General features: G+C 43.2%; 2 protein-coding genes across 5 annotated transcripts; one reads left to right on the top strand and one right to left on the bottom strand.

Moving 5' to 3' along the window:
* Positions 1-241: 241 nt before the first annotated feature.
* SLC36A3 (solute carrier family 36 member 3) lies at positions 242-27,985 on the top strand. Of its 4 annotated transcripts, none has more exons than XM_035288834.3 (11): positions 242-363; positions 4,894-4,984; positions 7,594-7,682; positions 10,363-10,458; positions 14,584-14,668; positions 15,574-15,792; positions 18,614-18,712; positions 19,123-19,289; positions 21,586-21,755; positions 25,827-26,081; positions 27,847-27,984. In XM_035288834.3, exons 2-11 carry the CDS (start codon positions 4,895-4,897, stop codon positions 27,966-27,968), a joined length of 1,392 nt encoding a protein of 463 aa, XP_035144725.1. In that variant the 5' UTR covers positions 242-363; position 4,894; the 3' UTR covers positions 27,969-27,984. The 4 variants fall into 4 exon arrangements, with proteins under 4 accessions (XP_035144725.1, XP_035144721.1, XP_002744447.1 ...); XM_035288830.3 differs by having other exon boundaries at positions 242-780; positions 27,847-27,983; XM_035288839.2 differs by lacking the exon at positions 242-363 and adding an exon at positions 9,457-9,721 and having other exon boundaries at positions 4,938-4,984; positions 27,847-27,985.
* A 7,490-nt stretch (positions 27,986-35,475) lies between these two features.
* GM2A (ganglioside GM2 activator) lies at positions 35,476-53,758 on the bottom strand. Its single transcript, XM_003732262.6, has 4 exons — positions 53,544-53,758; positions 48,086-48,238; positions 37,824-38,006; positions 35,476-37,439 (listed from the first exon to the last, which is right to left on the bottom strand). The coding sequence occupies exons 1-4, from the start codon at positions 53,622-53,624 to the stop codon at positions 37,284-37,286; spliced, it is 573 nt and encodes a 190-aa protein (XP_003732310.1). The 5' UTR covers positions 53,625-53,758; the 3' UTR covers positions 35,476-37,283.
* Between the last annotated feature and the right edge of the window lie 7,190 nt (positions 53,759-60,948).

Raw genomic sequence — 60,948 nt, 5'->3', positions numbered from 1 at the left:
AAGATGACTTGCACTCCCTTCCAAATCACTGGCAGGCCATACATGCCTCTTGTGTAGAAATTCTGAGCAAGTGACATTTAAACTGGGCCTTACAAGCCAGTCTTCACCCCACCCATGAAACATGATAGCTGGATTAGGCTCTCTTGGGCCACACCTGCATCCCAGGATTCCGCAGCAGCTCATTGGCAGCCCCATTGTGAGGTAGCTCTGGTTTCTTCCTTGCCAAAGACAGACAAGCACTGAGCCTGGCCCCACATCCAGGCACCAGGACCTCCAATCCAATGGTGTCTTCTTCCTCCCAGTCACACTGCTCACTTTGCCCTATACCAGCAAAGGCTAAACTAGGAGAGACCAAAAGCCCAGGCAAGTCCCGGTGGGTGGGCAAGCAATTGCGAGGGAAACTGAGGACCATCCTGAGATAGGTCTTTCTTAAGTCCCCCAAGAACCAGGTGACGCATCATTAACATCAGCTTCTCCTGCCACCACTGCTTCACTGATTCACGCACTTCAGGCTTCAGCCAGCAGCAGGCATCCTTGGGATTAGGAGCCAGCATCTCAGGTCTGCAGCCATGGTTTCTCTGGAGAAAGTCCCAACAGAGGCTCATTCAGAACCTTAACCTTGAGCTCCTGCCACCTACCCACTGTGTTGAAGATGTCGTTGCTTGGAAGGAACTACAATAAGGAGCTGAACTCCTTGGACCACGGAACTCAGTCACCCTCAGAGAGCAGCAGGAGCACTACTTCAGAGAATGTCCATCCTGCTGGGGAAGCTGGACTGTCGTAAGTGGCCACACCGCCCATCCAGGCCTGAGGTCAAGCACTGCTGTTTTTGCAGCTCTGGACTATGTTTTCTTTCGTCCATTTCCTTAACACTCTTATTTCATTAACAGGAGAGGCATAAATGAAAGATAAAACCTTCAGAATCAAAGGAGTCAGTCCCTGTGGCTCTGGTTACTAGCCCTGTTTCCCAGTTTTTACAAAGAACCCAGCTAGAGCAGCCGCCCTCAACATGAGGGTGTTCCTTGTCTCCAGGAACAGTTTCCTGGCTCAGGCTGGTTGCCCTTTCCTTCTTCCCTTTCTTTCTTCCACAGTCTCAGGCTGCCTTCTTCTCCCTACACATCTGCCATTATTCTCTCTCCCTCTTCTCCCCAACCCCCCAGGCCATCCATCCAGAAAACAAAAGATGCTAACTCCATGCCTCGACTTTTACTGCCCCAAACTCAGACACAGGGAACTCTTATCTCTTTTTTAAAAATTTTAATTTAATTTTAAGTTCTAGGATACATGTACAGGACGTGCAGGTTTGTTACATAGGTAACGTGTGCCATGGTGGTTTGCTGCACCTATCAACCCATCACCTAGGTATCAAGCCCCACATGCATTAGCTGTTTATCCTGATGCTCTCCCTTCCCCTGCCCCCATCAACAAATCCCAGTGTGTTTCTTGTTCCCCTCCCTGTGTCCATGTGTCCTCATTGTTCAGCTCCCATTTACAAGTGAGAACATGCTATGTTTGGTTTTCTGTTCCTGTGTTAGTCTGCTGAGTATAATGGCTTCTTGCTCCATCCATGTCCCTGCAAAGGACATGATCTCAACAGAACTATTCTTCTGGGACTTACTGCCAATCAGACTGCTATCTAGTAATCAGATTGGTAATAACTGTGGGCACAAAGAGATTATCAATGACAATCCCCAGTGTTGATAAGGATACCAGGAAATGCCCTCGCTCATCTTTTTGGGAAGAATTAAATTGGTATCTTTCTAGATGGCAATGTTGCATGTCAAAACCTAAAATGTCATTTGTGTAAAACATACAAATATTTATTTGGCAAATGCTGTCTGAAAGTACACAACTCATGCACCCACACACAAAACTGACAGCAGTGGCTGCCTCTAGGGAAGAAAATTGGGAGGCAGAGAGACAGAGAAGGAGTTCATATTCATTTCATAAAGATTTTGATTATTGTGTTTTGAATTTTGTACTGTGAGTATTACAATCCAGGTTTTTAAAATATAATTAAATATAAATAAATCCTTTGATCAATAATACCACTTCTAGGAATTTTTTTCTAATGAACTAATAGCACAGTATGCATCATTTTTTACCAAAGCACTTGCTATAATGTAACCACCCAGTGGGTTCACCTTGCCCCTTCCTAGACAGAGACAATTTACCAAGACAGGGGAATTCATAGGGGGTCAAAGTGAGTTTTTCTTGCTGCTTTCTGGTCTTGGGTGGGATGGCAGAACTGGTTGAGCCAGATTACCAATCTGGGTGGCTTCAGCTGATCCATCAGAGTGCAGGGTCTGCAAAATATGTCAAGCACTGATCTCAGGTTTCATGATAGTGATGTTGTCCCCAGAAGCAATTTGGGGAGGTTCAGACTCTTGGAGCCAGAAGCTGGATGACCCCTAAAGTGTAATTTCTAATCTTACAGCTAATTTGTTAGTCTGTTAGTCCTGGAAAGGCAGAATGGTCCCCAGACAAGAAAGGGGTCTTTTTGGAAAGGGCTGTTATCAAGAGTCAAACCATGAACTGAATTCCTTCCCAAAGTTAGTTCAGCCTATGCCCAGGTATAAACAATGACAGCTTAAAGGTTAGAAGGAAGATTGTGTCGGTTAGGTCTAATTCCTTTCCCTGTCATAATTTCCTTAGTTATAATTTTGCAAAGACAGTTTTAATAATATTGAAACCTTGGAAACATTAAGAGAAAGGTTAACATATGGTATAAAATACAGTATAATATGATACAGTCATTACAAGTGATGGAGGAAATCTATGGACATGAAAAATGTGTAGCACATTTTTTTGTACAGAAAATTAGTTGATGATCCAGCATGTATAATGGTTCTCCTTATGTAAAATTTCTGTGCATTTAGAAGCAAATAAAGATGCCCTGTGGAGTGCTAATTATAATGTGTGGTTGGTTGGATTTTGAAATTTCCTTTTATGATAACAATTGTGTAGTTTTCAAGAAAAATCTAAATCTAATTGGCTAAGTCGCAGGGGAGCTCACAACATCTGTTTATGCTTCAAGGCTCAGATGAGTAAGCTGTCAGCTAAGGCGCAGTGGTTTCTCCAAAACCTTTCTCACCTCTCCCAGAAGAGCTGATTCAAGTAGGAGCAAGGCATTGGTGCCGTTGTGGGAAAGAAGTGAGAGACAGAGGAAAGGAGGGCAGAGGGTGGGAAATGAGACCACATCTTTTGGAGAAATTACTACTAAAGAATTGACAAATTACATTTATCAGGGAATAAAAGTTATCTCTTGGAAGTAAAGGGACAATGGGTGCGCTCCATCCTTAGGTAAATAGACTGACCTAACAGAAGTTAGATCAATAGACTGAAGTCACAGAAATCCCCAAGTCCACCTGTTCTCTCAACCCAACCCACTCTCTGGTCAGCATTGAAATAGCAAAGACCTGGTACAGCTTCTTCAAAGCCCCTTGCCATGATTCCCTAATGGATAAGACAATGAGATGTGAGCCCTGTCTCTGCTGGACTCACTCGGGTGTTGGTTTTCACTCTCCTGGCCACCTGCAGACAATTTAAGTGTAGCACAAGAGCATCTCTGTCCTAGCCTGAGACTTAGTCTGTATCTCCCAATGGCGTCTTCAAGGCACCCTTTTGTTCTGAGTGGTGAGGACACTTCTACTTGCTTAAACCAGCCCATACTTGCCTTTTTCCTATTATCCCAATTCTTCTTCCTCTTGAAGGAGGCTCTTTCTAAGGTGAGCACCATGAAGGTGAAACCAAAGGTGGCAGTGATGATGATGATGATGATGACGATGAGACAATGATATGATGATGATGATGATGATGATGATGCTCACATCTGTGAAGCACTTCATGATTCCAGGATTCATCATGTTACCTCTTTTGAGACTTACAGCTGTCCTGGGACATAGACAAGACTAAGATTATTCTCCCTATTTTGAAAGGGAAACAGGATCTAAGCAGCTAAGGGCTTCCCAAAGTAGTAACCAAACACAGTTGATTAGCAGCAGAGCTAGAACTCAGAATCAAGTGCTCCTCCTCTGGGTTCAATGCTTGTGCATGTACTTTTTATTTAAGTTCCTTTTTGATTCTGTTCTTATGGTCCTGTTCCCACCCTTCCTCCCCAATTCACATCAGGATTGGAGCTGCCTGGGCAGCAGCTGCCAGCACAGGTGCGAAGAATATTTAGAACCCTAGGCACTAGCACCCTCCTGGAAACATCATAATACTCTATATACACAGTAACAATTGTTATTAAAGTATTAAAGTTTACCCAGTGCCTAACATAGATATATTTTATAGCAATTCATGGAGAGGGAGGAAGAGAGGGAGGGAGAAAGAGAGAGAGAGAGAGAGAGAGCGCAATTTATATTCACAATGAATACCGGTTGAACAAATGGAGGAAGGAATAAACTCAAACCAGTAAATATTCCATATATGGTACTTTTTTTCCTAGTAAGTTAATAAATAACCTGATGCCTCACTGTAGGTTGAGGCAACTGTTACTAATTTTTTCCATTGTCCATCTAACTGATAGACTTGTATTAGATCATAATAAATGTTATTTAGAGAATAATTCATGAAAGAAATCACTGGATGAATTAATGAACCAACCAGTACTAGGGTGTTATTCAGAATAGTAGCAATTTTTATTTCCTTGAGAGCCTAGTGGAAATTAAATTAAACAAATATTTGTTGAGTCACTTGAACTAGCACCATCCCCAGATCAGGTGTTCCAGGACAGACCCCTAGAACTGAGAGCTGTCTCTGAGTCCACCTCATCAGGTTTTGTCCCTCTTCCCATCAGGCACTCTGGAGATGCCAGAAGGAGCCTGAGCTTCTGGCTATGCTTCCCTTCCACTGATGGTATCCTCTGTCTCCCTATTCTCCCCACCACAGGATGATGCAAACTTTGATCCACTTGTTGAAATGCAACATTGGCACAGGGCTCCTGGGGCTTCCCCTGGCCATAAAGAATGCCGGCTTATTGGTAAGAGGCATCTGTGGGATGGGAACTAGATTTGCTCATTTGGGGAAGGGGGTGATAGGTCCTGAAAGCCTTCACACTGTTATCAATGGGCAATTTAGGGATATCCTCTACAATAGGAAATGTGCCTATTGACATCAATCCCCTGGAGCCAACCTGGACCAACCTGAGCATCCTGGAGGGGGCACACCATTACTCTTAAAGACTCGCCATGCTCATCTGACTCCACTTTGCCACAATTCTCCCCACTTCCTAGTGCAGCCTACTTCACTCATTTGCATTAACAGCCCAATCCCTGCAGACATTTGATTGTGTGACTCCGTTTCAAACCACATGATAGCACATGAGAAATTGCCTTAAACATGAGGATAGACTGGGTGCGGTGGCTCACGCCTGTAATCCCAGCACTCTGGGAGGCCGAGGTGGGTGGATCACGAGGTCAAGAGATCGAGACCATCCTGGTCAACATGGTGAAACCCCGTCTCTACTAAAAATACAAAAAATTAGCTGGGCAAGGTGGCGCGTGCCTGTAATCCCAGCTACTCAGGAGGCTGAGGCAGGAGAATTGCCTGAACCCAGGAGGTGGAGGTTGCGGTGAGCCGAGATCGCGCCATTGCACTCCAGCCTGGGTAATGAACGAAACTCCATCTCAAAAAATAAAAATAAATAAAAAACCATAAGAATAGAAGCTTCCATCAATCCCACCAATCCTCTCTCCCCATGCCAGCCTGCCTCTGTCTCTTTTCCTGTGCTGTTCCTGCCCCCTCATTTCTGTCTTTCGAAATTTGCACCCTCTCTAAAACTTTACTCTGTCCTATGATCATAAAAATGATCATCCTCACTTTGTGTTTTTCTACCATTTTTATCTACCTTACCTGGGATTCTTAAAGCACTTATTAAGATAAGACTTTATTTATTTATTTACTTACTTCTTTTCTTATTTATTGAAATGGAGTCTTGCTCTGCTGCCCAGGCTGGAGTGCAGTGGCTCGATCTTGGCTCATTGCAACCTCTAACTCCTGGGTTCAAGCGATCCTTCTGCCTCAGCCTCCTGAGTAGCTGGGATTACAGGTGTGGGCCACCATGCCCAGCTAATTTTTCTATTTTTTGTAGAGACAGGTTTTCATAATGTTGGCCAGACTGATACCGAACTCTTGACCTCTGGTGATCTGTCCATCTTGACCTCCCAAAGTGCTGGGATGACAGGCATGAGCCATCTCACCTGGCCGACTTGTTTATTTTTTAATAGACTCAGCTTCCTCACTTAATTGAAAGCTCTGTGGGCAAAAACTGTGTGATTTCCCTTTGTACCTCCCCATGGTGGCCTCTGTAGAGACTGGCGCATAGTAACTTTCCATTAACATCTATTGAATGGAATTGATACCAAATATATAATTTCCATTTAGTTGCAGTAAATCTTATCTCCAGACCTGGTAAGTGGCTCCCATGTCTAAAGAAGGTGAGACCCTTGCTTCCTCTGACATGACTTCTGATCTTCAGTGGTTCCAATTCAGAGATGGGACTCTCCCCTTTGGAATCCTCTGGGTTCTAGAGATTCTGGAAAAAGCATGGTCTTTAGCCAAGCAATCTTTCCCAGGGTGGAATTTGCTTTTTAAGACAATGCTTTTATTCTTTGATATTTGCTTCCTCAGAGTCTTTTGATGATTTCTTTATCCTTCATCTCCCACCAGAACCTCTGGCCATGATTCATTTGAGAAATATTTATTGAGTACCTACCTACCCTGTGCATTTGTAGTCCCTGGGAATATAGAAGCAAACAAGATATGAGAGTCTCTGCTGCATGAAGTCTGCATTCCAGTGGAGTCTGGTGGTGCTCTTGATCCCTCATTTATATCTTTGCGATAGGTCATATCTATAAAGACACAAGTATTCAGAACAACGAATGTGAGAGAGTCCTCTTTATGCCCTTCTGATCACATATGGAAGATTATGATTAGTAATCGGCCCCACTTTTTTAAAGGAATTTGACAAATTAGACGCACTACAGCAGTGATTCTCAACTTGGGATCATTCTGTGCCAGCCACTTCTACCCTAGTCAAAAACCTTTACAATGTCTACAGACATTTTTGGTTGTCATAATCTGGGGGAAAGAGTCTCTGACACCTAGTGGGTAGAGGCTCAGGGAAGCTGCTAAACATCCTGCAATACACAAGACAGCTCCTGACAACAAATAATTATCTGCCCCAAAATGTCTATACTGTGCCTGTTGATAAACTCTCTACCAGAGAAAGAGACCTAAGTCGTAAGAACACCTTGGCCCTCAATCCTCTTGGAGGAAGTGAGGCCTAGAGTGTGTCAAAAGAAATAAATTACCACAAGGGACTCTAAATGAGAAAATGCATGGGCTATGTGGGAAGGTAATGAGTTCTCTGTCACTGGAAGTATCCTAGCAGAAGCTGGGCAGTCACTCTACAGGGATGCTAAGAAGAGCATTCAAACTCTAGCATCTGGAAGCACAAGGACATTCAGGCAGGGTCTGTCACCCCAAAGACAGTTTTATTAGGCAAGGGGCCCCAGCACCCAGGCTGAGAGGGCCAGGGAATGGGAATGATTGTTTGTGGCTCACTTCTCCGTCTGCTCTTCCCTCCAGGTCGGTCCTGTCAGCCTGCTGGCCATTGGGGTCCTCACTGTGCACTGTATGGTCATCTTGTTGAACTGTGCTCACCACCTCAGTCAGAGGTCAGAGGCCTGCTTCTCTCTCATCCGAGCACTAGGGCTCCTCTGAGGGTGTGCTTTGTTTCTTTTGACCACTGACCCAATTAACTCGGCCACTGCTCCAGACCACTTTCCTGCCACTCTGTATTCTATGAAGGCAAGGAGAGAGCGACAAAAAGTCCCAGTTAGAGACTCTAGGTGCAGATCCAACACTGCTGCTAACAAGCTGGATGACTGTCAAGTCCCTGCATCCCTCTGAGCTCAAATCTCCTTACCTGAAAGCATCAGAGTGATAAAAAACACAAAAGCACTCTACAAGTGACCTATTATTTGAGATACTTAGAGATGTTCTTCTTTCCTTTTCAGCCTCCCCATCCCACTCCAATACCCACGACCTTCTCCCACTCCAATACCCACACCCTGTCAGGGTAATGCGTTCCATGCAATCTCCTTTCAAAACAAGTCAGTAAAAGTAAAAAGCATACTTACTAAAAAGAAGAATTCACAATGATTGCAGTCATTATCAAAGCATACATATAATACTCAATGTTTATGTATTTGAAACTTTAATGCAAAAACAATCTCAGAAAGAAAAGACAAATGCAGTAAAAACAAAGAATGTGGAGATCCACAGCGCTCAGCTACTGTCAGTAGGTCCTCGTAAATGTGAAGAAAGGCCTCAACAAAGTAGGGACAGTAAATAAAACTCCCCATAAAGCCAAATTATCATAACCCAAATAGGTGTACCTGGCATAATGTCAGTCACACCTAACTCTCAGAGCACTTTCCAGCTCACAAAATGCTTTTAAAAGCATCACTCGGGCTGGCTTGGTGGCTCCCGCCTATAATCCCAGCACTTTGGGAGGCCGAGATGGGCGGATCACAAAGTCAGGTGATCAAGACCATTCTGGCTAACACAGTGAAACCCCGTCTCTACAAAAACTACAAAAAATTAGCCGGGCATGGTGGCACACGCCTGTTGTCCCAGCCACTCGAGAGGCTAAGGCAGAAGAATCACTTGAATCCAGGAGGCTGAGGTTGCAGTGAGCCAAGATCAAGCCATTGCACTCCAGCCTGGGAAACAGAGTGAAACTGTCTTAAAAAAAGAAAAGAAAAGCATTTTCTCATTCCACAGTTAAATGTATTGTGCAATTACACTGTGATTACCATTCCAAGCACCTTGCAAGTCGTGTTTACTCCTCACAGCAAGCCTCTATTGTAGGCACTATTTTTGTTCCCATTTTACAGATGAGTAACCTGAGGTTTAAATGCGTTGTCCAGGGTCATATAGCTGGGAAGTGGCAGAGCCAGTATTCAAAGACCTACATGACTCCACTGTTAATCATTTTGCAAATCTCTTCCCTCAAACTTTCTGGGATTATTATATCACCAGATAAGCTTCTGACATCAGGCCATTCCTGAAAGCCTTTCTCTGATTTTTTTTTCCTCTGGTGACGTGCCTTTTATTGTTTTCTAATAAAAGAGTGGTGGCCTAAGACTTGGCTATGGCCTTCAGTTATGTTTTGGGGGACTTCCACAGTTTTATTTTTTAGCCAACGTTTAAAACCTGGAGATCTCACATTCACAGAATCTCTGCCTTCTTAATCAATTAGACAACCGACTGCCTTGAGCCTTCATTTTTTCAATGTTCTTCTAGAGGCAAGTCCTGAGCAATCCCTTTTAGAATAGGACATGTGTTCCGGTTTACCACAGTCTCCACTGCTCCCTACCGTGTCTTATACCCATCCCGTCACCCACCAGATCACTAATACCTGATCTCATATGTCTGATCCCATAGCTTTTGAATTTGCAACTCCCAGATTCGTCTCCTTGCCAGTTCTATGCAGAGTGGCCTCATTTGTATTGAAAATGCCTGTCACAGTGAGCAGTAATAAAAACACCATGTTCCAGCACATCTCCATATCCATCTCTCACTGTATCCTCCCTGCAAAATCCAGACTGCATGTGAAGAAAACTGAGGCCCAGAGATCTCAAGAGACTGGCTCCACACGTCTGGCTGTCTGAGGGGCATGTTGGGATTTCAACTCTGGCTTCCGTAGAAGGCTAGAACCCTTCCTTTCTTCTACCTGTTCCCCTCAGTCCTGCAATTTATGCTGTGCTTCCGGGATCTGGGCAACCTGCTGCTGTTCCCACTTGCTCCACCCAAAGATGTTTCTGTAGCAGGGCCTGCCCCACCCCTAAAAGGGTTGAGGAAGAGGGACATGGGAAGAGGAATAGGCTGAAACTTGGACATCACACCCTATAGGGGTGTTGGGCAGGATCCTGCATATCACCTTTGCAAAGGGTCTGGTCCAGGACAGGCATCTCAAATGTTCTGACACCCTCAGCAATGGAAAGGAGTGACTCACTGGCCTGGCCACACTCATACCACCTCTTCCCCTCCCTTCTCCTCTCCCTCTCCAGATCCCCTTTCCTCCTTTACAGACCTACATCAATGCACAGCTACCTTTTACTCAAGAAGAATAAATCCAGTGATATCCAGTTAAATATTAAAGTTAAAGGGATAACTGCCAAATAAGGCAAACTCCTGAAAGTTGTTAAAGTATAAAGTAGATTACTGTTAGAAAATTGACAGAACACTTCATGCTCACACACAAATACATAAAAGTCACTCACTTTGGGAGTAAACTGTACCTTTAACAAAAACGTTTTAAATTATGCATTGTTTGTTCTTTCCCCCTAGACTGCATAAGACCTTCATGAACTATGGAGAGGCCACGATGTACAGCCTTGAAACCTGCCCGAACACCTGGCTGAGGACCCATGCAGTGTGGGGAAGGTAGTCGTCATCGATGTCGTAGTAGAAACAGCAGTAATAATCATTATCACTTTTCTTTATTCCTCCTTACACAAGTTTTAAATGAATATGCTGTTATTGTAAACTATCAAAGAATATAGAGAATCACCTCAATACTCCCATCCCCCATCCCACTCTCTACCCATAAGATAATCATTGAAATTTGGTTAGCAAATACTCCTTTAGACTTTTTTCTATATGTGTACATTTGTGTAGAAAATAGAAAGCAAATTATGTACTTCCATTCACACACATATATTGAGGTACATTTTTGGAAATTTGATTTTTCATCTAACAAGTTGTCCTATTTTTTTCATGTTAGAGAATATACATGGACCTGATTTTTGGAGAGTGAAGAAGACAGAGTTTCGCTCTTGTTGCCCAGGCTGGAGTGCAATGGCTTGATCTCGACTCACTGCAACCTCCTACTCCTGGGTTTAAGCAATCCTCTTGCCTCAGCCACCTGAGTAGCTGGGATTATAGGCACCTGCCACCACACCTGGCTAATTTTTGTATTTTTAGTAGAGACAAAGTTTCACCATGTTGGCCAGGCTTGTCTTCTGCTCCTGACCTCAGGTGATCCACCTGCCTCAGCCTCCCAAAGTGCTGGGATTAAAGATGTGAGCCACTGCGCCCAGCTGACCTTGTTACATTTTAAGGCTCACAATGTTCCCTAGTGTGGATGTATATCTGTTTCATTTGCTTATTTCCCTAAGGTGAACATTCAGGTCATTCCATCTTGATAAAAAATTAACAGTGTACAAAATGGTTTTCTATGTCTTAGCTCCTCTGTTCATCTCAACAGCCTTGTACGGTAGGCATGGTTGGTTTTTATTGTCCTGGAAATATGAGGCTCATAAAGATAAAATAACAAATCCAAAGTTGTGTACATTGATGTGGGTGAGCAGAGATTTGACCAAGAACCTAATACTGCAGCTTTCTCTAGCAAAGTTCCTCAGGAGATGAGTCACATCATGGCTGCTAAGATTCCTTTGCAGCTCTTCTCTTGGGATTCTCAGTAGGTTGTTGATATCCTCCTGATCAGGAGCCACTCTAATGACTATATAAGGTCATGATTAGGTGAGGTCATGAGAAAGAGTTGGGAACATTTGGAAAAATACTTAAAGTAATAATTCGTCATCTTTAATTTACTAAGAGATACCTGAGGAGCTTTATTAAAAACTGCCCATTCCATGGAGGCAATGGTCATTAATGGATGCTCAAGCTGTTAGGGGAATGGTCACTGGGAAACTTCATAAAGGGAGAATGCATTGATGCCACCTGACCCCATGTACTCATCTTAGCATCGCATATGTATATACATAAGAGCTAGCTATGGTGTGTCTCCTCACAGCTAGCATACAGCAGGGAGTACAGAGTAGTACCACCTCTGAGACATTTTCAAGAAATAAAATGAAACCTCCATTTAATCAAGCCACTAGATCTAATATCCACTTATAGGAAGCACAGGGAATAGAGGATCAAGATAAATAACACCATGAGGAAGTCACCAACCAAAGAGGAAAAGCAGGATATACTACAGGACAAATAATCTGGTATCTTCAGCAGCAAACAAAAAAGTAAAAGTTGGGAGAAAAAAATAAACAGGCAAGGAGAATATAGCAGTTTTAAAAACTTAAGAAACTTAACAAAATACAGTGTGCAGACTTGTTTGGAAACCAACTGTAAGATAGATATTTTTGAAACTACTGTAGAACTCCGAATATGGACTGAATATTAGATTATATAAAGAAATTATTGGCCAGGCACAGTGGCTAATGCCTGTCATCCCACCACTTTGAGAGGTAAAGGCAGGAGGATCTCTTGAAACCAGACTCAAGACAGCCTAGGCACCATAGCAGGACCCCCATCTCTACAAAATTTTTTTAAATAGCCAGGCCTGGTGGCACATGCCTGTGGACCCAGATACTCAGGAGGCTGAGGTTGGAAGGATCACTTGAGCCCAGGAGGTCGAGGCTGCAGTCATCCATGATGGCACCACTACACTCTAGCCTGGGCAACAGAGTGAGACTCTGTCTCAAAAAAAAAAGGAAGAAATTATTAATTTTATAAGAGATGATGATGATATGATGATTATACTTTTTTAAGTTCTTATCTATTAGAGCTGCATACTGAATTATTTACAGGTGAAATGACTTGGGACCTCTGGTTTGCTGCAAATATACCATCAAATTATGTGTTTGATGAGGATGAAAAGATAGAGAATGAGTGACAAAAAGTTCATTGTTGAAGCTGGGAGGAGCACATGCAAATTCATTAAATTATTCCTGTTAAATTCTCATTATATTCTTTAAATTATTCATCGCTTTTGTATATGTTTGAAAATCTTCATAAGATAGACAGAAAACGATATCATTCTGAAGTCACATGTGACACTGCCAAGATTCTGACACAGTAGACTGATATAAGAATCAGGAGTCTGTATTTTTAACATATGCCTCAACCAATAAATTGGTTGCTACTACAAGCCAATTTTGAAAAACCCTTACCTAAACATTATAATTTAAATAAAGAAACATATTTTTGTTCCCTTAAAAAATGCATCTCCAAATTTGGAATAATTTAAGAACCCAAAAGAATAATGACAATAACAGAGTATAAGATGTTAAATTTAAAAATAATTAACATGAGTCTGTTGTGATGCCAGAAAAAGAGGATGAAATAATATATCTCTCTTAAAAACCAGCTAATAAATTTAGAAGATATAATAGATAATTAGAAAACCACCACCTTGCAACCACCAATGAAATAATTGATTCAGGCAAGGAACATCAACGAATGGTAAAACCTGTGGTTTGAGGAATGGGTTAATCATGTCATCTCAAAGTTTCACCCCCACAGATTACAAAGGGAAAATGTATATTTCCAATGGGAGATCTGGCAGTCACCAACATAGCGGAACAAAAGGACATCATGTGCCTCCCAATATGATAAAATAGAGGTGCCAAACTATCACCTCTGTATATTCTTGCTAAAAGTGCTCACCTGAATTTAATCATGAGGAAGCAATCGTACAAGCCCGAATGTGGGGCATTCTATAAGACAGTGGGCCTGGACTCTTCAAACAAAGCCAGTGTGATGAAAACACAAAAAGGTGAATGTACATGGGACTGTTCTGCATGAAAAAAAAAGACTAGAGACATAGTCAAATGCAGTATACAAACCTTCATTAGATCCTGAATTTAAAAAATAAAACAGCTACAAAAGATACTTTAAAGAGAATTGGGGTAATACTAAGCCATTTTTATGTAAGTGACTTGAGCATCTGCAGATTTTGAATTTGTTGGGGGGGTCCTGGATACCAAAGAATGACTATATTTAAAATAGAAACTGTATATATGAAGATACTGAAGTTGATTTTCTGGCTATTACAGCCTTAAGAGAGGTATGTTGAAGTATTTAGGGTTTAAGTGTTAGGAAACCTGCAACTGACTTTCTTTTTTTTCTGTTTGTTCGTTTTTTGTTTTGTTTTGTTTTGTTTTGATATGGAGTCTGGTTCTGTCGCCCAGGCTGGAGTGCAGTATGCAGTGGCATGATCTCAGCTCACTGCAACCCCCACATTCAGGGTTCAAGCGATTCTCCTGCCCCAGCCTCCCGAGTAGCTAGGATTTACAGGTGCCCACCACCACACTGGGCTACTTTTTGTATTTTTATAGAGATGAGGTTTCACCATGTTGGTCAGGTTGGTCTCAAACTCCTGACCTCAATAATCCTCCTGCTTTGGCCTCCCAAAGTGACCTGCAATTGACTTTCAAATGGGTCTGAAAAAAATTGCCTCTGTGTGTGTGTATGAGGGTGGTGTGTGTGTGTGTGTGTGTGTGTGTGTGTGTGTAGATGAATGAATACATACATATATATGAGCAATGCAATTTGGGGCCCAAAACTGGTATATTTAGTTAAAGGGTATATGGATGTTTATTATACCATTCTTTCAATTATTTGACTTAAAAATTTTCAAAATAAAAAAAGTAGAATAATTTTTTTAAATAATAACAAAAATAATTGTTTCAAATAATAAACACAGTCTTAAGAAATAATTTTAATGTGTGTTATCTTTTTCCGTCTGCCTCTTCCTTTCCTTCCTAGGTACACCGTCAGCTTCTTATTAATCATCACTCAGCTGGGCTTCTGCAGTGTTTATTTTATGTTTATGGCAGACAATTTACAACAGGTAAAGAGGCCTCTTCTGGGCAGAGTGGGAAAAAAGCAGACCTGCTGCTGCTGAGGCTACATTAGCAAAAGTATTATGTTAGGGTCAAAGAGGGGGAGAACTTCATTTCTACTCCTAGATCAGACCACGCTTGGAAGTTCTCTCAGTACTGGGAATCACATTTTAAAAGTCTCATAGAGGAGCCAAAGTCACTTCTGAAAAGTGTAACCAGGGTGGAAAAAGAGGCTTGCAATCATGTCCAATCAGAAACCATTGATAATTGTCAGCCTGAAAAGCACTGGTGACATTTGCTTTGAGTATCTCAGAGTTGTCATGGAGAAGATGCCTGAATATACAAGCCCCACAAGCTGCCACCTTCCCCTCATTGCATTCCTATCAGACATTACAAATCAACCACAGCCTTCTTTCTTGGCTCTGTGGATTAGAGGGAGCATCCTTGTTTTAGTACACCCAAACAGTCAGCAAGAACTGTGACAAGTATTGTAGATGGAATATTCAAGCAGATGGATACTGACCAATATCCAGAGCTTCCCAGGTTTTAGGGCTATCTAAATTTGAAAAGGGTATTATTTTGTAATGAATTCCCTTTCTCTGGATGCACGAAAGAAAGGTTTGGGTAGATAACCTCAAAGCCTTGAGATTTTATGATTCTAAGAGTTTCTGGTTGTCACAATCATGGGCACAACAGTTAGGGCTGCCCAATTTGGCAAATAAGAATAAATGACACCTAGTTACAATGGAATTTCAGATAAGTAATGATTTATTTTTTACTATGAGCATATCTTATGCAATATTCGGCTCATATTTATACAAAAAAGTTGTGTTAATTACCTAAAATTCAAATGCAATTGGTGTCCTGTGTTTTATGTGGCCACCACACTGCCTGTTATTGTGTTTTATGTCAGATGGTGGAAGAAGCCCACGTGACCTCCAACATCTGCCAGCCCAGGGAGATTCTGGTGCTGACCCCCATCCTGGACATTCGTGTCTACATGCTGACAATCCTGCCCTTCCTGATCTTGTTGGTGTTTATCCAGAACCTCAAGGTGCTGTCCATCTTCTCGACACTGGCCAACATCACCACCCTGGGGAGCATGGCTCTGATCTTTGAGTATATCATGCAGGTTTGTGCCACAGGGAAGAAGGGATCAGGGTCCAGGTTCTCTGAAACACCTAGGGAGGGCTTGTTATTATGATGGGCAGGTGAGGAAGGTGATTCTCTGCTCTGGCAGCCCCTGCCAACATGACATCTAGGAACACTTCTGTCCCATAAGCTGTAAAAGCTAATTATCATTATCATCATCATCATCATCATCGACATCCGCTTCATCATCATCGTTATCACATTGGATAACAATGAGTCATTCAACAAATAATTACTGAATACCTTCTGCAATCCAGGTATTGTGTAAAGGGCTGGGGACTCAGTGGTAAGTAAAAATAAATAGGATGCCTGGGTGCCTGCTCTCATGGAGGCTGCATTTACTTTGAGAGGTAAACCTCAATCAAATACCCAAAAAATTGTAAAAGTAGTAGGTAGACAAGGGAAATACAGATGATAAAGGAATTTTATTTACTTGGTGCAAAATTATTTATATATATTAACTTATCGAACCTTTATAATAATACTATTTTGGAAGTAAAGCCGGCACTCTATATCCATGATTTCCATATCCATGGATCCAAACAATCACAAATGGAAACTACTGGGGGAAAAATACTAAAAATATACAACAATAAAAAATCATACAAATCAAACAATTCAGTCTAACAACTATTGGCCAGGTACAGGGGGTCACACCTGTAATCCCAGTACTTTAAGAGGCTGAGGCAGGAAGATCACTTGAGCCCAGGAGTCAAGACTAACTGGACAACATGGCGAAATTTCGTCTCTACAGAAAAATGTAAAAGTAGCAGAGCATGGTGGCTTGCACCTGTAGTCCTGGCTACTTGGGAAGCTGAGGTAGATGGATCACCTGAGCCCATAAGGTCAAGGTTGCAGTAAGCTATGATCACACCACTGCATTCCAGCCTGGATGATGGAGTAGGACTATCTCAAAAAAAAAAGTATATGGGAGGATGGGCATAGGTTATATGCAAATACACCATTTTATATCAGGGACTTGAGCATCTGCAGATTCTTGTATCCAAGGAAGGTCCTGGAACTAATGAACAACTATACTATCTGTATCCACACTTTACAGACAAGGAAACCAATAAAGTAACTTTTTCATGAATTTCAGACTGCCTCCCATGCCCATGCTCCATTATCAAAGACCATGAAATCCCACCATTATGCTTTCATTTTCTTGAGTCTGAAAATATATGGTGTATTCATTTCCTATTGCTGCTGTGACAAATTACCACAAATCTAGTGGCTTGAAACAATGCAAATATATTTTCCAGTTCTTGAGTCTCTCTGGGTTGAAATCAGGGTGCGGCAGAGTGGCATTCTTTTCTGGAGGATCTAGAGGAGAATCTGTTCTCTTGTCTTCTTCAGCTTCCTAGAAGGTATCTGTGTGCCTTGGCTCAGGCCCGCTTCCATCTCCAAAGTTAGCAGCCTCAGGCAGAGTCTTTCTCATGCTGCCTTCCCTCTGGTCTTCCTTCTGACTCTGTCTTCCACTTTTAAGGACCCTTGTCCCAACCGAACAGTACAGGGTCATCTCCTTGTTTTAGGGTCAGCTGATTCGAAACCTTAATCCAATCTGAAAACTTAATTCTCCCTTGCCATTCTAACATAACATTCACAGGTTTCGGGGATTAGGATGTGAACATCTTTGGGGAACCATTATTCTACCCACCACAGAAATCTATTATAATAATCATTCCCTCTAGATTCATGAGAGCTGCTATACTAACTAATAGACTGCACAGCCCTCAAATAAGTGTGGGAGAGAGATGTTAGAGGACTGGGAAACAGGAGACCTGAATTCTTATCTGGGATGTGCCACTAACTCACAGAGTGGGCTTGGGCGATTCACCTCTCCTCCCTGTGCTCCGCTTTCTCCACATGTACAGATGAGCAGGCTCCCAATAGCCAAAGGGTGAGAACAGTCCAAGTGTCCAAGTAAGTGATGAATGGATGAATGCAATTTGGTGTCTATATATACAGTGAATATTATTCAGCCTTCAAAAGTGGAGACACTGGCACATACTAAAATGTGGATGAACCTTGACGACACTGAAACTAAGTGAAATAAGCCAGGCACAAAAAGACAAATATTATAATATTCCAGTTATATGAGGTAGCTAGAATAGTCAAATTCATAGAGACAGATAGTAGAGTAGGGGTTGTCAGGAGTTGGGTAGTGGGGCATTATTATTTGATAAAGAATTTCAGGTTGGGGTGATGAAAATATTCTGGAGATGGATAGGGGTGATGGATTCACAACAGTGTGAATGTTCTTCATGTTACTAAACTGTACACTTAAAATAGTTAAAATAGAGGCTGGGTGTGATGGCTCATGTCTGTAATCCCAGCACTTTGGGAGGCCAAGGCAGGAGGATCATGAGGTCGGGAGTTCTAGACCAGCCTGACCAACATAGTGAAACCCTGTCTCTACTAAAAGTACAAAACTTAGCCAGATGTGGTGGCACGTGCCTGTAATCCCAGCTACTTGGGAAGCTGAGGCAGGGGAATCGCTTAAACTCGGGAGGCAGAGATTGCAGTGACCTGAGATCACGCCACTGCATTCCAGCCTGGGAGAGACTCTATCTCAAAAAAAAAAAAAATAGTTAAAATGGTAAATTTTATGTTGTGTGTATTTTAGCACAATATAAATGAATAAATAACCGTATTTAAAAGATTAGAAGGTGAGCTGAGATCTAGATATCTTCTGATTTTCTCTGTTGAGGTTAGGTGTGACCCAGCTTTCTACCAGGCAAAGATTTGAGATGACTTCGACACCATACCACCACCAATGCACTTCTCTCACTTTCTTTCAGGGGATTCCATATCCCAGCCACCTACCCTTGATGGCAAACTGGAAGACCCTCTTGCTATTCTTTGGTACAGCTATCTTCACATTTGAAGGTGTTGGTATGGTAAGATGGATGGGGTCTTGGGGTCTGAGCGAATGATCCCTAGTGCTCTTTACAGTGGCCAACTGTAGTTCCAGATGTCTAAATAAATAGTATTTATGAAAAGTGTAGAATATGATCTTCTCCTGGTGAAGGGAAAATTCGTATCCACATACAGGGTGCCTACTGCTCTAGTACACCATGCTAAGCCTTGCAAACTGAGAATTTACTAATCAACCAAGACTAAGTAGGGCATTCCTGGTAATAGAAAGCATGAGAGAAATTAAAGGAGTGTGGCCATGTGGAGAGGCCCCTTTCTGATTCTGGGCCCATCTGGGGAAGGGCATCTGTGCTTGTGGGGGAACCCTCTCCTTCCCAATGGACCACATCTCTTTCTACCTTTCCTTTCCCAAACTTTTTTTTTTTACTTCCAGGTTCTGCCTCTCAAAAACCAGATGAAGCATCCACAGCAGTTTTCTTTTGTTCTGTACTTGGGGATGTCCATTGTCATCATCCTCTATATCTGCCTGGGGACATTGGGCTACATGAAGTTTGGGTCAGACACCCAGGCCAGCATCACTCTCAACTTGCCCAATTGCTGGTATGTCCTGCCCAGCTCAGGTGAGATAGGGAGAGACATGGGATCTGCTCTGGTTGTCCTAGCAGAGAGCACAGCAAACTGTGCACTGAGCCATGAAGCTGGCAATGCATTACTGGAAGTGGCATGCGTGTCTCCCGCTCACACTGCACCAGTCAAAGCTTGCTTTGACCACACCTCACAGCCAGGGAGCAGGGAAGTGCAGTTCTGCCATGTGCCTGGAAGTATTTGGTGGACAGCACAAATAACTGCTACTCTACCTGATGCAGTGACAGTGGGAATTAATTGAATTAATACACAGATATGCATAGACAAGTGCTTAGCGCATGGTAAGCATTCACGAGTGTTAGCTATAATGGTTGTTATGCATCCCCACAGCCTTCATCTTTCCAAGTTGAGTAGGGTGATGGTGCATTTATTTCCCACAAAGCCAGAGCTGTAGAACGAGAAAAATGTAACCATCCCCACCCACCTTGCTGTGTTATGGTAGCGACTAGATGAGATAATAAATGTGGAATTTCTTTGAAGTTGCGCCTTATTTTACGCAAGATATCATCCTAATATGCTATTCTTGTTCTGGGCAAGTTGGGCCGCCACTAGCTACCTTGGACAGGGCACTTTCATTCCTAGGACCTCAGCTAGAAAACATGGGCATTGAGCTCCATCAGGACTTCACACCTAGTCATCAGATTTTCCAGGAAAGCCTTAAACAAATATCCCTTTCCAGTAAGAAAAGACCAACAACCCAAGAAGAAATGGCCGAAGGGCAGAACAGGCATTTCACAGGCAAAAAAAAAAAAAATGGCCAGATGAACAAAGAGATGCTCATGCCTGTAATACCAGCACTTTGGAAGGTGAAGGCAGGTGGATCACAGGGGTCAGGAGTTCAAGACCAGCCTGGCCAACATAGTGATACTCTGTCTCTACTAAATATAAAAAAAGTTAGCCAGGCACATGCCTGTAATCCCAGCCACTCGGGAGGCCAAGGCCGGGCATGGTGGCATGCACCTGTAATCCCAGCTATTCAGGAGGCCGAGGCAGGAGAATTGATTGAACTTGTGAGGCGAAGGTTGCAGTGAGCCAAGATCGCACCATTGCACTCCAGCCTGAGTGACAAGAGCAAGACTCCACAAAAAAAAAAGGAAGGGAAAGAGAGAGAGAGAGAGCAAGACTCCACCAAAAAAAAAGAAAGAGAGAGAGAGAGAGAGAAAGAAAGAAAGAAAGAAAGAAAGAAAGAAAGAAAGAAAGAAAGAAAGAAAGAAAGAAAGAAAGAAAGGGAAAGAAATGCGAGTTAAAAAATAAATACAAGGGCAAAGACCAACATGCATGGACACACTGTTTAGTCAAGGATGTGGAAAAACAGGTCTTTTTATACTCTAAGACAGCAAATGGGCAATATGTCAACAGCTATTAAAATTTCAAATCACGTTGACTTTTACCCCGCATTTTTACCTCTTAACATGTATATTACATGTGCATCAATATGTGTACAAGGATAGTCTATGCAGCATTGATTCCTTGGGAAAAGTCTAAACATTCATTAATTGGTGACTGATTTTTTAATTATTGCATATCCATGCAATTGGCATACCATCCAGCTATTAAACAGAAGATCCAGATCTACGTGTACCAATAGGGAACAATCTTCAAGAAGTATTGGGTGAACAAAAAAGAGGAATTGAGGAATGCTGGAGGAATGTCTGGAAGAGTGCTGCCATGCACATGTATATGCACACGTATGTGCATGTATGTGTGCATGGATGTGCATGGATGTTCCTGTATTCTGTATGAGCTTGTACAAACACAGATCATTTCTAGAAGGGTCACAAGTAAACCTTGGGTGGTTGCCTACGGAAAGGGAAACTAGAAGCTAAGAATCAAAGGTAGGACGGATGCTTTTCACTGTATGACTTTTGTACCATGAATGTTACTCTATGCATATATTTGTCTTTTAAAATTTTTAAAGAGCAAAGACCTAGATTCCTGAGCTGCAGACCTGTTGACTCAGAATCTTCAGCAATATGCACTTTTAATAAGCTTCCCGGATGGCCCTGATGGCTAGTCTGTCCTGAGTCATCCAATATTAGCCAGTTCAATCACTCAAAAGACGAGTACAGATCAAGTGTCCCTTATCCAAAATGCTTGGGACAAGAAGTGTTTTGGATTTCGAAGCATTTCAGATTTTGGGTTTTTGGATTAGGGATACTCAATCCATACCAACTTCTAAGCAATAAGTGAGTCCTTAATAGCCCTTCCAGGGAGCCACAGCACATTTCACATCCTGTCCATCTGTCTGCAGGTTGTACCAGTCGGTCAAGCTGATGTACTCCATTGGCATCTTCTTCACCTATGCCCTCCAGTTCCACGTCCCAGCTGAGATCATCATCCCGTTTGCCATCTCCCAGGTGTCAGAGAGCTGGGCACTATTTGTAGACCTGTCTGTCCGCTCAGCCTTGGTCTGTCTAAGCTGTGAGTAGCATAAAAGGGCACTCTTTAGCCAAAGCTATGGCAGGGAGCCACATTGGTGCCCACCCCACCATCGTTGGACCTGCTACTTGCCTTCTTTGTGATATAGGCCAAGATACTTCACCTCCCTGGACCTCAGTTTTTCCACCTGAAAAAAAATGGGCTTAACAGAATTACTACACAGTAAATGTTACAGTCATCTCTACTGCCTACACATAGAAAATAAATGCTGGCTGGTTTGTAGAAGAAGCATCATTCATTCAATCATCCTCCTATATGTCAGGCACTATGCTGACATTATCTAATACTTATGATAGCCTAACAATGTGTTACCAATAGAGGGAACTTTAGCCCAGATAAATTAAGTAACATCCCTGAGTCATACACACTAAGTGACAAAGCTGGGATCTGAACACAGACTGTGTAGCACCAAAGCACCTGTTTTTCATGGTGCTGTATTTCTTCTTATCATAAATTATGAACACATTCCCTCTCATGAAGTGAGGTTTAATTGTAGGGAAAAATCCCAATGGGGCTGATTTGTCAGAGTCTTGGAGATTTTTTTTTTTTTTTTTTTTTTGCAACAGAGTCTCACTCTGTCCCCCAGGGTGGAGTGCAGTGGTGTAATCTCAGCTCACAGCAACCTCTGCCTCCCAGGTTCAAGTAATTCTCCTGCCTCAGCCTCCTGAGGGAGTAGCTGGGATTACAGGCAACTGCCACCATGCCCAGCTAATTTTTATATTGTAGTAATGACAGGGTTTCACCATGTTGGCCAGGTTGGTCTCAAACTCCTGACCTCAAGTGATCTGTCCACCTTGGCCTTCCAAAGTGCTGGGATTACAGATGTGAGCCACCACATCCAACTGGAGATCATTTTTTGGATATACTCTTCTCTCATCCATTCCTCCCCCAGCTTCCTTTCTTCATGTTCCTTTCCATTCATTCATTCATTCTCTATTTTATTCATGAACACTGTTGTAGTGTTTGGGAAACATCCTGAACAGGGCTGGGAAATCCTTTCTTTGGAACATGTCTAGACAGAGGATCACCAAAGAGGAATGAGCAAAACAGCAAGGGATGTTTTGCCTGGAGAAAAAAAGGCTCAGGAAATTTCCATATTTGTCCTTAAACACCTGTGAAATTATCGTAAAAGTGAAAGAACAAATTTAGTCTTCAGGGCTTCAGGAGTCAGAATTTAAAGTTGTTAAGGGAATCAAGTCTCAGTACAGGGTCAGGAGAAACAATGCAACTCTTGGAGCTGTCCAGCAGAACACACTATCATCAGATGATAAGCTTTAAAAGGCTGGCATTCTATGAGCAGAAACAGCAAACGTACTTGGTTTGAGGTGTTAGAGTTCTCAGTCTGTGCCGAGACATTAAGAACCTGTAAATGGTATTGTTTGTGATCATTCCTACTATGAAGGGTGTAAGTTGGAAAGAAAGACTGAAGAGCCTCTGAGTATCAGGGAATGTGTGACTACAGCTGTCCTTATAATGACATGTCCTGCTTTTGATATATGCTGAATGTCCCATTCTTCCTCCTTATTCATCCATCAGTTATATTACCCTTTATAAATTCAACAATCATTTGTTGAGCACCTACTACATGCCTGGCATTGTGCTAGACACAAGGGATGCAATGATGAATAATGAAGATGTAGCTTCTGCCTTCACAGGACTTTCAGTTGAGTGGCAAATATATGCAAGGAAATCATTACAGTTCATTTTGATGACTGTTAAGATAGGACATGATGATGCAACATATGATGGTTAAGATAGTAAGTAGAAGACACTCTCTACACATAAGAGGGTGCTATAACTCAGCCTGGCTGGGCCAGGGAGTCCTCTCCAGTGGAGTGACACTTCAGTGAAGACCTAAAGGACAAGTAGGAAATAGATGGAGGAGTGAAGAATGTGCAATGGAAAGGGAACAGGCTGTGCACAGACCTTAGACAAGTATTGCCTCTGGCCCTTTTGGAGAAGAGGAGAGTGCAGAGAGACAAGGTCAGAGCTTTTTCAGGGCCAAGTCCTAAGGGTCACTGTGCTGAGGAGTTCAGACAATGGGGAGCAATGGAAAGGCACTGAGCAGAGGATTGGCACGACCAGAACGGGATGTAAGGCAATCCTCCAGTCCACTTTGCACTATAGCTTTTCTTGCATATATCTTTTCTGCCCCCTCGTTGTGAGCTTTCCTGGAAGACCAAAGCTGAGTTTTCTCTATAAGCAGTTTATTAAGCATCAGATGAAGGAAAGCTGTGGACAGGGACCCCCCGCCATCGGAGGGGTGATGAACTCCTAGCCATGAGTCTATGAGTCTCTCTCATGCTCTGATTGGATGTGTCAGAGCAATTTCAGAAAGAGGCATTTTTTAAAAGATACAGCAAGCTGGTATGGATGCTTTCCAGAACAGGCTTTCTCTATTTTATTCATAGGAAAATTATATGACTGGAATATTTAAAGTAATGGATATCCCAAGTACAATGATTTGATCTTTAATAATGATATGAATATATTGAATTATCACATGTACCCCAAAACTATGTACATATATTATACATCAATGTAATAATTGTTTTAAAATAAGAAGTTTGCATAAAATTAAATCATATAAATTATATATTTACTCATTCAAACATTATTGAAATTGGACTCCCTTGGAAAATCTATGATACTCTATGTTTATAGTATCCTAAATGTATATAAGAGATGAAAAGTTAGGAGTGTGAAGAGAAGAGAAGAATGGGGTTGTATAGCTTAATACTGTCTTCATGTTTGATGGCCTGCTTCATTACTAAGATCCTATTAAGAATAGAAAAATAAGTGGTTGATATTCGGACAGCAACAGAAGCAACTACCCTTTTTTAAAATATATATTTTATTGCAGTTTAGGTTCTGGGGTACATGTGAAGAACATGCAGGATTGTTGCATAGGTACATACATAGTGATATGGTTTGCTGCCTTCATCCCCATCACCTATATCTGGCATTTCTCCCCATGTTATCCCTCCCCATCTCCGTACCCCCTCACTGTCCCTCCTCTAGTACCCCTCAACAGGCTTCAGTGTGTGATGTTCCCCTCCCAGTGTCCATGTGTTCTCATTGTTCAACACCCGCCTATGAGTGAGAATATGTGGTGTTTGATTTTCTGTTCTTGTGTCAGTTTGCTGAGAATGATGGTTTCCAGGTTCATCCATATCCCTACAAAGGGCACAAACTCATCATTTTCTATGGCTGCATAATATTCCGTGGTGTATATGTGCCACATTTTCCTCATCCAGTCTATCATCAATAGGCATTTGGGTCAGTTCCAAGTCTTTGCTATTGTAAACAGTGCTGCAATGAACATACGTGTACATGTGTCTTTATAATAGAACAATTTATAATTCTTTGGATATATACCCAGTAATGGGATTGCTGGTCAAATGGAATTTCTATTTCTAGGTCCTTGAGGAATCGCCACACTGTCTTCCACAGTGGTTGAACTAATTTACACTTCCACCGACAGTGTAAAAGTGTTCCTATTTCTCCACATCCTCTCCAGCATCTGCAACTCCCATTTTTTTATCCATCCTTGCTTCTAGACAAAGGCTATCTTACATAGATAGTACAAACGTTGGTTCTTAGCCTGGGCAAGAGTCAATAATTTATTGAGCACCTACTGAGTACCAAGTTCTTTCTTATACATGAAAGGCAGCATAGTAGAGTGAAGAGGACCTTAGATCGGGCATCCCAGTGAATTCTCATCTCAGCTCTTGAACAAGTTCTGTTCCCTCTAGAGCTCTAGATTTCCCCATCTCTACACTTATAACAGATAAGTGGTAGAGAAGCCCTTCAAATAAAGATTATATGTAAAAAATTCAAGAGATAAAATATAAAAGGAGAGCATCTGTCTTGGTAGTTAAGACAAGGGTGGGAGTTGCCTGACCTTCCCAAGCCTGCAGTGGGCTCCTTCCCACCTCTCCAAAGAAATCTCTCAGGCATCTGTGAAATTCTAGGGCTTCAATGCAATGGCTTGTTTCTGAGCTCCCTTTTGCAGGCACGTTCAGTGATTCTAAATTTCTCCTTTTGTTGCAGGTGTCTCAGCCATCCTCATCCCCCACTTGGACCTGGTCGTCTCCCTGGTAGGCTCTGTGAGCAGCAGTGCCCTGGCCCTCATCATCCCACCCCTCCTGGAGATCATCATCCTTTACTCTGAGGACATGAGCTATGTCACCATTGCCAAGGACATCATGATTAGCATCCTGGGCCTCTTAGGGTGTATATTTGGGACATACCAAGCCCTGTATGAGTTGACCCAACCCATTGACCATTCCATGGCCAATTCCACAGGTGTCTATGCATAATTATCTGTTTTTATTCTAATAGCTCTCCCTTCCTCCCATCCCCAATTTGACTGCCATGTGGATGTTATATACATTAATTGAAGCCTAACATCTCTATATTAATTAGTAGCTTCTTTATCTTTCCAAGAGAAATGCAGATGAGAAAAGTTAGCACTGATGTCTCAGGCTACACTTTTTTGGTTTTATATTTTTTGGATGACCTTTTGTACCTCTGAACCAAAATTACACTCAACTGTTCTTATTATCAGCCTCATTGAATGGAAAAGGGATGCCACTTACCCCAACAGCCCTTGAAATAGAGACCAAGCACAACTACAAAAGGGATTGTTTTCTCTATACTGCAGTAGCTGCCCTTAAAGCATCAGATTTAGAAAAGTGTATATTGGGTGAAGGGAGATTTCTATTTAGATATTCTAATTAGAAGAGTCACAGAGAGAACAAAAACAGAACTTAGCAGTAATTTTGTCCCACCACTGGATCTGCCACTGATTTCCTACTGGCCCTCAGGCAAGTTCCTCCCCATCTCTCAGTCTATGAAGTGAAGGCTTGGACTAATTGATTATTAAGGAGTCTGTCAACTCTGATATTCTGAAAGTGAAAAAAAGAAATTAACTTATCCACCAACCACAAAAACTGGCTGTGCTAGTGTTGGCGAGGATGTGGAGCCACTGAAACTCCATACCCTGATATTGTGGACAGAAAGTAGTACAATCAGTTTGAGAAACATCTTGTAGTTTCTCTAAAACTTAAACATATACTTACCATATGATCCAACTATCACACTCCAGGAAAAAGGAGCATATATCCATAAAAAGACGTGTACAAAAATAGTCATGGGAACTTTACTTGTAAAAGCAAAAAAGTGGGAAATATTCTAAATGTCTATAAACAGGAGAATAGATAAACAAATTGTGATGTATCCATACAATGGTATATTTCTCAGTAAGAAATAGAAACAAACTGTCGAAATACACAATAAAATATATGAATCTTAACTATGCTGAATGACAAAATCCAGACCAAAAAAAGAATATGCACTGTATGATTCTACTCATATGAAAACCTTGAAAATGAAAGCTAATCTGTAGTAACAAGGGCTCAGTGGTTGGTGGAGGATGAGAAGGGTGAGAGGGAGGTATTACCAAGGGGCATGAGGAATTTTTGGAAATGATGGATAACATGTTCAGTATCTTGATTGTGAAGATGGTTTCACAAGAGGGTACATATATCAAAACTTATCAGTTGGATACTTCAAGTATGTGTTGTTTATTACGTGTCAATTATACCTCAATAAAGCTATTAAAAATAGAATATAAAATACGGTTCCATTTTTATTGTTTAAAATCAGTTACATGCATACAGTCAAATAATTTTAGAATATTCAGCATATTGTCATAGGAATGTCCACCAAGTCAGTTGAATCATGAGTAAAATTTTACACTTTTTCTTTTATTTATTTATATATTTTTTAAAAGAGAGACAGGGTCTCACTATGCTGTCCAGGCTGGTCTCAAGCCCCTGGGCTCAAGTGATCCACCTGCTTCATCCTCCCAAAGTGCTGGGATTACAGGCATGAGCCACCATACCCAGCCACAATTTTATACTTTTTCTTTTGCTTGCCTGTGTTGTTGCATTTTTTAAAAAAATAATGTATTGATTTCATAACTAAAGAAAATTCATTTGAAGGGGAAAGTATTAATGATTATTTGTTTCACTCTAGTAGAAATGTCACCTTTATTTTATTTTTTCAGAGGAATTTAAAGAGGAAGAAATACCACCTTTAAAAACTTTTTATAACACCAGTGAAAGTATAAATCTACAATGTAATGAATATTTGCAGAGAATATCAATTTTCAACTTCATCTTCTATTAAATGATTGATATTATGGCTTGAATAAAAGGCATTCCAGCTGGAGTTAGCAGCATTCCCCTCTAACATATCATTCATTGGTCAGATGCCAAACAACAACCTCTCAGAGGAGATGTGAGGTAGCTGTGGTATCCTTAGGGAGAGACAGGGAAGAACATCCTATGATTAGATAGAAAGATATCAGCTAATAATGAAGTCTTTGCTCTTTTGGGATCCATACCATGAACCTGGAGGAGTAAAGGCTTTGATGAGCATATGGAAAACGTACTATAGAATATGGAGCAATTAAACGGAGTTAAGGCAGTGGCTTATGACTTTGGGGGACTCATGCAGCTTACTGACATTTTAATAAAAGCTGTGGCTCCTCCTTCTATAAAATCCATATATATGCATAAGTTTGTCATGCAATTTCAGAAACAATCACAAACCTCATGAGTGAATAGACCCTGGGTTGCAAAAGAACCTCTGGAAATAAAAAAGGAATGCAAGGATTTCTGCATCTCATACATGAAATTATCTGCAGATGGCAGCTAGCCAGCCCTGGAACTAAGGTCTGGATGCAGAATAGGGCAATACACAAAAATCAGCTGTGAGAGGTAAGTTATCAGACAAGGGAACTCAGCCTACCATGCAACTGCTATAGAAAACACTTTCTGATGGCAGCCAGCACTGATAGGACCCAAATTGGTCATTCCAGTTGTGACAACATAGGTTGAATTCTCTGCTGCCATGTGCTTCTTTAGCAAAACCCAGTACCTAGTAGTTGGAACAGAGAGATCTAGAAGGATACAAAGAATGTGGGAAAGTCCCCCAGGACTTTCAGAATCATTTCCCACTGTACTTCTCTACTGGACAAAGGTGATTTATCTTAACATGAATGAGCTGGACAATAGTTGGGGCACAAACGGGAATGATATGTAAAATCAATCCATTTAAGAAGAAGCTGAATTCAGATCTTCAACAAGGCCATTGGAGGCTGGGCACGGTGGCTCACGCCTGTAATCCGAGCACTTTGAAAGGCTGAGACAGGCTGATTACCTGAGGTCAGGAGTTTGAGACCAGCCTGGCCAACATGGTGAGACCCCATCTCTACTAAAAATTAAAATATGAGCCAGGCATGGTGGCAGGCACCTGTAATCCCAGCTAGTCAGGAGGCTGAGGCAGGAGAATCACTTGAACCCAGGAGGCAGAGGGTGCAGTGAGCCAAGACCATGCCACTGCACTCCAGCCTAAGCAAAAGAATGAGACTCTGTGTCAAAAAAAGAAAGAGAAAGAAAGAAAGAAAGAAAGAAAGAAAGAAAGAAAGAAAGAAAGAAAGAAAGAAAGAAAGAAGAAAGAAAAATAAGAAAGAAAGAAAGAAAGAAAGAAAGAAAGAAAGAAAGAAAGAAAGAAAGAAAGAAAGAAAGAAAGAAAGAAAGAGAAAGAAAGAAAGAAAGAACAAGTCCATTGGACAAAAGAGAAATGGGAGAGTTGAGGAGTTGAGATGCTAAGGAACGCAAACTGAGATTGCTAAGCACATAAGCTCTGCATGTACGGGGCTGGGGAAGTCACCCACGCGAAAGTGAAGCATTAAGACTTGGCCACCAAGTGACATAAGTCAGTGCACAAGAGCAATGGTTTATAAGCCACAGTGCCCTGACAGGCAGCTCTCTAAGGATCTGCAAGACTTGTTATCTGCCATGTCCAGGCTGTGCCTGACTCAAACCCACAAAGAAGCCCCTTAAGCAATTTCCGGATCTGAGTTCAAAAGGGGAATAAAGGGGCTGGAGAGCGGAACATCTCCCTGGCATGCCAACCCCATTTGGAAGTGAAACTGCTTTGGCGATAGACTCTCTCAAGGGGAAATTCCCAGGAGGACGCAAACTTAGGAAGCTGGCTTCCTGGTCAGGGAGATGTAGGCGAACCAAAAGGCTTCTCCCCACCTCTCCAGCTTCTTCTTGCCCCAATTACACCTTCTCCTTTCAGCCACATCAGCCAGCCTTTGTCTAGTTTCCCAAATGCACCACACTTCCCGTTGCTGCTGGGCCTCCATCTATGCTCTTCTCCCCTCTCTTCACCTGCTTAATTCCTCCTCATTTTCCAGATCTCAGCTATCACTCTCTCAGGAAAACCCTTTCTGACCTCAGACATTAACCCAGATTCTGCATAAATGTTCACCCCGTCCTCCCGCACTGCAGTTAGATGATGTGATGGTTTGTGATGGTTAATACTGAGTATCAAGTTGATTGGATACAAAGTATTGATCCTGGGTATGTCTGTGAGGGTGCTGCCAAAGGAGATTAACATTAGACAGACCCACCCTTAATCTGGGTGGGCACTATCTAATCAGCTGCCAGCGAGGCTGGAATATAAGCAGGCTGAAAAATGTGAAAAGAGAGACTGGCTATCCAACCCCCATTCTTCCTTTCTCTTCACACTCCTGAATTTTCGTCTCTTATACACATTTAGGATGCTATAAACATACAGTATCATAGATTTTCCAAGGGAGTCCAATTTCAATAATGTTTGAAGGAGTAAATATATAATTTATATGACTTAATTTTATGCAAATTTCTTATTCTAAAACAATTATTACATTGATGTATAATATATGTACATAGTTTTGGGGTGCATGTGATAATTCAATATACTCATATCATTATTAAATATCAAATCATTGTACTTGGGATATCCATTACTTTAAATATTCCAGTCATATAATTTTCCTATGAACAAAATAGAGAAAGCCTGTTCTGGAAAGCATCCATACCAGCTTGCTGGATCTTTTAAAAAATGCCTCTTTCTGAAATTGCTCTGACACATTCAATCAGAGCATGAGAGAGACTCATAGACTCATGGCTAGGAGTTCATCACCCCTTCGATGGGAGGTCCCCAGCTTTCCTTCATCCGATGTTTAATAAACTGCTTATAGAGAAAACTCAGCATCAGTCTTTCAGGAAAGCTCACAATGTTGGGGCAGAGAAGATATATGCAAGAATATTTCTCCAGTGCAGGATGCCTCCTGCTCTTGAGCCTCAGACTTGTTTTGGAACTCAAACATCTTCAGTTTTGGAACTCAGACTGGCTCTCCTTGCTCTTCAGCCTGCAGACGGCCTGTTGTAGGACCTTGTGATCAAGTGAGTCAATACTTAATAAACTCCCCTTTATATACATATATATCATTTCCATTAGTTCTGTCCCTGTACAGAACCCTGGCTAATACAAGGTTCATATCTTTTTTCTCAAAATGAAAACTTCAGCAATATATATTTTAAACTTTTTATTTTGAAAATCATCAGACATTCAAAGGGTGGCAAAAATTAGTTTCCAAGTACCTTTTACCCAGCTCTTACTAATGTTAACATCTTACATAACCACAGTACAAGTATTCAAAACCAAATAATAGACATTGGTGTAATCCTATTTCTGGTTCTTTTTCCAATTTAGCATCCAAATTGGGACCTCACAATGCATTTGGTCATCATATTTCTTGATTCTCTTCCAGTCCATGACTGTTGCTCAGTCTTTTCTTACTGTTCATAGCCTTCGCACTTTCAAAATGTACCGGCCAGTTACATTGCAGAGTGTCTCTCAGTTTGGGCTTGTCTGATCTTTTCTCATGATTGCACTGAGATTGCACATTTCTGACAATACCACAAAAGTGACGCTGTGCCCTTCTCAGTGTATCATATAGGCAAGTACATGGTATCAGTGTGTCTTATTAGTGGTGATGTTAACTTGATCACTTGGTTAAGGTGGTTTCTGTCAGGTTTCTTCACTATAGTGACTGTTTTTTCCCTTTGTAATTAGTGTCTTGTGAAGGGATCTTAAAACCAGGCAAAATCCTGTTTCCCATCATACTTCTATTCACTCATTCGGCATTCATATGTTTCTTGTCTGCAACGACTATTCCTATGGTGTTTGCCTAATGGTGTTTTTTTTTTTTTTTGAGATGGAGTCTCACTTTCTGTCACTCAGGCTGGAATGCAGTGGCACAGTCTCAGCTCACTGCAACCTCCACCTCCCAGATTCAAGCCATTCTCCTGCCTCAGCCTCCCAAGTAGCTAAGATTACGGGTAGCTGCCACGACGCCCAGCTCATTTTTGTATTTTAGTAGAGACAAGGTTTTGTCATGTTGGCCAGGCTGGTCTTAAACTCCTGACCTCAGATGATCCACCTGCCTTGGCCTCCTAAAGTGCTGGGATTACAGGCATGAGCCACCACTCCTGGTCTTTTTTTCTATTTCTATCATTCCTTCTAAATTTATGATTCCATTGTGTATGGAATTCTATAGTGTATTTTTATTCAGTGGATTATAACCCATTATTGTCATTATTTTATTGCTCTAATTGCCCAAGATTTGGCCACTGAGGGACCTTCAATTTGGTTCCTGTGCCCTTTCAATATGCCCTCATGTTCTTGTAACCTACAATATATTTATTTTCCCAACATTTACACATAAAATACTTTCTGAATTGCTAATTCCAGCTCCTGTGAAAACTGGCTAACTAGGCTCCGGGATTTGGTACAGCTCCTTTTCTTGCTCTAGTAACCCATCAAAATGCTTTATTTTTCTTGCCCACCTTCTTCAATGTGGTTGTTTCATTACTGACTTTAATTATTTTGGGGGATTTGAGAAACATTACTGTGGTTCTAAGAGTCCTAGTTATACAAAATATACTCAGATACATTCAGCAGTGTCCCATCCCTACCTCCTTTATTACACCATCACGATTTCTCCCTTCTTTCCACTCTACACCCACCTACCATCCAGAGAGATCTCATTACTTTCTGGGCAATCTTTTCTTTCCTACTTTGCATAAACAAGCAGATGCATGTACTTTCTTATATCTCCTTCTTTCTTACCTAAAAAGTACCACATTCTACTTTTTGTACTTTGCTTTTTGCATTTAATGTCTTGAAAATAACTCTATACCGATTCATAGAGACCTTCCTCATATTTTTTTACAGCTCAATAATATTCCATCATGTGGGTATGCCATACTCTACTCAGCCTTTCTTTTGCGTATGAACATGACTTTGCTTCCAATATTTGCAGTCACAGTGCTGCAATGAATAATCTTGGGCATCTGCATGTTTGTACTGTTGGAGGTGCATCTTCAAGGGAAATTCCCACAAGCGGAAATGGTTGTCACAGGGTAAATGGTTCTGCAATTTGTTAAGTACTAAAAAACTCCCCTCCAGAAAAATCATACTAGTTTGCATTCCCACCAACAGCGATGACAGTGTGTTTTCCTATAGCCTTGCCTAATAGAATGTGTTTTTCTTTCTTTCATCAATCTGAGAGATGATAAATGGCATCTTGGTATTATCTCAATTTACATTCCTCTAATGAGTTAGTTTGAATATTTCATTTTAAAGAGCCATTTTTATATCTTTTTAAAATATACTTTTTTATTGAGACAGAGTCTTGCTCTGTCACCAGGTGCCAGGCTGGAGTGCAGTGGCACAATCTCAGCTCACCGCAACCTCCACCTCCTGTGTTCAAGCAATTCTCCTGCTTCAGCCTCCCAAGTAGCTAGGACTACAGGCACATGCTACCACACCCAGCTAATTTTTGTGGTTTTTAGTAGAGATGAGGTTTCACCGTGTTGGCCAGGATGATCTTGATCTCCTGAGCTCATGATCAGCCTGCCTCGGCCTCCCAAAGTGCTGGGATTACAGGTATGAGCCACCGCACCCGGCCACCATTTTTATATCTTTACATGAGTGTGGATGTTCATGCCTTTTCCCAGTTTTTCTAACAAGTTTTTGGTCGTTTGTCCTTAAATTTTTAATTCTTCATGTAGTAAAAACATTAATTGTTTGTCTATGAAATATGCTGGATAAATTTTTCTCCCAGTCATTTGACTTTATTGTGTTTTTATCAAGTATTTTTTTTCTCTTTATGTAGTCAAACGTGTCAATATTTTATTGCCTCTGGATATTTCCAGCACATTTCCTTCTATATTTACATGGTTTCATTTTCTTACATTTGGATCCTGGATCCACTTGGAGTTCATTCTTGCATATGGTGTGAAGTACAGGTCTAATTTCAACTTTTTCCAGGTGGCTTTCCAGTTGACTTAGCACCATTTATTAAAAAGTCTGCTTTGACCTGCGATTGGAAATACCACCTTTAACTCCTCAACCCCCACCCCTAAGAAACCTCAAGGAACATATGACCCAAGAGCAGAGCAGGCATAAAAAGATTAACTGAGTGTGAAATATGGCAAGGTTTCTCTTCAAACAGCCTGCTCAACTTTTTATTCTTTAATTTCGACTACCCACTGCTTTTCTTCTCCTTTTCTTCTCTTTGATTTTAATACATGCCCAGGCATGTCACAGCACCAGCTCACATTCCTGTCCTTATTTGTGAAAGGACTGGCTCTCTAGTCTGCCACAGATGACCTCTTCCTCCTCTCCCCTCTCTCCCATCACGTGTCCACCTTATCTAAGAAAGTTTAAATGTTCAGCCAATCAGGTCTAGTTTAGATTGTATGGTCTGACCCCAGCCGTTGGGGAAAGGACACAGAAGCAGGAGTCACGTTAGGAATAAAAGCTTCTACTGTTCTCTGTTTGGGGTGCTCTCGTGGCAACCAGCCCTATGAGAGGCACCCTTCTGCGCAGAAATAAATTTGCTTTGCTGAGAAATCCTTTATCTCAGCACTCATTTTTCCTTATCTGAGCTCTATTTCTAACACTGAGCTACTGAGATTCATTCAGGAATGTGAACTAAAAAGCAACTGCTGAGAACAAGGCTGGATAATCCAACAGAGCCAATCGTCTGTGGAGGTTATTGCCAGGAGAAGTGTCAGACCCCTGGCACTGGGAAGTGGTCAACTCACGGGTTGGTAAAAAGAATTAACCAACAACAGTATAGGTTTGAAAAAGGAAAGGTATGAGAAAGGAAGAATGCTGCAGCAGAGTGTGGTGGGGCGCCTTGGTGAGAGGACTGGGCATACCATGGTGGATTTTTCCTTAGGGATACTTCCAGACCTTAAAGCAGGACATTAGGGTTGCACAGTGAGTTTCAGTATGGCATTCCAGAGATGTGTAGAAGTTTTAGTTACTTATAAGCTTTTTATGGGAGGAAAGAAATCTGGAACCAAATGCCTGCTTTAGATAATAGGAAAGTCTAATTACTTCTGATTTTCCCCAGATAAGGAATTTTGCCTCTGCCTCTGATGGCCTGTTTGATAGTCACCAAGTTGTCTTTGCTCCCTTCTAAATTCCTCAGATAAGATTTTGTCTCTGGGACCTGTTCAATGGTCACCAGGCAATTTTCACTCTTCTCGGTCATGAGGTGATAGAAAGCAAAACAGCAAACAAGGGAGCTGGATGGGGATGAACCAGAGATGACAAGCAGCTCCTGCGACAGAAGCAGAGGGCCCGTTCCTGGAATCGCCTTGGCTCACCTGTACCGTTCCCACAAACCCTTGCAACCAAAAGAGCCCCATCCCAAACATGCTTTTGAAATCCCAAGATGTGATGGGTGAAATCTGCAGCCAAGGCAAAGGAGACACTGTCAACAAGTTAAAATGATTTATTGCTATTCCAGGCTTCAGATGAGCCCAGAACTCAGGGCTGGTGTGTGGTTCAGAAGTTGTCACGGCATAACAGGGTGGTGGACAAATCCAGGCAGCCCGATGTTGAGGCCACCCTCTCTTCCTTGGACCCCTGCTCCAAAAGCAACTGCTGGTGGTGCCAACTCCTTCCCATCTGCCTCATTCAGTCAACAGGACTCCAAGACTGGGGCAGGCAGCCTTGTGATCCCCACAGCTCACAGCTAAGAGGCTACCCAGACCTCTCTTAAGACAGGAAGAGCCTTTTCCTTGGGACCAGACACTATTGCTTTGGCCCTGTGGAGGGAGAAGCAGTGCCACAGGAGTTGTCTTAAGAGGACAAGGTGGCCAGGCACAGTGCCTCACACCTGTAGTCCCATCACTTTGGGAGGCCAAGGTGGGCAGATCACCAGAGGTCAGGAGTTCAAGACCAGCCTGGCCAACAGGGTGAAACTCTGTCTCTACTAAAAATACAAAAAATTAGCTGGACATGGTGGCAAGCATCTGTAATCCCAGTTACTTGGGAGGCTGAGGCAGGAGGATTGCTTGAACCCAGGAGGCAGAGGTTTCAGTGAGCTGAGATCGTGCTACTGCACTCCAGCCTGGGTAACTAAGTAAATTCTGTCTCAGGAAAAAAAAAAAAAAAAAGGACAAGGTACGCATGGTATGAGATCAGAGGTTGCGAAGTGGCCACCATGAGCCAGCTGCCCCACTGATATATCCATTTGGGACACATCACAACGCACAGCGTTTTAAAAAAAATAATTAGTTGTCGATCTTTTAAAATGGTGAGATTTCATATACAAATCTGGCTTTTTGGCTTCCCTAGGAGCAAACATTGAAACTATCTGGCAATACTGGGCCCACACCATTCTTATGTGGTGCTGACTGATGACAGCTAGGTAGCAGTTGTCTTCACAGACTGGCTATGCACTCTCCAACCTACTCCAGTCCTTGCCACGCTTAATTATATTTCCAACTGAAGACCAGGCCTCAGCGGCCTTGTATCAATGCACGGGCGCTGTGGCTTTCTGTATAGTATAAGAAATATTTACACTGTAGTATTAGCTTTAATCAAAAAGGAAAAATCAAAATCAAGCATGGAAACAACATGTTTCTCATGGTCCCTGTCACCCATTTAAGTCTCTTGCTAGGCCCTGCGGGTACCTGAGTTTGTAAACAACAGAGCACTCCTAATATCACCCCCAAGGGATCCCTCCCCAACACACCCTGACTCTCCAGGATACACTGCACCCTAGTATTAACTGGGCAAATCTAAAAAGGAAATCAAAATTAGTCACAGAAGTTAGGGAAGAAATAGACTAAGAGCAACTGCTTTCATTTCACCCCTTCATTCTAACAGGGGCTGGAGTAGAATAAAAACGTTAATACTGTCACTTTGCTTTTAACTTAGTGACAAAAAAAAAGAGTGAGAGAGGAAGTCATAAAGACTCTTCAGCTCCTAAAACATGCTGGTTCCCATTCCTTGACTGAACAATGCTCTTTAGAGAGAATGTTAATGGGGATGGGTCACATGGTCAGCCCAGAACCCTGGGCTACCAAGAACTGTCCAACTCATCCTCCCTTAGGTCAGGGCTGCTTACTGCAGCCTAAAATGTAAGTGGCATAAAATGAGTTTCAGTTAGGGTAGGGGACTCATTGTAGTAAGAGGATTAAACGGGGGCAGAGAGTAGGAATTTGGCCTTGGCAAACACAAGACAGAGGAAAAGGAACCTTCCTCATACCCCTCCCTTCTGCTGTAGCAGATGCCATGTTACATGCCCTTTAGAGAGGCAGCGATCTTGATGCAGCCCAGACGCTTCTCACGGCTGCTCAGGACGCCCTGTATGCGGTAGTTCCCGGTGGTGAGCCAACTGGGCAACTCCAGGGAAGGCACAATGAATCCGCTCTTGGGCAGTGAGTAGGTTCCCTGTGGGAAAGCCAGTGGACCGCCAGTCAGTGAGAGCCTAGTGATGGGCTCTCTCCTGAGCCACGGCTAGGATTGTAGCCATGAACTACTACCCCTCTTCCCATCCTCAAACTGGCCACACAAGATGGGAGACTGCCATAGCACTGTAGAGCATAGATTATCATAGAAAAGGGGCCCTGAAGATCACATCTAAGTTCAAGTTCAAGTCTCCCACTTCATAGGTGATAACTGATGCTCCCAAAAGATAAGTGACTCCAGATAGGTCACACTGGCTTACAGATCCAGAGACATCCAGACCTGCAAGAGGAGAATGCAAAGACCCTTCTCTCCAAACCCCATCTCTTCAGCCACAGGGGTACCGCTCTCTCCTCCCTACGTACTTACTTCTTTGAAAGGACAGTGGCAAGGAAGCCCATAGGTATGTAGGGGCTCTGGGCAGGGCTCCCCAGTAGGAAATAACATATCAAGCACATCACAGAAGTCTTCGAAGGTACAGCTGCCAATCTGGTCTGTGCATGGAATCTTGATCCAGAGGCCGGCCACTTCCTTCTCCAAAAGTAAATCCACCTGGTAAAAAAAAAAAAAAAAATAGTGGTGGGGGGTTTGAAAAAGATTATAAGTATAAATTCCAGGGCAAACATACCAGCTCTTCTGTGTCTTCAAAAAAGCAGCAATATATTTTAATCATAGAATTTTTAACGAGCTATCTAGGTAAACTATTCACATTCCTTTGTATTTGTGCCCTAATCTCTCTGGCTCCTGCAAAGAGACTCCAGCTGGCTTCAGCCAAGAACTATAGAAAAAACCCTTAGACCTTCCAAAAGGGTTTCAGCTGATACTCTATAACTCTCTAATATGTTTCCCTTAATATTTTTGCCACCACCCTGAGTGAATCCCCACACTTGTGCCCATGGCAGGAATTAATAATCAAACGTGAATTTTTTCCCTACATTGAAATATACATAAACTTCGAATTTTTTTTTCTTTCTTTCTTTCTTTTTTTTTTTTTTTTGTCATGGCTTATTGCAGTCACTGTAGCCTCAACCTCCTGAGGTCAGACGATCCTCCTGCCTCAACCTCCTATGTAGTTGGGAAACACAGCACATGTTACCACACCCAGCTAATTTTGTATTTTTTGTAGCAAAAGGGTCTCACTTTGTTATCCAAGCTGGGCTCAAGCTCCTGGGCTCTAGCAATCCTCCCGAAGTGCTGGGATTACAGGCGTGAGCCATCATGCGCAGCCCATAGTCTTAGAATTCTGTAGGTACTCACTACCAATTGATTGGTTATAACACGTGCATTGAAATGCACTTGTCATCTAACTGCTAATTGGTTAACTGTGGCATTGCTTCGTAGACTTTCCTTCTGAGCCCAGTCTTGGCCCCAGAATCCTTTTCTGCATAGGACTTCAGGTAGTTACTAACAATTGATGAACTGGTTACCAAAATGAACCCAACTGGTTCTTCTTGGGTCACATTTTCTCTGTACAGCCACAGAAGACAGAACAATAGGAATGTAGAGAAAGATCACCTTGGGACTGGTATAAAATCACAGGTAGGTTACAACTACCTCAAGGAGTAGTGCGCTCCCTGACTAAGCTGGGCAAGCTCCAAAGACTCTTGTGCCTGGAATATAGCTGGGTGAGAAGATCTAGAATACACTTCACACCTCCATGCTGTCATGACTCTGCTCCTATTTTGGAGGTCCAAGCTGACCAGGAGGAAGTGGCCAGAATTTCACAGTGGACAGTCCCAGTTGTCCTGGGCATGTGCTGAATAGTCACCATGTATTAGTTCTCTCTAGAGCCAAATGAGGTGTCCCTTAGAACCATGTCCATCACCCACCAAAAATATCAAGGGAAAACTCTAGGGAAGTGCAATAGGAAATTAGCTTTCTCAAATATCTGATTCCTTGCGAGTGTGATGGCAGGAAATCACATTTTTAGGATCCCTTTCAGCTCTGACATTCTAGCATTTTATTTGGGGATCTGTTTTTTGTTTGTTTTTTGATACGGAGTCTTGTTCTGTCGCCAGGCTGGAGCACAGTGGCACAGTCTCGGCTCACTGCAACCTCTGCCTCCCGGGTTCAAGCAATTGTTCTGCCTCAGCCTCCCAAGTAGCTGGGACCACAGGCGCGTGCCAAACGCCCGGCTAATTTTTGTATTTTTAGTAGGGGCGGGGTTTCACCACGTTGGCCAGGATGGCCTCGATCTCTTGACCTTGTGATCCACCCACCTCGGCCTCCCAAAGTGCTGGGATTACAGGCGTGAGCCATCGTGCCTGGCCGGGGATCTGCTTTTAAGAGATAAACCCTGGATAGGCACGTATGTCCTCAGAGCCAACTGGGCTCATGCTGGTTCCCAGGCCATGGACTCGAGTCTTCCAGATGCCCAGATGTCAAGATATTAGCTGCCTTCCTCCAGGCCCAGAAAGAAAAAAGAAATCAGCACATCCTGTGTTCTGAGTGGACAAATTCAAATTGCTCCTCTCACTGGCCTCGTCTGCTGCTGAGACATATATCCATTGTCTCCACCACGGGCCACATAGCACCCTCTCAGCCCTCCTCTCTTTTATCAAAACTGCTTCTACCCTGCTGCCTAGGAAAAGTCAGAGGGCCTAGGTTAGAATGTTGGTTCTGCCACTTCCTAGTATTACTGCACCCTTGGGGAAGGTACTTGATCTCTCTCAGTGGCCATTCCCTCACATTTTTGTTTTTGTTTTTGTTTTTGAGATGCAGTCTTGCTCTGTCACCCAGGCTGCAGTGTAGCGGTATGATTTTGGCTCACTGCAAACCTCCCAGGTTCAAGTGATTCTCCTGTCTCACCCTCCTGAGTAGCTAAGATTACAGGCATGCACCACCATTCCTGGGTAATGTTTCCATATTTTTAGTAGAGATGGAGTTTCACCATCTCTATGTTGGTCAGGCTGGTCTCGAACTCCTGACTTCAAACCATCCACCTGCCTCAGCCTCCCAGGGTGCTGGGATTACAGGAGTGAACCACTGCACCCGGCCTCACTTCATCTTCAAAAGTGGGATATTTTAGAGTGTCTACCTCTCTCACAGGCCCCACTGAGAGGGAAATACCAGCACTTTGCATAGTACCTGAAATCAAAAGCCGCCTCCTCCATGACTTCTGCCCTACCTTCCTCTGCCAATACTCTCTCCTTGTGTCTCCAATACGCTAATGAAAATGTTTGAGCCAGTTATGCCCTGAGCAAGAATACCCAACTGAGGAGGCCAGGAAGGGGCCAAGTCCTGCCAGCACTCTTCCCACCAGGCTGGAACCTGGAGCGGTGCATCTACAGGAGAGGTAGTGCCTCTCTGATCTCTACTTCTACCCCTAGCACAGGACAAGCACGACACAAGAAGTATACTGAACTGTAGTCAACAGAGGGTTCTAAGGCAGCAGCCACACCTGCCGTTTGGAAATTACAAACTATGGCTCATTTCTTATTCTCAATCTATTTGCTACTGTGACTCAGAAAAGGAAGCAGGGTAGAGTAATAAGCCCAGGCACGTATATGACTTTAGGGGCTTGGGGAACCAAGTTATCAGGCCTGAAAGGCTGGAATAAGTATATATGACAAATACAATGACAATTTACAATTCTCGAGGATGGGGAAACCAGAGTCCCACAGGCTGAAACTTGAGGGAGGCTGGGCAGTGGGAGTTATTAACTTTGCCAGATCTCATGGAGCAAGTCAAAAGAGAAAAGGGAGCCCCTGAGCAGGCCCCGATCTTACCCATGGCCATGGAAACCTGGGACATTTAACTTTTAAAAATTGCAGCTAAGGTCAAATCTATCCAGATCCCAGATTTGACTTTTGATTAAAGATATTTCACTACAGCGAGGTCAGGGGAAGACAGGATGGCAGTTGCTTTCTTGGGTTTGGGCAGTCACTCTCCTTTGGGCCTTAGTGTAACAAGGGGTTGAAGCCCTGTGGCCTCAAGAGTGCTCCAGGCTCATCTAGAGCTTAGCTCTGGGCAGCTCTCATAAGTGGGTCTGCTGGGCAAGGGGAGAGGTCTGGAACTAATCTGCAGCACTCTTCTCCCCTCCCCTGCAAATACACCAAGCACTAAGTCTACCCCCCTACCTCCCATGCTAACAACTAGCTTTGTGACCTGAGACAAGCTGCAGCCTTCCCTGAGAGCCTCTGTCCCTCATCATCTCTTCTCCCTAGCAAGTGGTCAGAAGAGCTTTCATCTAATAGTTGATATGCACATACCCTAAAAAGAGAAAAGAACTGAACTAAATACACACACACACAAACACACACAGACACACACACATGAGAAATACTGGCAGCCAGGCACGGTGCCTGATGCCTGTAATCCCAGCACTTTGGGAGGTCAGGAGATTGAGACCAGCCTGGCCAATATGGTGAAACCTCATCTCTACTAAAAATACAAAAATTAGCTGGACGTGGTGGTGCACACCTGTAATCCCAGCTACTCTAGAAGCTGAGACTGGAGAATCCCTTGAACCCGGGAGGTGAAGGTTGCAATGAGCCAAGATTGCACCACTATACTCCAGTCTAGACAACAGAGTGAAATTCCATCTCAAAAAAAAATTGGGGAAAGAGAAGGAGCAGAGGGGATCTGAGGCCAATTTTTACTAAGCACAAGTGACAGTCAAGACTGAGGAGATTATTTAGGCCCAAATTTATGAAAGGTAATAAAACAATGGAAAAAGAGGGTACGGGGTAAAATCCATCTCAATGGTCTGTGAAGGAGCCAGGAAAAGCAGGGTGAGGGCAAAAGAGGGGGTTTGTCAGCTTCTTGTTTCCATGTCAGCTACACAGGCCCTCCCTAGAAACGCCAGTGGTTGCACAGTGATGGCGGGAGAGGGAGCACAGTGGCAGGTCTGCCAGGAAAGCCCACCCTCCAGATTCAGCAGAGGGACCACACAAATAAATGTGTGTGACCCTGGCAGAGAAACTGTTCCGTGTCCATACATAGGAAATAATTCCATCCCTTGGCCCAGATCCAAGGGTGCAGGGCTCGATCCCCTACCATTTGAGGAACAGTAAAGGAACATAATGACTCGGCTAGGAAAAGACTTAGTATGAGGTGCAGGGGAGCTGAAAGCTGCCACATATCCAGGACTTGTGTCTGGGTCAAGAGGCTGCAGGATAAGACAGATACTGATTGAAATGTTCACAAGATCTAACAAGTACCAAGCATGTCCTGGCTGCCAGGCCCTGTGCATTATTTACTAAGTCAGGTATTGCTCAAGGAAAGCCCAAAGGTAGGAGCTGCAATTAAGCCAGGTCTAAGGGTAATGTTAGAAACACAGATTGCAAATCAGTACTCTTTTAAATGATTAACACAAAACTGGTACCAGAATAGATCTGGATCAGGAACAGACTGAAGGGCATAGAGGAACATCATATAAAGGTAGCAATTTTAGCTAGAGGGTAAAGGACCATAATCAATGGTTTTGAAATGGATATATGAAAAGTCTTCATTATTCTGTAAGAAAATATAAAAACATCCGCCCCTAAAATAGTCAATGGATGGAAACAAACAGGTTATTCCCAAAGTAAATACAAAAGGCAAATAAACGTATGAATAGACATCTGTGCTCACTAGGAATGATGCAAGTTGGTTCAAACATTGGGAGGCACTTGGGTAGTATGTATCAAAAGACCTAGAAAGTGTCTATTGATGTACTATAATAATAATTTCTACACAGATGGTTATTACAGCAAAAAAAAACAAAAACAAAAACCACTGGCTGAGTGCAGTGACTCAAGCCTATAATCTCAGCTCTTCGGAAGGCCGAGGCAGGCAGATTGCCTGAGGTCAGGGGTTCAAGACCAGCCTGGCCAACATGGTGAAACTCCATCTCCAATACAAACACAAAAATTAGCAGGGCACAGTGGCAGGTGCCACTGCTACTTGGGAGGCTGAGGCAGGAAAACTGCTTAAACACAGGAGGTGGAGGTTTCAGGGAGCCAAGATGGCGCCACTGCACTCCAGCCTAGGCAACAGAGTAAGACTCTGTCTCAAAAAAAAAAACACCAACCAACCAAACACTACCCTGGAAATAAACTAAATGTTCACCAGTAGACTTGTTATATAAATTATGAAATATCCACATCTGAATATTTCTGCTATTAAAAATGATTGGGTGGGCTGAGCGGGGTGGCTCACACCTATAATCCCAACATTTTGGGAGTCTGAGGCAGGAGGATTACTTGAGCCCAGGAGTTTGAGACCAGCCTGGGCAACATAGGGAGGCTCCATCTCCATAAAAAATTTAAAAAATTAGGTAAGCATGGTAACATGTGCCTGTGGTCCCAGCTACGCAGGAGGCTGAGGCGGGAGGATCACTTAACCCCACAAAGTAAAGGCTGCAGTAAGCCATGATCACACCACTGCACTCCAGCCTGAGCAACAGAGTGAGATGTCATCTCTAAAATTATAATAAATTAAAATAATAAAATAAAATAATGATTGGGTAAAAAACATGACTATGTAGAGCCACCTAATCCTTGGAAAGAGATATGGAACACATAGTATTGTGCAAAAAAAAAAAGCAAGTATAATAGCACATATCATATATTCCCATGAGTGTAAGTGTGTCTGTATTTACAAACACATAAAAATTCTGACAGGATAAATAAAGAGAAAACACTGGCTATCTCCAGGATTTAGGTTGCTGGAGGACATTTACAATGAGCACTGCCTATTATCATACATATCCATTAAAAATTATTATGTATGTTACACATGTAATTGTATGGGGGAAAGTTGCAAAGAATGTCCTATACGATATTAAAAGTGCTTACCCCTTATCACTAGGTAGTGAGGTTTCTAGTATTTTATTTTATTTGTTTATTTATTTATTTTTGAGACAGAGTTTTGCTCTGCCACCCAGGCTGGAGTTCAGTGGTGCGATCTCGGTTCACTGCAACCTCTGCCTCTTGGGTTCAAGTGATTCTCCCACCTCAGCCTCCCAAATAGCTGGAATTACAGGCACTTGCCACCACACCCAGCTAATTTTTCTATTTTTAGTAAAGATGGGGTTTTACCATGTTGGCCAGGCCAGTCTCAAACTCCTGACCTCAAATGATCTTCCCACTCAGTCTCCCAAAGTGCTGGGATTACAGGCATGAGCCACTGCACCTGGCCTACTTCATTCATTTTTTTGACCACTTGTGTTTTTGTTTGTTTTTTTTTTTTTGTAAATGTTTTATGTTATGAAGAGCTAAGCTGCAATGTTGCTTTGTTGATATAGGTCAAGGTTCACAAATGATTCTAGTAGGTAAGAATGGAACAAAGAGAATTTCTGAATAAGAATCACTTGATGATCAGCTTGCCCTACATCTGCGGCCTTAAGAAAGTTATGCATATTAAGGTATCCTTCTGAAGCGTTAAGTGGCACCTAGTCTTCTGTACACAAATATTACCAACTGGCAGAATGCAGCAAAAATAATTCATTTCCCCTGAATCCTAAAGGTAACTTTGGGAAAACTTAAAGCTATTTAACTCATTTTCAACACTACAGATATAGAGTACATTCAGATATTACTATCTACCTTGGCTTGTTCCAATGCTAGTTTTATCCAAAAGCAGCAGTGCCCAAGGGCATATAAATAGCTTTCAGTAATTTTAGCAAAAGTTTGACATTTTAAAAGATATGCTTTGCTAAATTATGAAGGCATGTTTTAACAGTACGTTCTATTTTTTTTTCTTTTTTTTTTAAGGGAGGGGAGGGGTTCTTATCCCTGATGCAGGTAGCCCCTACTGCTATGTCGTTCCCCTAGTGGCTAGGGTTGGACTGCACAGTCTAAGCTAATTCTGACTGGCTATTTTAAAGGGAGCAAGGGTATGAGCCAGAGTGGTGGGGTGAGCAGTTTGGTGGGAAGGACAGTTACAGGAAAGGTAACTAAAGTTGACTCAGGTCAAAGCAGGTTACGAGGGGAACAGATACGAACTACTGATTAGAACTGGCAGGAAAGTTGTTTACTAAAACTTGGGGTAAGGGGGCAAAGAAAACCAGGAAGTTAAACTCTGAAATTGAGAACAAAGAACAGAGGATCTGAACGTGCTGATACATTGGTTCTTTGGAGAGGATCTCAGAACTCACTGTACTTAACAATTTATAGGATAAAACCTTTTTTTTTTTTTTTTTGCATTATAGCAATCAAAAAGATTTCAGTGAAAAGCTGACAGCTGTTCTCCCTCTCATATTCTGGTTGGGCTTATACTCACTGATTGACTATTTAAATAATGAGCTATTTGGTTTTTTTGTTGTTGTTGCTTTTTTTTTTTAAAGAAGGAAAGAAAAAAAGGAGTGAAGGAGAGGAAGAAAGGAAGAAAAAGAAAGAGAGAACAGAAATGTTGCATTATTCTAAAAAATCAATCAATATTTCATTTAAACCTATGAGTAGGTGTGATGTGGTATTGACAAGAATGTGTATTTTGTATATTTAAAGTGGAGAGCTCTATAAATATTTATTAAGTTTACTTGTTCTGGATCTGAGTTCGAGTCGTGGATATCCTTATTAATTTTCTGTCTCATTGAGTCTAAGTCTCTATGTATCTGGGTGTTAGAATCATTAGCTCTTGTTGTTGCATTGATCCTTTTACCACTATATCTTTGTTGCTTTAAAATCTATTTTATCAGATGTGAGAATTGCAACTCCTGCTTTTTATTTATTTTTTATTTTTGCTCTTCATTTGGTTGGTAAATCTCTCCTTCCCTTTGTTTTGAGTCTTTGTGTATCCTTGCATGTGAAATGGGTCTGGATGTAGCATACCGTTGGGTTTTGGCTGTATCTTTTGATTGGGGGATTTAGTCAATTTAAATTTAGGATTACTGCCATTTGATGTTAACTGGCTGTTTGATCCATTCGTTGATGTAAATTCTTCTTTATGTTGGTGCTCTTTACTTTTTGGTATATTTTTAGAAAGGCTAATACTGGTTGTTTCTTTCTATGTGTAATGCTTCTTTCAGAAGCTCTTGTAAAGCAGGCCTGGTGGTAATAAAATCTCTGAGTACTTGCTTGTTCATAAAAGATTTTATTTTTCCTTCAGTTGTGAAGCTTAGTTTGGCTGAATATGAAATTTTGGGCTGAAAGTTCTGTTCTTTAAGGATGTTGAATATCAGCCCTCACTCTCTTCTGGCTTGTAGAGTTTCTGCTGAGAGATCTGCTGTAAGTCTAATAGACTTCCCTTTGTGGGTAACCTGACTTTTCTCTCTGGCTGCCCTTAGTATTTTCTCCTTCGTTTCAACCCTGGTGAATCTAATGTGCCTTGGGGTTGCTCTTCTTAAGGAATATCTTTGTGGTATTCTCTGTATTACCTGGGGTTGAATATTGTCCTGCTTTGCTAGGTTGGGAAAATTTTCCTGAATAATAATATCCTGAAGAATATTTTCCAGCTTGGATTCATTCTCTCCGTCGCATTCAGGTACACCTATCAAATGTAAATTTGGTCTTTTCACATAGTCCCACATTTCTTGGAGACTTTGCTCATTCCTTTTTACTCTTTCTTCTCTAATCTTGTCTTCTCGTTTTATTTCATTAAGTTGGTCTTCGACCTCTGATATCCTTTCTCCTGCTTGATCAATTCGAGTGTTTAAACCTGTGCATACTTCTCGGAGTTTCCATATTGTATTCTTCAGTTCCATTAATTCACTTATATTCCTCTCTAAATTGTCTATTCTCATTAGGATTTCATCAAACCTTTTTTCAAAGTTCTTAGTTTCTTTACATTGGGCTACAACATGTTCTTTTAACTCACAGAAGTTTCTTATTATCCATCTTCTGAACCCTGATTCTGTTAATGGGATGTGCTCGTTCTCCATCAAGCCTTGTACCCTTGTTGATGAGGAACTATGATCCTCTTTAGAGGGAGAGGCATTCTGATTTTGAGTATTCTCAGCCTTTTTATGCTGGTTTCTTCCCATCATTGTAAATTTATCCACCTGTTGTCTTTGTAATTACCAACTTTCAAATTAGGTCTCTGAGTGGACATCCAAGTTGTTAATTCCCAGGGCCGAAATATGAGCAACCCACTGCACTGGCCAAAACAGTGGCGTTAAGACTGATGGTGCTTTTCTGCCCGGGAATCTCCAGTCTGGCTTCCTTGAGTCCACAATAGGCCACTCTGCCTTCCTGGAGCTCCAAACATCGGTCAGAAGGGGAACCAGTCCCGTTTACTCCAAAACCACTGCGCCGGCCACAGGAGTCGCACTGGCAACCCGTGGGGCTCCTCCACTGGGAATCTTCTGCTCCATGAGTGACAAAAATTTGTCTAAAAATGTGGCATCCTCTCGTTCTCTGCGTTTTCACTGGGAGCTGCAATCCTGAGATGTTAGCAATCAGCCATTTTGGATCATTCTCCCCAGAGAACAATCAGGCCCAAAGAAGGCCAGGATGCTCCTGCCAGGCTCAAGATATGTGTCACTCCTGCTCTTACCAGGAAGTTGCTGGCGCTGACATCAGAGATTCCTTTCAATCTGATGATCCTGAGAGTCCAGGAACCTGTGAACGAGTATCTCAATCTACACGTCCTATACTATTCTGGAAATCCAGGATTCTGACATTCTTCACAGTTCCCCCAGCATATGTGCCCCAGTGCCCCTGCTAGCCAGCCTCTGGCACCTCCCCTTCCCCACCCACCCCTAGGCTCACCTTCAAAGGAGAACTCAGGGAGACACTGGTGCTGCCCACGACACTGAGGGTTACATTCCCAGGAATGATGATGGGGTCAGGATCCACAGTCAGGCTTCTGATCACTGCAGGGTCCTTCCCTTCATCACAGTTGTCCCAGGAAAACTTACCTAGCTGGAAGGACCAGGGACAATCAGGCAGCAAGGAAGGAGGAGAAGAAAAAGGTTAACAAAAGAAACTATCACAGATCGTAGGAAAAATTAGCTCCTGGCAGTGTGACCTTGGGTGAGGCACCTCTGTCTTTGAGCCTCATCTATAAGCCTCCACACCTATGAACCTGGGATAACACTTGTCCTACTCATTTTATAGATAGGACTAAACTAAAAGACTCAAAAGACATTATCTCACAAAAGCATATTGTAAACTGTAAGGCAGAATATGACAGACCTGGAACTTCAAAACAGGAGACTGACCTAATTGGCCTTTGGTGGGTGCCTTCTCTGCTTTCCCACCTCCCTGCTGCCTGCTCCTCTCCAGCCAGCGTTGGGATCCCAACAGAGGGCAGCCTCCTGGAGGATTCACCTCTGCAGCCCACACCCAGGACCTTGTTCATGTCACACCCCACACCCAACCCAGAGCCAGGAACAACGGGAAATACAGAGCACAGATAACAGCATCTGAAATCCCACTCTCAAGGGGGAAGGTGATTAACTCAGGAAGGAACAGGACACCCATGAAAAGATCCCCAGTGGATCACTTGCTGATGAATAATGCCCAGTGAATGGACTTCCCAGTCCTAACCAGTGGCTTCTTCTTCCCATCCCACCTCTCATGCCACGTGCCCAGTTGGGTCACCCACCACCACTCTGCTGAGCTGTTCTTCCTGTTCTTCCTCCACATGCCCCAGGTCTCCTGATTCTGCCACCATTACATCTGCATGTGACTGCATGTGACCGCCACTCCCCACTCCAACAGGACCCTGTCTGATGATCTTGAACACCTCCCCCACCATGCAGACTCTCTGCCCACCCACTCTCACCTCTCCCAGCCCCCTAGAGGCCACCTATGAGAGACTGTTGGCACGCCCTCCATCTACACCCTGCCTCAGAGAGAAAACCTGCCAGTCCCACACCCCGAAGCTGACCCCCACCTTCAACACTCCCATCACTGACCAGATCCAGAGGAATCACCTAACCTCAGCTAAGCTGATGGATTCTCTCTGCCCAATTTTGGAATTAAGGCATAAAAGGCTGGGAATATGGGGGCTTTGTGCTGTCACTGGATCCTAAATTTTGGGTTGAGGCCACACCATCTAGATCTGTGACCCATGACCAAGTGGAAGTTAATGAAGGTATAAGAACTAAGGGCTCTGTTGGTCTGTGCAAAAAAGTCCCACTTCCCTGTCAATAAAAGCAGCACGGAAGGGTATGGTTTTGGAGAGACATGGGCGAAGGACGACTTTAGCCAAACAACCCTGGGTGGACATCACAGCTCTACCACACTTACTATGTGATTTTACCGGTCAGTTTCCCCTTTGGAGTCTCAATTTCCACATCTTTAACTGGAGGCATTTCTACTTTCCTCTCCAGGATGTTGCAAGGGCAAGAGCATGTATGTAAAGTTCATAACCCAATGCCAGACACAACTTGAGAGCCGGCTCACTAAATGGGAGCCATTAGCATCCTAGCCTCCGCTTCCTGCCGGCAGCACCATAAGATGTCTTGTAGCTCTGTAATAAACTTCCCCTTTACCTGAGCTTTTAGGAATGAGTTCCTACCCCTTGGAATGAAAGCTCATGTCATGACTAAGAAAGGCAGGACAGGGTAGTTGCCTATAAATGTTTCCTTCAACATTCACTCCACAAATATTTATGGAGCAATGATGACAGGCCTTGGGCTAAGCACTGTGGCAAGAGTGGTAAACAATCAGACATGGCTCCTGCCCTGTCTTGAGGAGCTTACCATCTAATGCAAATAAATATCACTCACTATGATTTGTGAGTGCCACAAGGAAATGTGCAGAAGGTAATGCTGACAGCAAGGAAGGACTCACTTACATAGGGCGGTGGGGAAGTGATACTTAAGCTGGACTCTTACAGGATGAGGAGTCAGACATGTAAGTGCAGAAAGAATGTTCCAGGCCAAGGGAACTCTGGCAAAGGCCCAGGAACAAAGAAGCTTGGCTGCTCTAGGCACTGGGGGAAGGCCATGGCTAAATGTCGTGGATGAGGGACCCAGATGAGGCTGGAGGGGCGACAGGGTCATTTAATGTAGGTCCCCACAAGCCATATTCAGGAGTTTGCATTAACTACAGGTGCAGTGGAACCCCACTGAAGGACAGTACTACACTGTGATTTGTGCATGTAAACAGACTGAAAATGGTCAAGGAAAGAATACCTGGACTTAGGAGTCAGGCTGCAGGGCTATGTAGGAGCAGGACTAGCTGTTTTCTGGGTGGGGATGCTTTCATAGATTCTAAGGCAGCCTGATCCACACCGAGGATTGATTCCGGGCTGGTGGGGGGGGTGTAGGGTATCCAGAGTGCCTACTGGAGAAGAATTCCCTCCCCTCTTTAAGCTTCGCATTCCCCAGGACCTGGGGAAGATGTAACTAGATGGCTCCCTGGGGGTAATGTCCGGCTAGCTGCCTCTATGGTGACAGATTCTGCTACTGAGTCCAGGATCATCGGGGATGGGAGATGTAATGGATTAGCAATCCCTACCAAGACAAGGCTGGGCACAAGAAATTTGCCATTCAAGCCTAAGCCAAAAGTGGGAAGGGGCAGCACAAGGCAGAGGGGAAAGGCACAGCCCTGGAGGCAGAGACATGGGCACTACAGGTATGAATTAAAATCCCAGCTCAGCCAGTCTTGTTAGCTGAGACCATGGGTAAGTTAACCCCCTAGAGGTTCAAATTTTCCTCATCTACTACGTGGACATAATGATATCTTCTCACAGGGCTATTGTGAGGGCATGATGTTGGTATAGAGAAAGCACAGGGCACAACTCCTTGAGACTGTCAAGCTCATAAATAAACAAGGAAAGACTAAGAAGCTGTCGTAGACCAGAGGAGAGTGGGGACTACAACAACATGTGTCATGACAACAATGACTATGCAGTACCCTGGATCGGATCCTGGCTCAGAAAGAGGATATTAATGGGAGAACTGGTGAAATCCAAATAAAGTCTAGAATTCAGTTAACAGTAACATACTAATGTTGTTTTCTTAGTTTTGAGATATGTACAATGATAATATAAGATCTTAACAGGGGAAACTGAGTCAGGAGTATATGGAAACTATATTATCTCTGAAACTCTTTTTTTCTTGAGATGGAGTCTTACTCGGTCATCTAGGCTAGGGTGTAGCGGCAAAATCTTGGCTCACTGCAACCTCTGCCTCCTGGGTTCAAGTGATTCTCCTGCCTCAGCCTCCCAAGTAGCTGGGACTACAGGTGTATGCCACCATACTTGGCTAATTTTTGTATTTTTCGTAGAGACAGGGTTTCACCATGTTGACCAGGTTGGTCTTGAATTCCTGGCCTCAAGTGATTTGCCTGCCTTGGCCTCCCACAGTGCAGGATTATAGGTGTGGGCCATCACACCTTGCCGCAACTTTTCTATAAACCTAAAATTAGTCCAAAAAACTTTTTTTAGGAAAAAAGCACATAGCTCAGTACATACCACATAGTATGTGTACAGCAAATGACAGCCACTATCTCGGTTCACTACAACCTCCACCTCCCCGGTTCAAGTGCTTCTCCTGCCTCAGTCTCCCGAGCTGGGATTACAGGCATGGGCCACCATGCCCAGCTAATGTTTGTATTTTTAGTAGAGACAGGGTTTCACCATGTTGGCCAGGCTGGTCTCAAACTCCTGACCTCAGGCGATCTGCCCACCTCGGCCTCCCAAAGTGCTGAGATTGCAGGCTTGAGCCACCATGCCCAGCCTACAATTTTTCAACTTGACAACAGTGCCTAAGTGATAAATATTCAGTAGAACTGCACTTTGAGTATACTGTTTTTCACTTCCAGTACAGTCTTCAATAAATTACATAAGACATCCAACACTTTGTTATGAGATGGGCTTTCTGTTAGATGATGCTGCCCAACTGTAGACTAATGTATTTGTTCTGAGCATGTTTAAGGTAGGCTTGCCTAAGCTATAATGCTCAGGTTAGTTGTATTAGAAGCATTTTCAATTTAATGGTATTTTCAACCTACAATGAGTTTATCGGAACATAACCTCATGAAAAATTAAGGAGCTTCTGTATATAATACATTACTGACTACAGTCATCCTGGTGAAAATAAATCTCAAAGCCTATTCCTTAGCAGAACTCAGTGGCCCACTCCTGTAGTCCCAGCTACTCGAGAGGCTGAGGTGGGAGGATTGCTTGAGCCCAGGAGTTCAAGGCGTCAGTGAGCTATGATTGCCCCACTGCACTCCAGCCTGGGTGACAGAGTGAGATCCCACCTTTACTCTCAACTTCTATAAGTTCAACTTGGTTAGACTCTACATATAAGTGAGATACTAAAACAGAACTACCATATGAACCAGTAATCCCACTTCTGGGTTTATATCCAAAGGAATTGAAATCAATATTTCTAAGGGATATCTGCACTCCCATATTCATTGCAGTATTACAATAGCTAAGATACGGAAATAACCTAAGTGTCCCTCAACAGACACTTGATGGATAAAGAAATTATCCGTCAAATTGAACGCATAAAGAAAATGTGGTATAGATACACAACAGAATACTATTTCAGCCTTTAAAAGGGGGAAAATCTTGTCATTTGCAACAGCATAGACTAAATCTGTAAGACATTAAGCTAGTTGAAATAAGCCAGGAACTAGGCTTTTTCAGGTCTAGGGATTACAGAACTTCCCTGTCCCAGGGATCTGCAGCATGGTGTGAATGAGAAGTGAAGGATGAAGCTTAGAGGGTAGGGGGACTGTTGCCTCAGTGGCTCACAACCACAGGCAGAGGAGTCACAGGCCTCGGCAGTTGTCACCAGATGGGCAAACCTGGATCCTCTGGCCTGGAGAAGCTCTCAAACCCTCCCACCTCTCAGGAAGAGCTCAGGGCATTCGAGTAGAGGAAGAGATGAAGCAGCCGGCCTTATCATGGGGACATCAGGAGTGGGGGTCAGGAGTCAGGAGCAGGGTAACAGGACTGAATCTCTGTGAGCAATGCCTTAGTTTTAAGGCTCTCTGCATTTTCACACCGGCGCTTGGAGAGAAGGCCGGAGAATGCAGACGTGAGATTAATCTCTCCAAAAAGGGCCTGGAGCAGAACAAGTCCTTAGAGGCCACCCTCACTGTACAGACCAGAATCCCATAATTAGTTACTTTGGGAGGCTCTACTGGAAAGAACTAACTCTAGAGAACGGAGTGGCCACCCCCATATCTCACCCAGACCTGCACACCCGTATCTGGGCCTGGAGGCTGCAAACAGCCTCTTAAAGGAGGGTGCACTCACCTTTTTCGGGTGGGCTTGTGCAGGGGCCGCGAGAAACAAGCCCAGGGCGATCAGGAGCGGAGCCTGCATCAGGAATTGCATTGAGAAGGGTGGGTCCCGGCGGAGTTAACTGAAAGGTCTGTGGCGGCACAGGCGCCTTTAAGCCTTTAAATGCCTTCCTGCATTGGTTACACAAAGCTATGTATTGTTATGCAAAGCTGAGTCCAGACACTCGCAATTTCGCCCCGCCTCGCCCCGCCTCGCCCCGCCCCTCCAGAGACTTCGGCTCCGCCCTCTCGCTCTTCTCATTGGAACCTGTCTCTCCAACGTACGTGTCGAGGCCTTCCCTCTGCGGGGCGTAGGCGAAGCTGGAGGAGAAAGGGGGCGAAGCTGAGTGCGGCTGGAACCGAATGGAGCTTAGCGCGAGGGTGGTGCGCGATCACGAGGAAGAAGCGGAGCGGCACGCGCGGGAGGGGCGGGGCCGTGGCGCGAGGAGGGGCCGGGCGGAGTGCGGCGCGGGGCGGAGCCGAGCTCCTGGGAGAGGCGGGCCGGGCGGGTGATGGGGCGGAGCTGTGGTTTCTGAATTCCTGCCTGGACCGTCACCTCCGGAATGACCTTTGGGAAACCGCGGATTGTGTATTTTCATCCACAAGTCCTTCTTGACAAAAATGTCACGCTCTCTGCCATGTTACGCTTCCCCATATTTGTGTGATTTTATTAATTATAGCCGTTATAAAAACTAACAGTAAGTGCTTGAAAGCATGCTAAGGATTCAGGAGGGAATGCTTTTTTCTTCTTCCCCAATTTTAGCACTGAGAAAACTGAAGGGAGGATAGCTCTGCCAAGGTCACACAGCTAGGAAGGGATAGAGCAAGGCTTCTTTTTACACACGCCATCAGCCAAGATTTTGTCAGGTTACTACACGAGTTGCTTTTAGAAAATTACAGGGCTGTTGTTACCGGTACCGCCAACTTACCACTAAATTGTGAACTCCACAAGGGGTGGGATCATGACTCTTAGGCACTCATTTACACCCAGTGCCTGATACATAATAGACAATCTGTTGAGTATATGAATGCATATGTAGAATTTAAAACTCACCTGATTTTTTTTTTTTTTTTTTTTTTTTTTTTTTTTAGACAGTCTCATTCTGTCGCCAGGCGCTAGGCTGGAGTGCAGTGGCACAATCGTGGCTCACTGCAACTTCCACCTCCTGGGTTCAAGCAATTCTCCTGCCTCAGCCTCCCAAGTAGCTAGGACTACAGGCGCACACCACCACGCCCAGCTAATTTTCGTATTTTTAGTAGAGACGGGGTTTCACCACGTTGGCCAGGATGGTCTCGATCTCTTGACTCATGATCCGCCCGCCTCGGCCTCCCAAAGTACTGGGATTACAGGCTTGAGCCACCGCGCCCGGCCTGATCATCTTTTTTAAACTAAACTTTTTATTTTTAAATTAATTTTAGTTTTATGGAAAAGTTGCAAAATAGTACAAAGTTCTCTTCGTTCCTCTATTGTTGAGTAAGACTCCCCGTGGCCTGCCCAGGATTCAGGCTGCAGGCACAGAGCTTGTGCTTGCACTCCAGGGCTCCTTCAACTGCCAGCGACAGAGGTTGCAAAAGAATAAAAAATTAATTTTTTTAAAAAAAGCTGAGAGCATGACACTGGTACACTATTATTAACCAAGCTCCACAGTTTGCCTAATGATTCTCCCATTCTGATCAACTCTTCCCTTTCATCTAGACCAGTTGAGGTAGTAAAATAAGTCTGGAGGCAGAGAAACTATGGCCATTTCACTCTGACTTCCTAGAACAAAATTGAAAGGAACACCCTTACTCTCCACACATAAGTAACAAAAGGACCAGAGGCTACTCTCTTTGCAAACCCCCACTTTAAAGTACATTTCAATTTCTATGCTAAATTTTAATTTCTATGTTAAAATTGCACAGAACTGCAACTTTGTAACTTCAGCCTGATTGGGTTGCATTCCACAACCAATCAGATGTTTGCACAGGAGTGTGATCTTTGCAACTTCACTTCAGCCTCTGATTGTGGGCCACCACTTCATTTACATGAGGTGAGCACCAAGCGGCCAATGGGAAGGCTCTGGGGGGTATTGGACCCAAGAAGATTTTGTATCCGAGCCCTTGAGCTGACGCTTGGCCTGCTCCCACACTGTGGAGTGTACTTTCATCTTCAATAAATCCTTGCTTTTGTTCTCTCATTGCTCCATCCTTGCCTTGTTTTGCTGTGTGTTTTGTCCAATTCTTTGTTCAAAAACTCCGAGAACCTAGACGACTTTCAGTCAAAACCCTCTGCTGGTAACATTTTGGCAAGCCAGCCAGGAGAGAAGGTAGGCCCAATGCTTGGGATTTATTTTTCTCTTTTTTCCTTTTAATACAGGGGAATCTTTCTCTCCCTCTCTCTTTCGCTTTCCAGCGTGGAACCCCCAGTGGACAGCGCCTAAGCACAGGAAACTGCAAGTTTCTGGCCTGGGCCACTCTCTGGTGAAACTGAAAGGCTTCCATGTGGAAGCACCTGACCGCCACCATCTGGTTAGAATGAGGGGCCTGAGTCTTTTTTCTTGTTTTTGTTTTTCTGAGTCCTATTCCTTTTTTTTTCCCCCGAATTCTTTTCCTTTTTTGCTTTTTCAGTCTTTTAGTGGTCGTTTCCTAGTAGTTCCTTAGTAATTGAGGGGAACTGGCCAGCACCATTCTCCAGTGTTCTCTGAAGCCAACTAATAAAAAGGAATAATTGCCCTGCCCTAAAGGGAGAGAGATTCTTTTCTATCCTTTCTGGTTATTGTCCCTGATGCTTACATATGTCTCAGTTGGCAGCAGCAGCTCATTCAGGGCAAACTCACACATAATTCAGGTGACGTAAACCTTCTTATGCTAAATTCTTCTCTTCCCTTCCCCCACTCAACTGGCTAAGGACAGAAAACCCACCTAGCTATGCAAAAAGGTTATATGACTCAGAGAGTCCAGGCATGTCGTAGATGGTCTGTCTGGTGCATGAGGAGTTGGGGGGGGGGGATTCATGAAAGGGAATCTATCAGTGCCTAAACTGAGAGAGTTAAAGGGTTGCTTTAAGTAGCATGGGAAAACCTTAAGGAAAGTTCATAGTAGGTCTTCAGTGGTGGAGGAAACCATTCCAAAGCAGTGCTGGCACCCATCTAAGATCAGAGACATCTGACAGACTAAGTCAGGGCCCTAATGGGGGGATGCTCCCAGGGACCCCAGTCTGGGCCCAGAATTTTCCAGGGGTATTCCCTGGGTAAACTTTGGGTCACCTGTTAGCCCTCCACTTTTCAAAGTCATCTCCTCTTTCCCAGACCACTATGGACAACTCTCCACCTGATTCCCACTTGGCTACATCCTCCACCGTCGGAATCAATTTGATCCTGACAATCTAAGGAGAAAACATAGAATTTTCTTCTGCAGTGCTTTCTGGCTCCATCATGAGCTGCCCAGCCTGGGAAAAATGGGTAATCCATGGTATCCTCAATTCTGACACCATCCTGCAATTAGACTTATTTTGCAAGAGGCAGGGCATGTGGTCAAGAATCTTGTACATACAGATGTTCATGACCCTACACCTAACAATCTGCAGAACACTCAGAACCCACCTCGCAAAGGAAGGTTCTAAGGGAGAACTGCATATTATAGATGACTCCCTCTTACAAGGGCCACCTGTCTCTCAGGGTGAACAGCAACCACCCTCATATGGCCTCTTGCCAAGTGCTCCTGAGGCTAAAACCCAGGAGCAAACACCAGAGACCCTACTAAGTCCCCATATTCAACTCTTTCCAGTCCTGCTACATCTTAGGGAAGTAGCAGGAGCTGAGGGGCCAGTCCTAGTGCAGGCCTCCTTCTCTATAACGAATATACAGCAATGTAAGGAAAAGCTAGGAAGCTATTCCGAGAATCCTAGGAAATTTGCAGATGGATTCCAAACTTTGACCTTAGCCTTTGATCTCTCATGGAGAGATGGTCAATTCATGTTAGCAACCTGTTGGCACTCCTTCAGAAAAGGAACAAATCTCTGTGGCTGCCAGCAGGGAAGTGGATGAATTATTTGCCTGAAACCCTCAGGGCAATTACCAAGGCCCAGACACAGTTCCCACTACTGATCCTAATTGGGACTATAACACCCCCATGGGAATGAATCACCAGGCTAAATTTCTTGAGGCTGTCTTTGGAGGAATGAGAAAGGGAATAACTAAGGCAGTAAATTATGATAAAGTAAGGGAGGTTACACAAGGTGAGGAGGAAAATCCAGCCATGCATTATGGTAGACTGGAGCAAGCCTTTAAAGATATACTAATCTGGACCCTTCCTCTCCCGAGGGCAAAATATTAATGGCGCAGCATTTCATTAGCCAATCTGCCCCAGACATTAGATGTAAACTCCAAAATTACAGATGGGACGACAAACTAATCAAAATCAGATTCTTGCTACTGCCTTTATGAGGTATAGCAATCACGACCTGGAAGAAGGAAAAACAGAAGTAAAGAAAGGCAGCATGTCAAAATTATGGCAGCCATCACTGGTGATGCCCCGAATGCCCAAAGAGCATCTAAAGGAAACCCAAAGGGTCATAAAGATAATGCCAGCAAAGGCAAGTCTTGCTTGGAATGCAAGAAAAGTGAGTATTAGGCAAAGGAATGTACTAAGCCCTCTAGAGGCTCCTGCCATCAATGCAAAAGCACCAGTCGTGACCCCAGGTACTGGAGAATGGACTGCCCCTGCTCCCACTGAGGGGATGGGTTAGGCAAAACACACCTAGCACTGCGAAAGGAGGAATCAGATGAAGACTGAAGTGGCCCGGGGTCTTTCTCCCTGCCCCTGTTCAGGAAGATTGTAATTACTACAGAAGAGCCCCTAGTAACTCTGGATGTCATGGGCACCCAAATTCAGATTCTTTTCCATACAGGGGCAAATTATTTTACTGCTTATGCAGGGAAACTTTCCACCCGGTCCACAAGTGTTATGGGACTGGAAAGGAAGCCACAAACCAGATTTTTTACTCCTCCTTTGATTTGCCAATTTGAGAAACAAATCTTCTAACAGGAATTCCTTCCTAGTAGTATCAAGCTACCCAATCCCCCTGCTGGGAAGAGATATTATGGTTAAAATAAGGGCACTACTACAATTTAAGCATCACCTAATGAAATTGCTAATAGTCAAAAATACAGACAATGTCCAAGACCACGTTAATAAACAGGTTAACCCACTGGCATGGTATACTAGAAAACTGGGGAAGGCTAAAACAGCAGTGCCAGACAAAACACAGCTTGAAGACCCCAGCTATTTTCCCAATCAAAAATAATACCCAGTTAAGCAGGAAGCAAGAAAGGACCTAGCACGCATAGTTGAGGTGTTACATACCCATGGGCTCTTAAAACTCTGTAATTCTCCCTGGAATTCCCCCATCTTACCTGTTCCAAAGCCTTCAGGGGAATACAGGTTAGTAAGAACATTTAATAAAGAAAGAAAGGGGACAAAAAGAAGGATCCTAGTGGTACATCAGGTCAAAAATATATCTCTCAGACAGCCTGGTGGGAAGTTATAAAAGCCCTGTATGACTCTTTCCATGTTGGGAGGGATGTAACCCTCTGCTCATGGTAAACCAGCTCTGCACTGGGGCTAACTTCAGTGGCTAAGCAAGTCTGCCAAGCCTGCTCACTATGTGCACTTAACAACCCAGGAACCAAAATGCCTCCTCTAACAGAACCAGTCCAGAGGAGAGGAACTTATCCAGGGAAGACTGGCAATTACACTTCACCTATATGCCAGCTTGCAGAGGACACAAGTTTTTGTTAGTACTAGTAGATACCTTTACTGGTTGGGTGGAAGCTTATCCTACCAGAACACTGAAGGCTAATGAGGTTATAAAGTTTCTCTTGAAAGAAATAATCCCCTGGTTTGGGTTACCTCAGAGCCTCCAAAGTGATAATGGCCTGTCCTTTATCTCTCAAATAACTTGAGCAGTTTCTAAGGCTCTTGGAATCAAATACTATTTATATTCAGCATGAAGGCCTCAATCCTCCAGAAAAGTAGAAAGGGGTAACCAAACTCTAAAACAGGTGTTAGCTAAGCTACGTCAGGAAACATCAGAAACTTGGGTCAGCTTACTGCCCATAGGCCTCTTAAGGATTCATAATAGCCCTAGAACAAAACTTAATATAAGCTTATACGAAATGTTATACAGAAGGCCATTTGTTTTTCTTTTGAGGCAGAGTCTCACTCTGTCACCCAGGCTGGAGTGCAATGGTGCAGTCTTGACTCACTGCAACCTCCACCTCCCAGGTTCAAGTGATTCTCCTACCTCAGCCTCCCGAGTAGCTGGGATTAGAGGCTCCCGCCGCCATGCCTGGCTAATTTTTGTATTTTAAGTGGAAACAGGACTTAACCATGTTGGCCAGGCTGGTCTTAAACTCCTGACTTCGTGATCCATCCGCCTTGGCCTCCCAAAGTGCTGGGATTACAGGCATGAGCCACCATGCCTGGCCCAGAAGGCCATTCTTAACTAATAATTACTGATCCAGATACAGTCAGATTAATAAAATACCTAGTCAACCCAGGACAATTTCAGCAGGCTTTACAAAAGTTCGGAATTCAAAGTCTCCCCATACCAGGAACTAACCAGCAATCCCAAATCAGGCCAGGAGATAAGGTGCTTGTTACAACACGGAAGGAGAGAATCACGTGCTCAACAATTACAACCCAAATGGAAGGGACCATGTTCAGCAATACTAGCCATGCCTTTTGCCATCAAAGTTCAAGGATTAGAAAGTTGGGTACATCTTTCAAGGATCAAGCCAGCAATACCAGAAGCTCCAGACCAGGAACTTGAAGTCCCCATCAGCCACAGCACCTATGAACCTGTGGAAGACCTGAAGGACCTGTTTAGAAGACAGCCGAAAGACAAGTAAATGCCTGCCAACTTTCCTTGGTGTCTTTGCTGCATAACTACCATAGGCTGGATAATAGTAGTCATTTATTTTATTTTTGCAGTGTAATTGCCTTCTTCCAAATAGATGGAATCACTTCCTTTGTAGTAATTAAGCAGAATGTTTTAATACATTTTTATAACAAACATTCCTGACAGCATAGGTATGCACCCCCAAAGTACTCATTAAATCTTTTAACCGAATTCATTTCCTCTCTCATCCAGACTATCAAGCTTCAGATGGTCACACAACAAGTGAAGACAACACGCCCAGCCATCAAGAAGCAACCCGGTCTCCGTTAGACAGAATAGGGAGAGTGTTCTGTCATTTCCAACAGGTAGGGACTATGCCCCAAGTCAGCATGAAGCAGTTACAGAAGAAAGTCCGTCAGTCCCTCTGCCTCCCATAAAGATTTATGGGGATCACATCTCTCAGGGATGAGATAAAGCAGGAGAAGAGGGTCTGGAAGCA

The sequence above is a fragment of the Callithrix jacchus genome, chromosome 2 (genome assembly GCF_049354715.1).
Source record: "Callithrix jacchus isolate 240 chromosome 2, calJac240_pri, whole genome shotgun sequence".
NCBI lineage: Eukaryota > Metazoa > Chordata > Mammalia > Primates > Cebidae > Callithrix > Callithrix jacchus.
Note: the sequence above shows the minus strand (reverse complement) of the source record. Positions and strands in the feature narration are given on the sequence as shown.

Coding starts and splice junctions, on each gene's coding strand:
- SLC36A3 (XM_035288830.3), top strand. CDS start 653: ATGTCGTTGCTTGGAAGGAACTACAATAAGGAGCTGAACTCCTTGGAC. Junction 7,683..10,362: donor GCTCACCACCTCAGTCAGAG/GTCAGAGGCCTG, acceptor CTTTCCCCCTAG/ACTGCATAAGACCTTCATGA. Junction 18,713..19,122: donor CATTTGAAGGTGTTGGTATG/GTAAGATGGATG, acceptor TTTTACTTCCAG/GTTCTGCCTCTCAAAAACCA.
- GM2A (XM_003732262.6), bottom strand. CDS start 53,624: ATGCAATTCCTGATGCAGGCTCCGCTCCTGATCGCCCTGGGCTTGTTT. Junction 38,007..48,085: donor CCCTGAGTTCTCCTTTGAAG/GTGAGCCTAGGG, acceptor TTTTTTTACCAG/GTGGATTTACTTTTGGAGAA. Junction 37,440..37,823: donor GCCACTGTCCTTTCAAAGAA/GTAAGTACGTAG, acceptor GCTTTCCCACAG/GGAACCTACTCACTGCCCAA.